This window comes from Balaenoptera borealis, assembly GCF_965194805.1.
Source record: "Balaenoptera borealis genome assembly, chromosome: 20".
Lineage (NCBI taxonomy): Eukaryota > Metazoa > Chordata > Mammalia > Artiodactyla > Balaenopteridae > Balaenoptera > Balaenoptera borealis.
Window position 1 is genome coordinate 17,298,261 of NC_138879.1, and position 68,687 is coordinate 17,366,947.

General features: G+C 49.5%; 5 protein-coding genes across 13 annotated transcripts in view; 4 read left to right on the top strand and 1 right to left on the bottom strand.

Moving 5' to 3' along the window:
* The window catches only part of LOC309618917 (leucine-rich repeat-containing protein 37A2-like), a 27,689-nt gene extending 25,223 nt beyond the window's left edge, over window positions 1-2,466 (top strand). For both annotated transcript variants that reach the window (XM_082373413.1, XM_082373414.1), the window contains 4 exons: window positions 431-480; window positions 1,865-1,919; window positions 2,001-2,153; window positions 2,256-2,466. In XM_082373413.1, the coding sequence (XP_082229539.1) occupies window positions 431-480; window positions 1,865-1,919; window positions 2,001-2,150 (255 nt within the window). In that variant the 3' untranslated portion in view covers window positions 2,151-2,153; window positions 2,256-2,466. The remainder of the gene's footprint in view (window positions 1-430; window positions 481-1,864; window positions 1,920-2,000; window positions 2,154-2,255) is intronic.
* Window positions 2,467-10,374: 7,908 nt separating this feature from the next.
* Window positions 10,375-14,011, top strand: SCRN2 (secernin 2). Of its 2 annotated transcripts, XM_082373420.1 has the most exons (8): window positions 10,375-10,460; window positions 10,845-11,018; window positions 11,325-11,506; window positions 12,101-12,300; window positions 12,720-12,935; window positions 13,032-13,197; window positions 13,290-13,470; window positions 13,701-14,011. In XM_082373420.1, exons 2-8 carry the CDS (start codon window positions 10,845-10,847, stop codon window positions 13,857-13,859), a joined length of 1,278 nt encoding a protein of 425 aa, XP_082229546.1. In that variant the 5' UTR covers window positions 10,375-10,460; the 3' UTR covers window positions 13,860-14,011. The 2 variants fall into 2 exon arrangements, with proteins under 2 accessions (XP_082229546.1, XP_082229545.1); XM_082373419.1 differs by having other exon boundaries at window positions 10,424-11,018.
* Window positions 14,012-14,468: 457 nt separating this feature from the next.
* LRRC46 (leucine rich repeat containing 46) lies at window positions 14,469-19,175 on the bottom strand. Its single transcript, XM_082373423.1, is given in 9 exon segments — window positions 14,469-14,700; window positions 14,702-14,970; window positions 15,215-15,363; window positions 15,661-15,730; window positions 15,903-16,012; window positions 16,300-16,346; window positions 17,187-17,295; window positions 18,650-18,755; window positions 18,856-19,175. Coding segments are annotated over 9 exon segments (972 nt in total). The 5' UTR covers window positions 18,866-19,175; the 3' UTR covers window positions 14,469-14,598.
* A 118-nt stretch (window positions 19,176-19,293) lies between these two features.
* MRPL10 (mitochondrial ribosomal protein L10) lies at window positions 19,294-25,316 on the top strand. 2 transcript variants are annotated; one of them, XM_082373421.1, is made up of 5 exons: window positions 19,294-19,399; window positions 21,289-21,458; window positions 22,767-22,931; window positions 23,186-23,330; window positions 24,363-25,316. In XM_082373421.1, the coding sequence occupies exons 1-5, from the start codon at window positions 19,348-19,350 to the stop codon at window positions 24,617-24,619; spliced, it is 789 nt and encodes a 262-aa protein (XP_082229547.1). In that variant the 5' UTR covers window positions 19,294-19,347; the 3' UTR covers window positions 24,620-25,316. The 2 variants fall into 2 exon arrangements, with proteins under 2 accessions (XP_082229547.1, XP_082229548.1); XM_082373422.1 differs by lacking the exon at window positions 19,294-19,399 and adding an exon at window positions 19,407-19,561.
* Window positions 25,317-27,547: 2,231 nt separating this feature from the next.
* On the top strand, window positions 27,548-43,764 carry OSBPL7 (oxysterol binding protein like 7). Of its 6 annotated transcripts, none has more exons than XM_082373408.1 (24): window positions 27,548-27,754; window positions 28,760-28,914; window positions 29,021-29,146; window positions 29,321-29,374; window positions 29,681-29,725; window positions 29,986-30,099; window positions 30,455-30,565; window positions 30,661-30,778; window positions 31,456-31,559; window positions 31,913-32,005; window positions 32,090-32,222; window positions 32,317-32,411; window positions 32,594-32,689; window positions 33,369-33,506; window positions 34,102-34,195; window positions 34,901-35,133; window positions 35,279-35,416; window positions 36,264-36,327; window positions 36,428-36,506; window positions 37,421-37,565; window positions 37,664-37,808; window positions 37,895-38,021; window positions 38,232-38,354; window positions 40,773-43,764. In XM_082373408.1, exons 1-24 carry the CDS (start codon window positions 27,727-27,729, stop codon window positions 40,945-40,947), a joined length of 2,733 nt encoding a protein of 910 aa, XP_082229534.1. In that variant the 5' UTR covers window positions 27,548-27,726; the 3' UTR covers window positions 40,948-43,764. The 6 variants fall into 6 exon arrangements, 5 of the variants coding, with proteins under 5 accessions (XP_082229534.1, XP_082229537.1, XP_082229535.1 ...); XM_082373410.1 differs by lacking the exon at window positions 40,773-43,764 and adding an exon at window positions 38,522-39,533 and having other exon boundaries at window positions 27,550-27,754; XR_014238678.1 differs by lacking the exon at window positions 40,773-43,764 and having other exon boundaries at window positions 37,939-38,021.
* The last annotated feature ends 24,923 nt before the right edge of the window (window positions 43,765-68,687 follow it).

A 68,687-nucleotide genomic window follows, 5' to 3' on the forward strand; every position in this document is an offset into this window, starting at 1 on the left:
TTTCATATGCAAATGTGTTTGTCTCTTCCTTTCCAAGACTTCGTTTTTCTTTTCGTACTGATTAAGACCTCCTCCACATTGATCGATAGTAGCAGTAATGATGGGCATCCTACTCTTGTTGTTGACTCTAAAACAAGGCTTAGGTTTCTGCTAGATACTTTTATTTTCTTTTCCTACTTCTAAGAGTTTTTATTAGGAACGATCTGTTGAACGTTTTCTAAAACAGTCAATAAAATATATCGCCAGCTGCATGCAAGACCCTAAGTTAGGTACTGTGGAAGAGGCAAAGGATTATTAAACAGGGTAGAATTCCTTTCCCTAAAAAAGTTATCATCTCACTGGGTAGATAAGACTTAAAGTAAAAGGGAATGAATAAGGATTTGGAAATAGTTGTAATGGATAATCATGATCATGTTTTCTTTCAAAACAGATTTATTCTCATCGAATTGCAAAAGGGGAAGATAAGAAAAGAAGCAGAAGGTAAATATTGGTCTTTTAAAGGAGAATTTTACAACTAGAGGAGAACTTAGAGCTCACCTATTTCAATTTCCTCACCAAAGGCAGGAAGAATGTTTAATTACCCTAATGGTTTACCCTAATTTATTTATCAGCAGAATTAGCTCCCCAGCCCAAGCTGAGTTAGAACAGGACTGGCACAGATTCATCTGCTTTCACTAGTCCTTTAAGGAAAGAGGGTGGACGGGGAGAGGTTTTGCTTGCACCTGTTCCTGCTGGCCTGGTGCCTGGTTCCTAGACATCAGGCCAGGCCAGAGGCCTTCTAGGAGGCTCTGGGGTAGGGAGGGCCACATGGTTGGGGATTTAGGGGCTGGCCTCACTCAAAGCTGACGAAAGGTAGCACATATGAGTCCCTTCTGTAAAGTGGCAAGAAAACTTCCCTTCTCACCCTACTGTTTTTCAGGCCCCTACTCTCTATTCCCTTTATCCAAACCTCATAGAACTTTAACCGGGAGAAACTTTAGACAGTAGTTTGTCTCTTCCTTTTATAATAAGGAAATGGAGAAAGAGAAAGGGAATGTATCTTGCCCCATGGTCATACTGCTAGTGATTATCAAAAAGAAGAGGGTCCCTTTCCACTGAGGACTTCTCTACTGATCACACTGTGCTTGGGCTGTGAGCTCCGTTTTATGTCACAATTCAGTATACACATACTATATGGGCATAAGTAGTTTCTGAAACAAACTTATTGTGCACTCTGATTTTTTTCTATTCTATTTGTATTCAAAAAGAGTATTTCGTGTTTCCCTGCTGGTCATGGCCTTGAAACTGATTTCACAATTCACTGACACCTCAGTGACAGCCTGCAGTATGAAAGTCAGAGAGCTATAGATAACTTTGCTAGTTGGGTTCAGGTGTTTACTTGGTGTGATTCAACTTATAGGATAGGATAGAGCAGCCAGGAAAATAAAAGCACCTTCTCCCCACAGCCACACCCCCAGCAAATGCTGCATGTGCGACTAAGTCCGAAGCGGACTGGTGTGAAGCGCATCTGGAGAGTAACGTGTTTCTGCCCAGCGCCGCTCTGCAGTGTTTTCACTGCACGAGGGCACTTGGCCAAGGGCCAAGAAAGGTGAACGGGGCTGAAAATCCTGCCTATACTCCATGCTAAGCCACATGCAAAGGTCTCCCCAGAGACACGGGGCGGGGGCCATTTTGGAGGGACACAGAGAACTTCTGGAAGGCCAGCATGCATGGAATGATTTTCAAGATCCCGGGTCTGTGGTGATTTTGCTCATTGTGCTTATGGACTGAGGTACCCATTTAGTCCTAATAAGACCAGAGATAACACATTGTGAGAGAGATGAAAAATGACATGTAACACTAACTGTGTGTGTTTTCCTCCAAGGGGCTTTTTTCGATTCCTGCTGCGTAAGAGAAGCTCAGGGGAAAGTGAGAGTCAGGTAAATTTGAAGGGGATATAGTACTGTGGCCAGAGAAAGCAGGGGAGATGCTGAATTAATATTTCCCTTTCTGTGTTCCAGGAGGGCTTTTTCGGGAGAAGGCGGCCACTTTGGCTTAGGGATATGTATAGGCCTCTCAACGCCACACGCAAGGAAAACATGGCACAAAAGCTACATGACAGGGAGTCTTCCGATGAAGATGAGATGTACTTCTATAAGGATGTACCATAAATGGTAGGGGACAATTTAAAATTCTCATCTAAAATGAGGAAATAATGAAAACTATCATTGTTCCTTTCAAAAGTAAAAGCCTTGGCATTATTCTTCTTACCCCAGGGAAGTCATCAAAGCCCCAGCAGAGAAGCTTCTGGCTGCATATTGGGTTGATGAAGAGGCGGGTGAGGAAAGTGAGACCGCACACGAGACAGCCACAGAGTGAGCCCTGTTCTGCCTCAAGCCACCTGCAAATTTTGTTTCTTAATATCGGCTTCTCAGCATTGCTTGTAAAATACTTCTTTTTCTTGTATTAAACTGTATAAATTCATAACCAAGTCTAACCAGGTGGTAAGGAATTAAAATGTAAATAGTTGAATATTTATATACCAATAACAGGGGCCTGCAAGAAGAAGCAGAGCTGAAACTAGAATCCCTCATGGTAGCCAGTACTTCCACAAGAGGAAACGTGGGCAAAGGAGGATGAGTAGAAGGATGAAGAGGGGCTTCCCTCCCTTGTTTCCCCAGTATCATCAGTCCCTGGGAACTGGAAAACATACCATCCTCAAGGGGCATAGATGAGTAAATCAAATAGCAATTTATTCTGGTGCTCTCTCTCCTGGTTCATCAAGTACCAGTTATTTACAACATGCTCGACCTCCTGCCCATAGAGGACCATCTACTTCTGGCCCCTCTCGTACGGTCATTGGGGTTGCCAGAATATTTGGATCACTGGGCCTCCCTCCACTGTGGAGCCAAGGCCTGACTTTTCTCCCAACTTCTCAAACTCATGTACAGCTGTGTACCCTGTGTACCAAGGTAGGGGGTTCTCCACCATTTCAAGCTGGTGGAAAATTCCCATTGTGTTGTTTTTTTCTTTTTTTTTTAATTTTGAATTACGTGGTTTTAATTATAAGCGGATTATGAGGGAAAATATTTGCAGATGCCATGCCAGAAAAATGTACAGATCAATAAGAGAAATGTAACAACCTTACAGAAAAACGGGCAAAGGACCTGAAGAGGCAGTTCCCAGAAAAAGAAATTCAAACAGCAATAAGCATATGAGAAGCTGCTCGCCTTCGCTCATAATTAAAGAACTGTAGATCAAAGTGACAAGGTATTCCTTACCACCTATCAGATTGGCAAACATTTACAGGTTTGAAAATAGCCAGTGTTGGTGAAGATGTAGGGAAAGAAATGTTGTTTGTTACTGGTAGGAATGTAAATTAGTATTTACTACGTCCTAATTAGTATTACTATCCACCTAATTAATATTTACTAATTACATCAGTACAATCTTTTTGAAGGACAGTTGGCAGTATCAACTATTTAAAAACAAAACCACATACACTTTGACTCAGCAATTTGAGGACTTGGAATTTAGCTCTTGGATATTCTCTTAAAAATATGGCAATATAGACACAGGTACGAAAGTAGTGACATTAATTGTCTCCACGGGGGGGACCTGGGTGGCTGGGGACTCTTCAGGAAAGATGGAATGAGGATTATAGGAAAAAAGGGAGGCTTTTTACTTTATACCCTCTTGTACATTTGGATTTTGAATCATGTGGATGTGATACTCGTGTTTAAAAATAAGACTTTAAAAAGGGCCTTCAATATAAGTTCATTGGGACAGTATTATAGCAGAGAACTAAAAATTACCCAAAAGTCCACCAATAGGGGCCTGGTTAAGTAGATATACATATGGTGAAATATTATGCAGCTGTTTAAAGGAGAGAGGCAAATTCCATAGAGAATATCTCCCAGATGCACACAACGAAATCAAGCTACAGATATGCATACAGGGTAATTCTATTTTGTAAGTGAAAAAGTCTATATACAGATAATCATTGGGGAGAACTAAATTGGGGAGGAAGATTTATCTTTGTTTTTCAGTTTCTATATTGTTCGAATATTTTGCATTTGGTACATATGAATTTTTTTCTTTTTTTTTCATCTTTGGAGGATGGTCTTTATTTATTTATTTTTTTCACACACACACACACTGTATTTTATTTTACAAGAGATAAATAGACTGACACCAAGCATTGTACATGGATGACCACAACAAAAGCAACAATGATTGCAATTACCAAACATGAAATACACTCATATTATGTCATAATATTGACATTCAGTCCAGTAATCCTCCAGTGTAACAGCTCCTTTACTTTGCAGTGAAAATTGATTTGTATATTTTTTGCCTCTGAGTCCTTGTAGGATTTTTTTTTTATTCAATTTTCGTATATTCTTGAGTTGATTAATGGATGCACTATCTGCTTACATCTGTCTGAGGGTAATAATTATGCTATCCTAAGGTCCTCTTGTGCTTTGTTAACTCTGATTCATTGGCTATAAGCTCTTATGTTTGTTTTTGTTTTCTGTCCTTAATGGAGTTGGCTTTCTCACATTGTTTGGTCATTCCTGAGTGTAATTCATCTTTGTAGTTGAGATTCTACTGCGTTTGTTTCCCAGCTTTAGGGGAGAAGTGAAATGAGCTGTTGGGGCTTATTACTCCCAATGGGTTCCCCTGAGAATAAGGGAGAAGTGGAAGGTGCCTTCTGGTGGCTAGTCAGGTAGTGCATACCTTTCTTCCAGGGTTCTGGGACCTTGCCCCCTTTCTAACACCAATTGCTCCTGCCTAGAGGAAGACACCTTTTGCTGCCTGGATCAAGGAGGAAAGATGTGGAGATGATGTGTGCTGTAGGCTGCTCCTACCGCACTATTCCAACTGATCACCCTGTAGTAGCTCCAGGACGTTTCTGGTAGGGGAGCATTTGTGGAGCTGCTCCCACGCATTGAGCTAAGGTTGTGACTTTTAAGTTATATCTTTTCTATCATTCTTAGGGATTTTGGTGGAAGTTGAAGGGGTGGAGACTTGGCATGTTTCAATCTGCCAACTTGAAATAGCACAACTTCTTAGGAAACAATTTTGTATGCCTATTACATCCTAGACAAACTCAGGCAAATATGTATCAGGATACGAATACAAGAATGTTCAAAGCAGTATTGTTTTTAATAAATAAAAACTAGAAAAATCTCAGTATACACCAACAACTGAATGAATAAACTGTGGCATAATCATTCTTAGAAGTCATACACTTCATCAGAAACATAATGCAAGCCACATAAGTAATCTTAAATTTTCTGGTAGCCACTTAAAAATAAAAGTAAAATGAAACAGATGAAATAAATGTAAATATCTTTTACTTAACCCTTATATCCAAAATATTATCATTTTATCATGTAATCATTATATAGATTATTAATAAGATATTCTATGTTTTTTATACTAAGTATTTAAAAATATCCAAAGTATTATCATATCTACATGTAATCAATATAAAAATTAATGAGAGAATCTACATTTTTTTTCCCATAATAACTCTTTGAAATCACAATTTGGTTGCTAAATTTTATTACAAATACTTGATCGGTATTGAGATTTCATTAAACTTACAGTCGAAAAAGTAGTATCACATATGCAAATTGTTGCTAACATAAACATTTTCCAATAATTACATTGAGTATCAGTTTTTTTAATTTTAATTTTAAAATAATTGAAATTAATTAAATTAAAAATTCAGCTCCTTAGTCACATTAGCCACTTTCAAATACTCAGAAGCCTCATGTAGTTGGACATGCAACACTACAGACTACAGGCAAAAATAAAATAATTTTACAAAATAATGTTGAATGAAAGAAGCAATGTGGAAAATAGTACATATAATATGATTCCACTTATATAAAGTTCAAGAAGAAGCAAGACTAAACTGTGTTGTTTATGGCTGATAGAGAAAAGGCAAAACTACATTTAAAAAGCAAGGAAATTATTATTAAAGTCAGGATAGTGGTTCCCTCTAGGAAGTCAGAGAGAGGGTTGTGATTGGAAAAGGGCACATGGGGGACTTCTGGGATGCTGGCAGGATTCTTTCTTGACATGAATGGTGTTACGTGGGGGTCTGTTTTGTAATTATTAAACAGTTGAACAGTTGTTCAATTGAATTATTGAACAGTTATGTATATTTTATGCACATTTTAGTTTTCAAAAAATTTTTAATGCGGGAAAAAATCAGATGGCTTCATTTGCCCTGATACAGTTGTGTGTGGGACTTCCCAATAAGGTTTGGGGAAAGAGAGGAGGGAAGGGCAGCTCTGCAACGTTGGTGCCACCCAGAGCTGGGTTCTAACAGAGACTTCGTGATCTAGAGAGTAGGCATTAACTATATGATTTGGTGGGAAGAGTGGGTGGGGTGTGTGTGTGTGTGTGTGTGCGCACGCACGCGCGAGCATGTGCACATGCGTGATGGAGAGAGACGGACACAAAGGAGGATGTGAAAAGAAGGTTTAAATGAAAACAGAGCAGAAATCACCATCCCTAAATTAGATAAGAATTAGGTTGTTTAGGTGGCACCATTACCCAGCTTTCCTCCACATATAGGAGTTAGTCCTATGTAGTACATAGTTGTAGTTATTTTGCAGTTTGATCCAGAAATAACCTTTTCATTTTTCAGAATTCTCAGTGAAAATTATTTGACTGAATTACATAAGGACTCCTTTGAAGGCTTGCTATCCCTCTGATATTTGTAAGTTAATCATATTTATTTATGAGTTCTTATCTATAAAGTAGATTATCTATAAAGTAATTAAGGGGTTCAAGTTAGATAATCTCTTCAATTTCTTCTAGCAATAAAATTCTACAATTCTTTAAGTCTGTGTAGGGCCCCAGCCCATCACTAGCACTAAATATCTCCTATTCATTTTTAATTTTTTCATTATATAGACAAGGTATAGATAGAAAAATACTCTTTAGTTGTAGAGGAAAAGTGGTAATGAGGTCTGAGCAATTATAGACTCCCATATGAACCTTGTTATATGTGTTCTTATACTCTCCATCTGTATTTATATTTTGTTTATGACCTATGGATCAAATCTGGCCCACAGTCCGTTTTTATACAGTCCATAAGTTAAAAGTGATTTTTAAAGGGCTGTAAATGAGAAAAAAAAGACACGAAGTAAAATATGTGACAGAGACTGTATGTGGCCTGCAAAGCCTAAAATATTTACTTATCTGGTCTTTACAGAAAAGGTTTGAAAAAGTTGGTTTAGTGAAATGAGAGGAATTAAAGTTAACCTCAAATTGTCCCCTACAGGACAAGAAAATATAGAACGCTTACATTAATATGAATGCCATTAACTCATAACTTTGATAATTTAATCTAAATTAAATTAACATTTAAATATTAAATATTTAAGCAGATGAAGTATGTAAACAGTATTGTCAAGGGACTTCCCTGGTGATCTAGTGGTTAAGACTTCGTCTTCCAATGCAGGGGGTGCGGGTTCGATCCCTGGTCAGGGAGCTAAGATCCCACATGCCTCATGGCCAAAAAACCAAAACATAAAAAAAAAGAAGCAATATTGTAACAAATTCAATAAAGACTTTAAAAATGGTCCACATCAAAAAAAAAAAAATCTGAAAAAAAAATCAGTATTGTCAAGAACACATTAAGTTACCAAAAGAACAAACTGTTGTTAAGGATTTCGATGCAGGAATTGTGATACCAATATTAAGAATGTTTAAGATGATGGTTAAGTGGTATATTTAGAAATGTTTACACTAAATAAGCATATCAGAAATGCACCTAACAAAAATCTCTCCAGCCTTTTTTTTTCTGTTTTTTGGGCCACGCCACACGACTTGTGGGATCTTAGTTCCCTGACCAGGGTTTGAACCCAGGTCCCCAGCAGTGGAAGCGCCGAGTCCTAACCCCTGGACCGCCAGGTAATTCCCTCTCCAGCTTCTTTATCAAAGAGGAAATGCTTGCCTAGTATTTCTTTTTATTTAGGGATAAGGAGATAACTGTGTTTTTTGCTATAAAAGCTCAGTTTTTGTCCTTTGTCCATGGCATCCAAAGCTGTGTATGTCATTAATCCTTATTAAGCCAATTAATGATCCTCTTTAGCAAATAGATTCTTCTTGCAAATATAAAAGGCTTAAGGGAAGTGGGTATAAAGAGCCTCACATGACCCTAAAAATAGTTCTTTTAATGATCAAACCTTCCAAGCCTTAAGGGGCAATCACCTTTATATTAGTCTCTTCTCTGCCATCTGGGCTCCAAACCTTACAAACACAGTTTGGAGAAAAACAAAGAAGATAACTGCTCAGTGGACTAGGCCCTTCATTTCTTCTACTATGAAATACTTTATAATCTGATTATTTCATGTAGGCATAGTTGCTCCCACCCGGTAGAGGGCATATTAGAGTCACCCATGGAGTTTTTCCAGATGCTCCATTCACTCCCCAACATCCCACCGAATTATGTCCCTTCGACGTGCAGTAGAGCAGCGCTTCTCAAACTTTACACCTGGGGATCTTGTTAACATGCAGATTCCGATTCAGTAGGTTTGAGGTGGGGCCTGAGATTCTGCATTTTTAACAAGCTTCCAGATAACGCTGATGCAATCCGCGCACATTTTGAGAAGCAAAGTATTATATTGTGTTGTGCAATGCGAGTTGCGTCGTTGAAAACGAATCCCTCCTCACTCCAACCATGGCTGAGAACCACTGATCTAGTCCAATGCCTTCATTTGCTACTGGAGGAACTGAGGCCCTTGCAGGTAAAGTGACCTGCCCGAAGAGACCCGCGGAGCTATATCATAGCAGGAGCAGGATGAGATGCCAGTCTGCACAGTTCCGGGTAGTGCTCTTCTCTGCCTCCAGCCCAGCTTCTAGGTCAACCTTCTGTGCAAGTAGCAGTCCCCTTTCTGAAAGTGAAGTCCATCTCCCTGGAGACAGCACCCTCTTGGGAATCATTCTTGTTTATCTAGAGGCAATCAGAAAATATCTCAGATTTCAGATGTCCGAACAGCCTTATCTGGCAGGTTTCCCCCCCGCCATCACCCAGCACACCTGCCCGCAGCCTGCCTCCTGGGGAAACCTCGACCTCAGCCTTCATTCCCATCCCAGGAGTGACCACAGGCTGGTATGCTGTGGTCAGGGCTCCGAGCAGCAGCCCTGATTGGTTGGCAGGGTGGATGTGGGAGAAGTATATAATCTGCAGTGTCTCCCCTCCCCCCTTTCCTGGAGGGCTCCATAGAGCAAAAGGGTGTGAGATGCATTAGCTTAAATGCTGGTTATGGAGATGGTTTATAGAGGAAAATGACCTGGAAAGCAGAACATTTGGGCTCGGAGTCTACCTCCACATGGATATGTGCCCCCTTGGCCAGGATTTCTCCTTTGCTGTTTCAGTTCCAAATCTTTGGACTAGAAATTTCCAAATTTTCTTTCAAAGCTAACTTCCAGTGAGCTTGAGCACTGTGGGGCAGAATTGGCCTTTTGGAGGTCGGATGGATTTTGTGCCTATGTGCCTTAAAAAAAGGCATTAAATTATTCCTACACCTCCTGACCTATGACCACTCTTTTTTTTTTTTTTTTTTTTTTTTAGCGTCTGTATTGGAGTATAATTGCTTTACAATGTTGTGTTAGTTGCTGCTGTATAACAAAGTAAATCAGCTATATGTATACATATATCCCCATATCTCCTTTGCTTCTCCCTCCCACCCTCCCCATCCCACCCCTTTAGGTGGACACAGAGCACTGAGCTGATCTCCCCGTGTTATGCTGTGCTATGCGGCTGCTTCCCACTAGCTATTTTACATTTGGTAGTGTATACATGTCCATGCCACTCTCTCACTTCGTCCCAGCTTACCCTTCTCCCCCCCTGTGTCCTCAAGTCCATTCTCTACATCTGTGTCTTTATTCCTGTGTGACCACTCTTATAGATCTTATTTCCGAGGGGTTGGGGAGTGGGAGGTGGGAGATGGGGAGGAGTAGGAGGGACAGGGCAGAGAGAGGATGCGGGGGAGGGGGCACCAGCCTGGCGTTGTACCTTTGGAAATCAAACCAGGTCACAAGTCGCTAAGGTTCTTCCGTCATCTCCGGATGCCCTAGCATTCCCCGTTCTCTAACAAATCAGCCAAGTTTTTCTTTCCTCCCCTTTCACGTGGGCTCCTTTCCACCCCCAAGCTCCCTCTCCCGACAGTGACCCCATTGGAGGAGCTAGCAGATTCGTCGCAGCCTTTATCTGGCCTGAAAGCTGCGCCCGGGGTAGGGCAGGCAGCCAGCAGGACTCCGAAGGCCGCCTCGCTCCAAGAAGTGGTGCTGGCGCGCGCCCTGGTGGAAACTGCGGGTGCTTGATTCCGACTCTGCCCCCAGGCCCAAAGCCTTCCGGGTCATCTAGGAGCCTCCGCCCCTTGAGACCGACTTTACCCGAAGCGGAGGCAGTGGCGCCCCTGACTAGGCTGCGGATCTTGGAGGGAGAGAGGGTGAGGGGCATACAGTATTGGGGAAGCGAGAAACTGGCAGACAGAAGAGTGGCGTGCGACTCTTGGAGAGGGGTGGGGCAGCGAGGGAGACGCTCCCGCGACTGCCCTGAAGGGTCAGGACTTCTGGTAGAGCACGGCCCTCGGAGCATGCAGTCTGCGCCCGTCTGCTGACTCCCAAGCCTGGAGCCTGGGGAGAGAGTGGGCGTCTCCGTCGCGCACGCCGGGCATCGAGTGTGCGTGCGGTGCTGAGCGTCCAAAACCCGACGGCAGTGTCTTCCCTGAGTGTCTGCACGTGTTGGGAGAGGGGCTCCCTAGGACTGCGCCCCGCTCAGGATAATGGAGAGGTGGCACGAGAGGCACACACTCATCTCCACCTCTCCCCAGATGGCATCGTGGAGCCCTGACACCCCATGTTCCTGCGACTGCTTTGTCTCGGTGCCCCCGGCCTCAGCCATCCCAGCTGTGATCTTTGCCAAGAACTCTGACCGGCCCCGGGAAGAGGTGCAGGAGGTGGTGTTTGTACCGGCAGGCACTCACGTCCCTGGGAGCCGGCTCCAGGTGGGTTAGGCCTTATAGGGTGCTGGGAGTTGTGGCAGAACTAGGCATTCTTCTAAGACCTTCCTCCTCTGCTCCCCCCACCTGGGAAGCTGCCAGATGTGGTGAAATGAGCATGAGCTTTGAGTCTACCGACCGGAACCTAACCTATTATTTAGCCTCTGTCGACCTCAGTTCCCTCATCTGTAAAATGGGAATAATAAGACCTTCCGCGAAGGGCTGTGTAAGGTGACGGGCATAAGTGCCACCACTTTATAGGTACCTCCTCCTTTCTGAGTGGACTCTCCCTTTCTCCTCCCTTATCTCCAGTGCACCTACATTGAGGTGGAACAGGTGTCGAAGACCCATGCTGCGATCCTGAGCCGCCCTTCTTGGCTGTGGGGGGCTGAGATGGGCGCCAATGAGCATGGTGTCTGCATTGGCAACGAGGCGGTGTGGACCAAGGAGCCAGTTGGGACAGGGGAAGCTCTGCTGGGCATGGATTTACTCAGGTGTGGACCCTTCCTCCCTCATCCCCTCAATACACCAGAAATCTGGGGCTGAGTACTGACCCAGGCCATCCTCCTTGCCCTGCCCCCAAGCCTGGTTCACAAGCGCCTCCCCCTTTCTGCCCACCTTGTCATCATCTCCAGGGAGGCTGCCCCTGCCCCGCCCCTCTCTTGGCCCCATCTCCACAGTCTGGTAAGGAGCTCCCAAGTGTGGCCATCTCTGGGCTTCTGCTGGCCCAGAAATAGAACAGTGGTTTAAAATTTTTTTCAATAGAAGTAAAATTTTTTTCAAATGAAATCTCAGGGAGAAGTTTGATTTGTAAAACCACTAAACATGGAGCAGCTCTGATTGAAGAGGTTGGAGGGCTCAGGGCACTTCTTTCTCCAAGAATATATTTCAATCCTTTTCATGAACCCCTTAGAGCACAGCTTGAAAACCACTGGCCTATATGTGCTTAATACAACCGATGTTGGCTGATTTTCTCTGTGACTTGGGCCTGTCACCAAACCTCTCTGGGCCTCTTCTGTCCACTGAAGCTCTGCCACCAGCCACTGATACCCCATCGCCCTCTGTCCCCTGGACTTTCTTTGTGCCAGGCTGGCTTTAGAACGGGGCAGCTCAGCCCAGGAGGCGTTGCACGTGATCACAGGCTTGCTGGAGCGCTACGGGCAGGGGGGCAGCTGCTGGGAGGACCCCATGCCATTCTGCTACCACAACACCTTCCTGTTGGCCGACCGGACTGAGGCATGGGTGCTGGAGACGGTGGGGAGGCTGTGGGCTGCGCAGAGGATCCAGGGTGAGTGGCCTGGCGCTGGGGCCTGCCTCCCAGAGGTGTTCCCCTTTTGGGGTGGGAACAGTGCTGGGGGCAGGGAAGGCCCGATCCAGGAGCAAATGTCTCGGGTGGTGGGGGCATCCAGGGAGATGGGAAATGAGTCCACTCAGGAACTTATCCTCCCCCCTCACTTGGTTGAGTCCTCTTGTGCTCCACCCTGCCGCTTCCTCTGGGGTGCCTTCCTGGACTTCCTGGTGGCCAGGTTTCTCCCTTAAACGCAAGCAGGTTCCTCTTCTTGATGCTCACCACAGGTGCAAGCTCACAGTAATTTCTGTGATCGGTTTGTCTGTTCCCTTCACCACCGTGTTCTCAGCACCTAGCTGAATGCCTGGCACAGGACAGGGGCTTAACGATAAACGAGCGACTCCCCATCTCCTCCACAGAGGGGGCCCACAACATCTCCAACCAGCTGAGCATCGGCACGGACATCTCAGCAGAACACCCTGAGCTCCGGCCCCACGCCCGGGCCCAGGGCTGGTGGGGTGGGCAGGCTGCCTTTGACTTTGCCCAGATCTTCTCCCTGACCCAGCAGCCTGTGCGCATGGAGGCTGCCAAGGCCCGCTTCCGGGCCGGGCGGGAGCTGCTGCAGCAACGGCAAGGTCAGTGAGTGGATGGGGTGGGGGCCGGCCTCCCTCCCCTCCCACAGCTTCAGGGGGCTTAGTCTGAGGCCAGAGGGCCCCCTTCTGCCCTGGCAGGGGGCATCACGGCAGAGGTGATGATGGGCATCCTCAGGAGCAAGGAGAGTGGCATCTGTATGGACTCTGGAGGCTTCCGCACCACGGCCAGCATGGTGTCCGTGCTGCCCCAGGACCCCACACAGCCCTGTGTCCACTTCCTCACTGCCACACCAGACCCGTCCCGGTGAGAGGGTGGGGAAGGCTGGGGAGAACGGGCCAGGCAGGGGAGACGGAAGGGGGCGATAGCCCTCAGTCCTTCCATCCCTGTCCCATCAGGTCAGTGTTCAAACCTTTCATCTTTGGTGTGGGAGCGGCCCAGGTCCCCCAGGTGCTGTCCCCCACTTTTGGAGCACAGGACCCTGTTCGGAGCCTGCCTCGATTCCAGACTCAGGTGGATCGCCGGCACGCCCTCTACCGCGGACACCAGGTGGCCCTGGGGCTGATGGAGAGTGAGCAGGTAACCCCCAGGGAATCCCCCACCCCCAGCTGGGACTCTGGAAACGTGAGGGGACCTGGGAGTGGAGGAAAGACTGCAGAGCTGGGGAGAGGAGTCTCTCCCTTCAGAGCCAGCTGTCCAGGAGAATGTTGGGTGCTCTGTCCTTTCTCCTGCTTCTGTGAGACGGCAGCCACGCCCCCCTTCCGGAGGGAAGCCGGTCCCAGGGACTCAGCGCTACCTCTCCCGGGCAGGATCGGGGGCAGCAGCTCCGGCAGAAGCAGCGGGACCTGGAGCAGGAAGGCCTGGAGGCTGTGCGGGGGCTGCTGGCCAGGGAGTGGGCCCCACCCCCCCAGGAGCTGGGCGGCCTCTTCCAGGCCTTTGTGGAGAAGGAGAGCCGGGCATATGCCTGAGCCCGGCTCCTCCCGGCTCGGCCTGGGGTGCAGCAGGCTGCAGTGGGCACAGGACCCCTGGAGTAGAGGGACAGAGCAACCCCTTCACCCCCTCCGCCTTGTTTTGAGTGGCCGGGTCGGCCTTTGCCTTAATAAATGTGTTCTATTTCCTCGTTCAGTGTCCAGGGCCAGTGGGGGTGGGAGAGCCGAGAGAGGGCAAAGGGCAGCCCTGAGGTGGCTGCAGGGCCTCTGGGTGCCTTGCTGGGCGGTGCATTCTTCTGACTTGGTGAAGGTCTTGGGGGGGCCTGTGGGGAGAGGAGGTGGCCCCCAGGCGTGTGGGTGTGTGTACACGGAGGAGCATGCGTGCCCGGCACAGCACGTGGCTGCTGCGTGGGGAGGATTAGAACCACGGCTTTTTGGTCCTTGACTTGAACCTCGGAAGGGCACTCCCTAGGTGGGGCGGAGAGATGTGTGCACCGCGAGATGGCCTGAGACGGGGTGCCAGTCCCTTGGGTAGTTCCTGCAAGATCCTATTCTTTAGAATCAGGCTCTGTATTCCTGCCATTGTTTCTGGGTGCTTTTACTGACAGCTTCCCCTGAGATTCCCCCAAGTGACACGGAAGACACATGCAGGGCCTGGAGATACTTTATTGGGGACAGGCTCCTGCCACAGGCGAGGGCTCTGAGGGGGAGGGGAGACCCACTCCACTCCTCGTACCCCCGTGTTCCTGGGGCTTTGCTGATAGCGATGGGCTGCACTTCACTTCTTGATTCTTTTGGTCACAGTTTTGGTCGTGCTGGGGGCCCCAGCCGGAGAGGCCTTGGCGGCTGCGGCCACTCTTGACCCCCTCCCCTGCCTGAACAGTGCTTTCCTGGCTCCTGGAAGCCAGAAGGCATGGTTTCTTGGTGGCAGAGGAGGCTTGTGGCAAGGAGACGGGCTCCGGGGATGTCTCCTTCCCTTGCCTGGGAGTGACGGAAGGGCTTCTGTCCCTGGCCATGGGTGCCCCTGGCAGCAGTGGGGGGTCGGCGAGGGCGGGCCGCGTCTCCACCCTCAGTAGGTGCTCCAGCAGGGCTGTCCACTGCCTGTGCTCCTGGTGCCTGCTCATCTCCTGCCCCAGCTCCTTGAGGAAGCCTGTGAGGGGCCAGGACGGAGGGTGGCGGATGGAGCCCCGGGCTTAGCAGGAACAAACTCTCCCCTAGCATCCCTAATGGGGAGGAGCCTAAGATGGGGTGGGGAGGACGAGTCACCTGCATGCCCAGACTGGTCTGGCCCTGGGACCCCTTCCCCAGACACCACCGCTGTCTTAGCTTCTCCCAGATCCCACAGGGCGGGGGTGTGCTCTGGGGAGGCTGCAAGCCTTGGAAAGCAGGGTCACCTCGCTCTGAGCAGAACGGGCCTCTCAGCTCTGGGAACTCCTCGTCCTCATCGCTTGAGGCTTTATCCTCCTCGTCCGAGGTCCAGCGCTCTGCCACAGGCTGCCTGTCTAGATCCAGGAGCAGTGGCAGGGCTTCTGTCACCAGTTTCCTGCAGGGCAGAAAGAACAGAGGCTACCACCCAGGAGGGCACGCCTGGGTGTGGCGCCTGGGAGGATGCACAGACACAAGCCACAGCAACCACAGCAGGAGGGGAGGTGTTCTGGAGCTGGAAGATAGGCCTGTGGTCGGGCCAACCAGCTGAGGGCAGGCCCCAAGTGGAGTTATGGGCGGCGGAGGCCAAAGGGCGCCAACTTGAGCTGGAGTGAGGGTGGAGAAGGTGCCAGGGACGGTGCCCCCAGGTTTGCAGGCCATCACCCCTCTCTTCCCACCTTCACTTCCTCCTCACCTGTAGCCATCCTGGTTGGTGCAGCTGTTTCCAGTCAGGTTGAGGATGAGAAGGCTCTCGGGGAATTCATCTGCACACAGCAAAGAGAGGAATAACGAGGTTCTCACACCCACCTTCCTGTCTAAAGCCACTGCCTCTTTGCACAGCCCCCCAGACCCCCGGAGGATGTGCCGATAGGCAAGCACAGGGAGGGAGGGCACCACCGGGAGTTATTCCATGAGCCAGGGCAAGGGCGTTCCTACCCAGCTTCAGTATTTCTATCAGGTTCTCAGAAAGGTCCAGAAACTGGAGGTGTGGGAGGTCGCGGAGGTTTTCCACCTGCCTGATTCGGTTTCCTGCCAGAGACAGGAAGCTGTAGGGGAAGGGAGGGGGAGAGACAGCTGAATCACAGAACAGCTGAAGCGGGGGACGGGGGCACCAGGCGTCCGGGGCCCCCCTGGCTAGGCAGCCGGATGATGAGTGGGGACACATGGCCTTCTGGGGTGAGGGAAGCAGAGCTAGGCTTGCAGGGTCCTCAGCTGACCAGCAGCTGGGCTTGGGGAGATCTGAGCCAGTTCTTTGAGGTATTACCAGGTTCCTCCCCTTCATCCTCCCTCTTCTTCCCTCCCCCCACCCAGCCTGAGCCCTGGCACCACGTACCGTAAGGAGGGGACGCAGGCCAGGTTCTCAATTCGCTCGATCTTATTCTGCAGGAAGAGACCGAGTTGGGGAAACCAAGCTGAAGTCAGCTGAATGGGGGGCCTCTTAAAGGGACAAAGCCCCAAGACCATGTCTACTCTTGAGGCTGGAGATCTGGCACTTTGGGAATGATCACCCCTCTTCTTGAACTGGTTGTCACTACCTTGGGATGATTTGCTTTCTCCAGGTGGATGGTTGAGGGCATAAACTTGGGGCTGGGCTAAACTTGATAAGTACCCTGATCACCCCACAACCAAAGAGTGACCTGGACATCAGAGAAGGAAACCAAGGGGAAACAGGGAAAGGGAAAAGGCTTTGGTGGTGGATTACACACATGGAGGGGACAGTGTACCTATACTACTTTGGTCTGTCAAGTTTCTGTGGGGAAAGTTTAAGGGATCTGGGTATATTCAACCTGAGAGAGGCTGGAGATCAACCAACCACCCACCCCCACTACCACCACCACCAAAAAGCCTTCAAGGTTCTGAAGGATGCAGAGGAATCTCGTGGTTCCTTCTTCCTTTTCTTCAAAACAGGAAATGGACTTGAGCTATATAACATGAGAGATTTGGGGCAGACACCAAGAAGGACTTCTAGAACAAGAGAGGTGTCTGACAAAAAAACAGTGACTCAAGAGCATAGTCAGCATCTCTTTTGGGTGGATTGGTCTTTCAATTCAAGATAATTCCTGATTCATCTGGAAACAGTTTCTATGAAGGTCTGCCTGCCTGAACACCAGTAAATGGGCAAGATGCCCTGGTTGGCTCCTTTCAGATTAGACAGACATGGCCCACAGGGGATGGAGTCCTCTCCACAGGGAGGAGGAAGGGCAGGAGGCAGGAAGTTACCCCTTGCAGATAGAGGCTGTGAAGATTCTGGAGGCCCTCTAGGTTCCTGATAGTGGTAATTCCCTCCCGGTCCAGGCGGACAGTCTGCAGTTCAGCAAGCGTGTGGAACCTGCACAAATGGTCAGCGGGGTTGGCTAACAGTGCCACTTCTGTGGTCTCTTAGGAGGAAGATGGAGGGGAGGGTGTTTCAAGGAGGGGGTGGATGGCTCAGTGACTGATCAGATGTCAGGGACACCTGCTTGACTCATGAGGCGGGGTCTAGATCGGGAACCTGGGTTGACTTGGAGACCTGGGTATCTTGTCAGTAGCACTGGGAGGGATAAGAGTGAGAGGTGAGTAAGGGTCCTTGGACTGGGAAACTGGGTGATGGCAGCTTATGGTTCCTGCAGAGGCAGGGGAAGACTTCCTCCAGCCAGCTTGGGTAGGGGAGGCAGGGGCTGGGACAGAGAGGAGACAATCTCTGCAGGAAGATCCTTCCTCACCTCCCTTCTGAGTGGTCCCGGAGGGAAGATCACTTGTTCCACCCACCCATTCATTAATCCCAAAACATTTACTAAGTGCCCATTAGAGACAAATGAGAGAGTCCCTGCCCATCACTACTAGGGAAGCTGGCCAAACATCTATGACAAGTGGATGACAGAGGCATGTGCAAGGGACTAAGGGAGTCCATGGATTATACACTGAATTCAGATTGGGGTGTTCAGGGAATGCTTCCTGGAGGAGGTGACATATGAGTAGGAGTTAGCCAGGAAGGTGAGGGGGGATAAGGAGAAGGCATTTCAAGCAGAAGGTATAGTATGTGCGAATCCAGACTCTCTTGAACTTTAATGTGCCCATGAATCCCTTAGGGGGTCTTGTTAAAGTTCAGATTCTGATTCAGTAGGTGGGCCTGAGATTCTTCATTTCTAACAAGCTCCTAGGTGATGCAGATGCTGCCCACCCGTCCCAGCACCACTCTGAGTAGCAAGGTGCTAAGATGTGAGAACACGGGGTCTTAGAGAAATCACACACTTAACGGAGAGTGGCAAGAAATAAGGCTGAAAAGGCAGCAGAGGTCAACTGAGGCTAAGGTGTTTGGATTTTATTCTGGAGGTACCAGGGAGTCAAGGAAGGTTCTATCAGATTTGTCATTTAAAAGGATCACTCTGGCAACAGTATAGGGTGCCTGGACTGGGGGTAGAGAGACTAATTAGGAGTTTGTTGAGAGGTGATGACTTATTTAAGACCCTTACTTAAAGCAATTGAGTGGGCATGGTGAAAAAGAAATAGAATGAAAAAAAAAAAAGAAATAGAATGAATTTTAAGGAGGGAGAATAGGTTGGACATTGCCACTGACTGAATGTGTGGAGTTAAGTAAAGAGAGGGACAAAGAAAGATAAGTTGACAAATTAGTAGAGCTCAGGGCACTGGTCATCCTGTGTGTTTCAATCTTCCAGCACCCCTTTCCTCTCTCATGCACTCACATCTTCTCTGACAAGTCCTCATCCTCAGGGAAGGCCAAGTTCCGCTTAGTGATAAGGGCTTCAGTAATGCACACACCGCCTTCCTCTGGACTCTGGGCAGGCTTAGCTGTGAAAAGAAGGGTCCAATTGTTACATTTCCTTATTCTTGGAGGCCTGACTCTACTGTTAGTCAATTGTTCTACCCAACATCCCACCTCCCTACTCACCTCCAGGCATGATCTAAAAGCTGCTGGCTTGGGGAGGGATTGGAACGAAGAGGAGCAGAGCAGCTTGGACAGCCCTGGGAATGGAGGAACCCAGGATGGTATGAGGAGAGAGAAGCTCAGAGAATTGGGGGACAAAGGAAAGGGGTTGATTCAGGGCAAATTGTTGGGGTGGCATAGAAGACGAAAGCAAATCGAAGTGGAGGGTCTGGAGTTTGAGGGGTGTATAGGGGCTTTACTGGCCGCCTACAGGGGGCTTGTAGGTAGATGGTGGCGCGTGCGGTTGGAAAGAGCGGTTGGAGGAGTCTAGCGTCGTTGCTAGGAGACTGGACGCCAGATGGGTCATCCGGGAGGGCGGGCTCGCCGGTGCCGGGCTCGGCGCATTCGTGTTGCTGCTCCAGCCGGCGGCTCCGCCCTCCGCTTCCGGCCCCGGGACTACCCACAATCCTTAGCTCCTTCCGTCTCGCTAGGCTCCCGGTCGTTCTTCCGGTGGCGATGGCTGCGGCCGTGGCTGGGATGCTGCGAAGGGGTCTCCTGCCCCAGGCGGGTAAGGAGCGGCCCACGTCTTCTCGGCGCGTTCCGGCCGATGCTCTCTACTCGTCTCCCTCCTCTACTACTAATCCCCTCCCGAAATCTCTGATCCCAGACACCTCCTGATGACCCCTGACCCCAGCTAGATCGCCGGCCTCCTTCCCCCATCTAATTTCCTGTGAGTCCAGACTCTAGTAATAACGACAACACAGCAAAAACGTCAGCGACAACCACAGTATTTATTCTCGACGCCCCAGTCCCCCTGCCTTGTTTGGGGTTTCTCTGGCCCCCCACCCAGCTCTTTCTGCCTCCAGAGATTCCTTAAGGTCTCAGCTTAAATGTCATCTCAGGCCTTCCCTCGCCACCCTCCGCAAAGGGTTAAATTTCCCCTGTTAAATCTGTATCTCTCACCCTGTTTACTGACCCCTTCGCCTTATCACAATCTGTAATTTAGCATTTGTTTTATTTGTTGTTTTCTCTATTAGACTTTAAACTCCATAATGGCAGAACCCATGTTCATTCAGCATAGCCAGCATGTGGCATGGTGCCTGACATTAATAGGCATGCTATAGATATTTGTTGAATGCATGATTTTAAGTACGTAATATAGGTCAGGCACAGTGATAAGTACTTTACATGTATTATTTCATTTAAACTTTAAAGCGTCCTTTGAAGAAGGCATTATCTTCCCCTCTTTACAGATGAAGAAACTCAAGTTTAGACCAGTTGAGTGACTGGTCAAGGTCACAGCTAGTAAGTGGCAGAAGAGAGATTAAAATCTGGTTCCATGTGTGTCAATTATATCTCAATAAAACTGCAAAAATTTTTGAAAAATCTTGTTCCATCTGATCTAACTTAACAGGTTTTGTGGCCACTGGCAAGAAAACCTCTCACTTAAGCAAATCTCCATGCTCTCTGACTGTTAGAGCCACCTTCTGGCTGCACCTTTCTCTGAGCTCCCATTCCGGCCTTGGGAAGGGCTGAAAGTGGGAAGCTCTAGCTTGGGTCCTTTTGTTGAGCATGAAGCGGTTACCTTGGCTTAGGGCTTTCAAGTGGCTCCCTTGCCTTCTGAGGGGTGCTCTCCAGCAATGCCTGTAAACAAGAAGTGTAGAGAGGAGGGAGACTTGTTTGGGGGAGCTGTGAGGACAGTATAACTTTTCCCTCTTGCTTCAAATCATGGGGGAAGGAGCAATGCTTAGAGCAGTGGTTCTCACACTTAAGCCAGCATCAACATCACCTGGAGGGCTTGTTAACACTGTTTTCTGGGCTCCGCTCCAGAGCTACTGACTCAGTAGATCTAGAACGGGGCCCGAGAACTTGATTTTCTAACAAGTTCCTGGGTGATGCTGATGTTGGGTTGGGGAGGGGTGGTGGTGGTGCACACTTTGAGAACCACTGGCTTACAGCAGGGGTTGGCAAACTATGGTAGGGCTGGTCACCATCTTTCCTACATAGTTGTATTGGAACACAGCTACATCTGTTTGTTTACATATTGTCTATGGCTACTTCCATCATACAGTGGCAGAGTTGAGTAGTAGCGATAGGCCATATGGCTCTCAGACTTAAAATTTTTGTTTGGTCATTTAAGAAAACGTTTGCCCAGCTCTCTCCTCCTTTTTAAAATGTATTCAAAATACTTTCTCCTTTGTTCTCATTTTTTCCTTATCTCTGTGCATAAAGAGCTGGAGAAATGGGCGCCTCCAAGGATCAAGCACCTGAGCTAAGGTCACCAATTAAAGAGAAGAGAAGTTTCGGGGATTCAGGCTTTCTAGCAGAGTTCCTTGTCCCACTCAGTGCTGAGGCTAGCTCTGTGAACTCTGGTTGTCTGTGCCTAGGGGGTGGGTTTTGTCCATCTGGTGCAGACTGAGAGGCTGCTTCTCACCATATGGCCGTTTCTTCTCCCAGGCCAGCTGCCCACCCGCCAGCTTGTCCGCTATGGCTCCAAGGCTGTTACCCGTCACCGTCGTGTGATGCACTTTGAACGGCAGAAGCTGATGGCTGTGACTGAGTATATCCCCCCCAAACCTGCTGTCAACCCCAGATGCCTGCCGCCCCCTCCCAGACCCCCCCAGGAGGTAAGAAGCAGGCTGGGCATGTCGCCTGGTGGTGGGATGGTGGATTAAAGTGATCTTGTCTCTGTGGCCGTAATGAAGTAGCACTCCAGGACATGGTCATCCATGTCATTGCCTCCCCACTCTGACCCTGTGGTCCAGATACTTTCAAATGAAATCTGCACTTGATTCTGCGTCAGCTTTTTGGGCTCTGTGTTTGGACAGGGCTCCCAGATTTCCTTCATTCTTGTCTCCAGAAACGTGTGTGTGAAAGCTGTCCACACAGGCGGAGGTAGGAGAGAGCATCGCTCCCGTCTTGAAGCTTCCATGTTTTCTTAGAGGAACAATACGAGGTGTTTTGTCCTTGAAAAAGGACAGAAAGACCAGTGGAGAATTGGTAACTTCATGGTGGTTCTCAGCTCCACAAGTTCTCAACTTTGAGAAACACTGTCTTGAGAAAATGAAGTCTTGTGCTGTGAAAATACCTCCATTTTGAATTAACATTGCAAAAGAGTAATCTTGTATTTATAATTGGTAAAATAATTCAGCATGAGTACAGTGTCAGGGATAATTAAATGATTTTGACAGTATTATTATCAAAGTAATGTTCGCTGGGTCAGACTGCTGTCCAGTTCAAGGGGACTGAGCGTTCTCAGGTTTTAAAAACACTGCTCTAGGGAATTTCCTGGCAGTCCAGTGGTTAAGACTCCACGGTTTCACTGCCGAAGGCCCGGGTTCAATCCCTGGTCAGGAAACTGAGATCCCACAAGCCACACGATGCAGCCAAAAAGAATAATAACAAAAATTTTAAAATATATATTTATTTACTTATTTAGGCTGCACCTTGTCTTTGTTGCGGCACGTGGGATCTTCCTTGCAGCATGTGGGCTTCTTTAGTTGCGGCATGTGGATCTCTTAGTTGGCCGCATGCATGCAGGATCTGGTTCCCCGACCAGGGATCAAACCCAGGCTCCCTGCATTGGGAGTGCAGAGTCTTACCCACTGGACCACCAGGGAAGTCCCAATAAAAATTTTTTTTTTTTAATTTAAAAAAAAACCCTTGTGTCGAGGGCTGACTTTCAATACCAATAAAATTTTTAAAAATTAAAAAAATAAAAACACTGCTGTAAAGCCTGTGGTTATCAAATGGAAATGAAAGGATGGAGTGGGAGATAGAACATGTCTCTGAGAGTCAGGGGCCCAACTCTCCTGCCTGTACCCTGATCTTCGTTAGGGCATCACTGGAAGCTCCAGCGCCTGTCCCTGAGGGAGTAAGGGGTGTAAGGAGAAGGGGCATTTTACGTCCCCTTGGTCCTCCCTTTCTGACTGCAGGAGACAGGCCTCGTCCGGCTCCTCCGTCAGGAGATAGCAGCAGTTTTCCGAGACAACCGAATGATAGCTGTCTGCCAGAATGTGGCTCTGAGTGCGGAGGACAAGCTTCTCATGCGGCACCGGCTGCGGAAGCACAAGATCCTGATGAAGGTCTTCCCCAACCAGGTAGAGAACAGCCCCCTGGCGTGGGTTGCCGTATTCCCCTCCCCCACCCCCATCTCAGACCCCAGCATCTCTCCCAAGATACGGCACTCCCGACTCCTGCCTGCCACGGCAGCCCTCCAGTCCGGGGCCTAATCTGTGATTAGGGTTTGAGGAGACGCTCGGCTTGAGCCCTCAGCCTGGTGTGGCCTGTGACCAAGGTGGGTGACTCCTTCTCCTACTCGACCCCAGTAAGCCCTTCTTTCTTGCTGTTCCAGATCCTGAAGTCCTTCCTGGAAGATTCCAAGTACCAAAATTTGTTGCCCCTTTTTGTGGGGCACAACCTGCTGCTGGTCAGTGAAGAGCCCAAGGTCAAGGAGATGGTGCGAATCTTGAAGAGTGTGCCTTTCCTGCCGCTGTTGGGTGAGCACGCACCCCTGCCAGTTGGGGGTGAGGGTGAAGGGGAGTGGGTGCTAGAGCAGCCTGGTGCCATCTTCAAGGCTTGTGTGGGTAAAACTGTGGACATGCTTGGAGGGGACACCCTCTCACGATGGAGCCTGCATCAGTAGCACCATTTGATGAGGGCTGCTTGTGTGTGTCACTCCACAGAGGGAAAGTTCAGACACCTTGAGTCTAGTAAGGGGGTAGTGGGTGTTGAAACCCACAAAGACAAAGATACTTAAAACAGACAGCCCGGGCTTCCCTGGTGGCGCAGTGGTTGAGAATCTGCCTGCCAATGCAGGGGACACGGGTTCGAGCCCTGGTCTGGGAAGATCCCAAATGCCGCAGAGCAACTAGGCCCGTGAGCCACAACTACTGAGCCTGCGCGTCTGGAGCCTGTGCTCCGCAAAAAGAAAGGCCGCGATAGTGAGAGGCCCGCGCACCGCGATGAAGAGTGGCCCCCACTTGCCACAACTAGAGAAAGCCCTCGCACAGAAACGAAGACCCAACACAGCCATAAATAAATAAATAAATAAACCCCAAAGTTAAAAGAAACAAACAGCCCAAGTGAAGGGTGCTGAGGGACAGTGAGCAATGTTTCCTAGACTCCCCTGAGGCCGAGAATCCCTGGAGGTGCTTCTTGCAGAGAATACTGATTTCACAGGTCTGTGTTGGGGGGCAGGAATCCGTGTTTATAATACAGACTCTCCCACCCCGCGCCCCCGCCCCAAACACACACTCCATGGTTTTTCAAGGAAGTTTAGGAAACAGTGACTTAGTGGGGGTTGGACCAGGTAGATGTATTATGTAAGGGTTTTCTAGGGAAGAGTTAGGAAGGAAGGGAGGGGATTGATCTGAAACAGTGGGAATGGGGCAGGGCACAAGTGGGAACCAGATTTGGGGGAAGGCTGGGAGGTAGAAAAGGGCAATGGAGAGCAAATTCCTAGGGTTGGACCATTGTTTTTGGAGAAGAAAAGCATTTGTGGGAGCCTTGCTGATCCTGTGTTCTTCCAGGTGGCTGCATTGATGACACCATCCTCAGCAGGCAGGGCTTCGTCAACTACTCCAAGCTCCCCAGCCTGGCCCTGGTGCAGGGGGAGCTGGTAGGAGGACTTACCCTCCTCACGGCCCAGACCCACTCCCTACTTCAGCACCAGCCCCTCCAGCTGACTGCCCTGCTGGATCAGTACGTCAGACAGCAACACGAGGAGGACCCTGTCGTGCCAGCCAGTGGGCAGCCGGATCCTCCCGACCCTGTTCCGGACTCGTAGCCAGCCTCTTGTACCCAGCCTGCCCATAAATACACTCTGCCCGTTGGCTGTCGGAGATACGGGGAACTTGGGGTGGGGAGTGGCGTTTGTTACCTGGCTTTCACTGACAAAGATCTCTTCTAGTACATGGCAACCCAGAGATGCAGAGGGATCCCGTTTCAGAATGGAGGCGGCTCGTAGTCACTGTCTTTGTCCCTAGTTTTCCCAACTTGGGACCTGATAGCAGCGGTCTCTTTCCGCTCTCCAGGTCCAAGGCGGAGAAGCCTTTGGTTTCTGTGTTCACTGTCCCTTGCTGCACGCGCCTCCCAGCCTATCCCCTCGTGGCTCCAATGTGCCAGAATAGCTCAACTGAGTAATTAGTTGCGCTGAGAGTGGCATCTATTGAGAGCCTACTATGCCAGGCTCCCTTTACATGTGCTAGATCCTGTATTTCTCACATGTTATCCCCATTTCACAGAGAGGAAGACTAAGGGGAGGAGAAGTTAAATAGCCCGCCCAAGGTCATGCTGTTGGTGAGAGGCAGCACAGGGACTGAACCAGGCTCTTCCTGCTCTGAAGATGCTGCCCTGGTTTTCTACACTAGAGCTTTTTCATTAGGGTCCCAAGTGTGCTTGGGTGTTAATTCTGCGCCCTCGGGGTGTGCCATGTCGTGGAAAAGTTGGGAGCACTGCTTTATGATAAAGTGAAATGCATTTTACTTACTGTGTTTTGCTGTTGACAAGCTTATCCTCCCTGTAGACTTATTCCCAAGGTCATCTCTGACTCACTTCCCTTCCTAGAAAATCCTTCCTCTTCCCATGTCCAAGCCTGTTACCTCCCTGTACCTGCTCCCACAAATGGCATTGCTTAAGTGCTTGTCCTTTTGAAGGCAGCTGCCCACTTTGTCCAGTATCTGACACATCCCAGGTGGTTCAAAACGAAAAAGCTGGAACTTCCCTGGTGGCGCAGTGGTTAAGAATCCGCCTGCCAATTCAGGGGACACGGGTTTGAGTCCTGGTCTGGGAAGATCCCACATGCTGCGGAGCAACTAAGCCCGTGTGCCACAACTACTGAGCGTGCACGCTAGAGCCCGTGCCACAACTACTGAGCCCACGTGCTGCAACTACTGAAGCCCGCGCACCTAGAGCCCGTGCTCCGCAACAAAAGAAGCCACTGCAATGAGAAGGCCGCGCACCGCAATGAAGAGTAGCCCCCGCTCGCCGAAACTAGAGAAAGCCCGCGTGCAGCAATGAAGACCTAACGCAGCCAAAAATAAAATAAAATAAACTTATGGAAAAAAAAAAAAAAGCTGAGGGAAAGCCAGGATTCTGTTTTAATAAGGGCGTCTGGGGACTCTCGAGTAGGAGGCCTCAACCAAGTCTCAGGGGACTGGAGGTTTTTAATGGAGAGGGGCTGTATGACTAGAAGCCTGCCCTTGTGCTTGATTGGCGCGCATTCCGGGTGGACACGGGTGATGCGGGGAGTTGGTTGTTGATCATTGCTCTGGGACTTGGAGCAGTGCCACAGCTTCCTTAGTCCTGGGCAGACACTGCTCTGGCAATGATGATCTGCAGCAGCTTTTCCTTCCCTGGTTCAGGACCAACTTTCCACAGTGCCCAGCTCTGTGCCATTCGCCCAGGGATGCTCAATCAATAGGAATTGAATTAAAAGGCCCCTGAGGCTCCTGGATGCCAGAGCTGGTCTGGCCAGTGCTGCCCAGTGCTCTTCCTGACTCCCAGAACCCTGCCAGGTGCTAACAACGCCCTGGGGTGGCAGGGACAGTGCTGAGGTTCTGAACGGAACGGAGAGCAGGCATCTCCTGAGAGATGTGTAAGCCAAGGCCCATGGGACAGCTGGTTGGGGAAGTGGCCTATGTCATATTGGGAATCAAAGAAGAACCTCGAATTGCATCCTTCGCCTGCTGGCGTTGCCTGAAGCCACAGCATTAAACCCATTTCTTTCCAGAAAGTGGCTGCACTGCACTTAAACCTGTCAGTCCAGTTCACATTCATTTGAATGAATTCTAGACCTTTCTCAAGAGCTAATTTTTAATTAGAATTGAGCAGCTGGACACAGTACTCCAGCAGAAGGGCAAAGGTATTCAGAAAGGGAGGCCGAGGGTACCAGAGTTGGCTCCAGCTAGCCTTTTAACAGCCAGGTGGTTACTGCCCCAGACTTGCTCCCGATCCAGACTTGGTAGGCTGGGGGGTGGGGGGTGTCTTACCACACAGGTGCTTCCGGCCCCCATGGGTCCTGACCTGGTGGGGCATCACCCCCAATGACAGCCTCACTGTGGCCCTCTCGAACTTTGCCCTGCTGACTGCCTTCGGCACTGTCAGTTGTGGTTCCCTAGGGGCATCCTTCCCTTCCCGTCAACCTGAAAGCTTTGCTGGCTCCAAATTCCACAATCTATTTTCAGATGTAAAACGAGAGGCAGGGGTTAATAAGGAAATGGCCTTGGGTACTAATTGGGGTCAAGGCCATGCTAGGATGAGCAAATTCTTTACCAGCACTAGCTTGGGGCTAGCAGCTCCCTAGTCCTCTGTGATCTATCTGGAACTGTGCCCAATGGGGACTCTGCCCCCACTCCCAAGCTTTCTGGGCGCTGGGGAGTCGGCTCAGCCCTGAGTCCTCCGGGGAGCAGGGGGGCAGAGCTGAGCGGCTGCCCGGAGTTTGGCTGGAGGAGGGGCCGGGGGAGGGGGAGGTGAGGAGATCCGGCTAGAGGGGAGGCTCCGACGTCTCCTTCCTTCCTGGTTCCTGCTGCAGCTGCCGCCACTGCTCAGCTCCGTGAGCAGGGAGCTGGCGGCTCGGAGACGGTGACTCAGAGGCGGAGCGGTGCGCGGGCCAGGGAGCACTGGTGTCCATGGACCCTGGGGTAAGGGGGCCGCGCTGGCATCAGCTGACATTCCCCAAGAAGGGGACATTCACCTGAAGCTGGTGGGTCTGGTCTTCCAGAGATGAGGGCGGGAATGGAGGTGGAAAGGGGGCACCCACCCGACTCACCTCGACCTGCACCCTCTACTAACAGAGCCTCCCCTCCACCCGCAAGCAGTGAGGGGCCAGGATCCCACGGGGCCAGGAAAAGGGCACAGAGACACCCAAACACTGGAAGAGTTTGTTAACTTTCAATGGCTGAATGTAGGAGTTTCCCCCCAGGTCAGCCTCTGGTAGCATGGGCCCCTCTGCCCTGACCTGGCCACACACACCCCACCACGTCCCTGTCCCCTCCTGGCCTCAGCTCCACCGGAAGATCTGGGCTGCTTCCCCAGCCTCAGGCCAACCTTGCCCCTCCAGTCCCCTCCCCCGTCTCACACACACAGAGCCTCATGCATTATTGATCTCCCTGTGGAGCCAGGATGGCCAGGGCTGGTGCCAAGGGCGCCTGTGGGCACTGCTGAGGGACGTGTGCGGTCCTCGGCATGTGTCTCCAATGGCCCGTCCCCTGCTCTCTCCAGGTGGATGGCACTTCTCAGGAGCCCCAGGGACGGGGATGAAAGAAAGGAGGCTTGGGGGATGGGGGGACAGAGGGTCCAAAGTGGGCATCCTAGGGGGGCGATTGATGGGAGCCACGGGGGAAAATGAGGGCTGTCTCAGGCCTCAGTTTCCTCAGGCAGAAAAATGGGAGCCCAGGAACTAGAGGATATGGAGGCCAGTTGGTGGGGAGCTGGGGTCAAGAGGTTGGGGGGCTCTGTAAAGGGATGATGGCAGAGGAGTCTCCATGCCGTGGTGCTGGGGTCAGGGATCCTGGCGGAAGAGGAGCTGGGTTGAGATCTCACTTGTCCAGTCTCTGGATCCCTCTGTCCTATTTTGGAGCCTCTTCCTTCACTCCCCTGCCTCACCTCTGATTACCCACAGGGAATCCTCCAGAGAAAGCACCTGGAAGTGTTTCCTGGAGCTGGGGAATGTGTGAGTGCCTAAGGTGGGGCAGGGCTGACTTTTCAAGGTTTTCTTTTGGCACCGGCCTGCCTGCTGCGCGCTCCACCTCTCTGGGCAGTGGGCACGGAGACCTGCCCAGAGTGGGGTGGGGACAGGCTTGGGAGAGGTGTGGCAGGTGAGCGGAAGATGTGCTCAGGGGCTCTCATCCCAGAGGGTGCGAGAGGGGCTGGAGGTGGGGAAGGTGATAGCCAAGTCTGTGCTAACAGGGTCTCTCTCTGCTTCAAGGGCCCCCTCAGGACAAGGTGACATCTTTCCCCTTCCACTCTTCTCTACGTCCTCAGCAGGGAGTGGCCACTCCCTTCCCCATGGACTTCCAAGAGCGGGACCCTCCCTCCCTGGCTGAGAGCACACAGTCCGCAAAGCCCAGCAGTGCCCAGCAGGTCTGAGGGTGGGGAGCAGGCAGTGGGCGCGCCGAGCTTGGCCCACAGGGGAAAGGCAGAGGTGGTCGCCTCACCTGCCGCTCCCCAACTCTGTCCTGGACTGCAGGCCTCCGAGCTGTGGGAGGTAGTGGAGGAGCCTCGGGGCCGGCTGGGGGCAGAGGGTATCGTGCCCGAGAGGCAGGAAGGCCACCTGCTCAAGAAGAGGAAGTGGCCTCTGAAGGGCTGGCACAAGGTAAGGAGGCAGGGCCAAGGGAGGGGCCAGATGGGGGTGCTGGACGGGGATGTGTGGGGTTGCCGGGCGGTACAGGGTGTTTGTGTGTCAGAAGAAACTTCTGTATGGTTGCTCTCTCCCCACGTCCTTTCCTCTCTGCCCCCCGGGTCCTGTCCCTTCTGGGCAACGTCACAGAGATACTTTGTGCTCGAGGATGGGATCCTTCACTACGCAACAACTCGGCAAGATGTGAGTCAGGGCCTCGGCTGGGGGATGAGGGAGGAGTTTGGCCCCAGAGTGCCCTGGGCGGGCAGGGGGCTTCTGGAATCCCCCAGAGCAGGGTCTGAATCCCAGGTACACCAATTATTGGGTGTGGGGTCTTGGGCAGGTTACTTCCCTGGGCCTCAGCTCCTCACCTCTAAGGTGGAGAGAGTGCAGTCACCCATTTATAGAGTCTTTGTCTTGGTGAGGGCTCTCAGGACAGTGCCGGGCATAAAATAAGTACCCAAGACATGGGAGCTGTATCATCCTCGCCCTTGTCCTCTGCTCTTGCAGGAACAAGGAACTAAAGGCCTAGACACCCAGGCTCTCTCCAAGAAGGTGCTCCTTTCTCAGCCTCGCAGATTCCTGAGGGTGGGAAAAGTTTTCCTCACTCTGTGACTGCCTAGAGCTCAGATTGTGACTTGGCATAGCAGGGTGTCCTGTGCGCAGGAGGACGACTGACAAGTCCTGCTGATACTGTGACTTGGGCATGAGGGTGAACCTGCTGCCTGGCCCTTGAGCCTAGCGTGACCTCAGGAATGGTGGCCCTGGTGGCCTAAAACCAGTCCCCCTTTCCCCCTCCGATCTCTCCACCCCAGATCACCAAGGGGAAGCTCCATGGCTCCATTGATGTCCGACTGTCGGTCATGTCCATCAACAAAAAGGCCCAGCGCATTGACCTTGACACTGAAGACAACATCTACCACCTCAAGGTGATATCCCTGGGAGCCAGGTGGTGGCTTGGCCCCCAGCCTGTCAGAGGCACTGGGGCACGCAGGAGAGAGGGACAGGGGCCGAGGGTCTGTCTGAGTTTGACCAGAAGGGAGTTCCCACCATGTACAATAGCCAATGGCAAACTGGCCCTGTTGGTTGTTATGTGAACAGGAACAGAGCTGAAGGCTTGGACACCTGCAGAAGCTGTTCCTGCCTCCCCGCAAGGGACCTTTGCACAAGCTGTGTGCTATAGGGAGAGACCCTGCCTGCCTGCGGACCAGAGCCCCAACTTCTTGCCCCTAGAAAGCAATCCTTCCTTTCATGCATCCCTCCCCTTCTCCATCACCTCTGCAGATCAAATCCCAGGACCTGTTCCAGAGCTGGGTGGCTCAGCTGCGTGCCCACCGCCTGGCCCAGCACCTGGATGTGCCCCGAAGCCTGCTGCCCAGCACCACTCACAGGAAGGTAAGATGGGCCCCGGGGCAGGGACAGGTGATGTGGGGATTCAGGGTGAGACTCAGGGAGGCAGGCACCTTCCTGACCCTTGACTCACCCCACAGGTTCCTGGTGCCCAGCTTCCGGCAGCGGGTAGTGCCTCGGCTCTGCCAGGGGTTGGACCTCGGGAGAAGGTGTCTTCCTGGCTGAGGGACAGTGACGGGTTAGACCGCTGCTCTCACGGTGAGGGGCCCCTAGCACTGCGCCTCCGTGGGGAGGGCCCATGCTATTGCATCTAGGTGGCATCAGCAGTCACAAGGAGGAGAAAATGTTACCTCCATCCCTGCCTCTGGGAGCCCCAGGCTGATGGGGGAGACAGCCTCCACCTCTAGGCTGATGAGGTCTCCTAGGGCCCTGCCCTGGGGAGCCTCAGGCTTACAGAGAATGGTGGGGCTCGTGCTCTAGGCACATAGACAGACCCGGACACAGGGCCAGGACTCATGAAAAAGAAGATCCAGAATGCCAACGCAGGGAGGGGTCCTGAGGAGTAGTGCCAGGGAAGGGGTGTGCACTAGAACCGGATTCCTGGAGTTGCAGGCTGCGATGCTGGCCTGGGAGAGGGAAATGCAAACCAAGGGGGGAGAGCAAGAGTGGGGGCCCCCTGGCCTGTGTGGAGGCGGCCGAGGTAAGGTGTGGTCTGGGGACAGAGTGCAGATTGGGGTGCGGGCACTCCCGTGAGGTCAGACCAAAGGGTGGGAGCTGGGAACCGCTTTGGACTCGTGAGTAGGGGAGGGGAGCCAGTGTCGGGATTTCCGTGGCTGCGGGTGAAGTCTTTGGAGGAGGAAGGGACGCTAAGGGACAGACTCTGGGGGGCCTGGCCGGTGCTGGGAGAGGGACTTCCTCATTCATCCTTCCCACAGAGCTCTCTGAGTGTCAGGGGAAGCTCCAGGAACTCCACAGACTCCTCCAGAGCCTGGAGTCCCTGCCCCGGACCCCCTCAGCCCCTGTTATCCCCACACACCAGGTAAGGTCCAGGGGAGGAGGCAGGGGCCCGCCCAGGGCTCTCTCCGCTCTTGCTGTCTTCATCTCCGTCACTTCCCCGGACAGGTCCCCAGTCCCCCTTATATGCTGCGGTTTCCTGGAGAGCCACCATCTCCCCGTTGCCCCTCCCCACCGTGTCCAGACCGCCTCAGGGTTGTCTTTCTGCCCCTTTGGAGCGACCCCTTCCTCCTGTGCCCAGGCGGCTGCCAGGCTATCGGTCTTCTGCCTCCGGGATGCTGGTGTCTCTGCGTCCTCCTTCATGACCGTCTACCTCTCTCCCGGCTTTGGTGGTCTTCCCCACCCTGAGACTGAAACTCCCTCACCTCGACTTGCCAGGCCTCGGTGACGACCGAGAGACCCAAGAAGGGGAAGCGGACCAGCCGCATATGGTGCACACAGAGCTTTGCCAAGGACGACACCATCGGGCGGGTGAGGTGGGGTGTGGACCCCGAGATGCTGGATGGGAGGGTCTGAAGGTGGCTGCGCCCTTCAACCCCTCCCCTTCGCCTACAGGTGGGTCGTCTCCACGGCTCTGTTCCCAACCTGTCTCGCTACCTGGAGTCCCGGGACCCCTCGGGCCCCCGCGGGCTGCCACCCCCAGACTATGCCCACCTGCAGCGCAGTTTCTGGGCCCTGGCTCAGAAGGGTGAGTGCGTGCCCTGGGGGTGGCTGGGAGCAGGCGGGGAGAGGGAGAGGGAGAGGGAGAGGAAGGGAGTCTGATGGCCGGCCTGCCCCCACAGTGCACAGCTCGCTCAGCAGTGTCCTGGCCGCCCTCACCACTGAACGGGACCGACTGAGGGACCTGCACCAGGGATCGGAGCCATCCAGGCTGGGGGTGAGGCTGGGGGCAGGGTGGCCCGTGGGAGGAGCGGGCCCGAGCCCGAGGACTGCAGGCCTGGGCGTGGTCGCGGACCTGGGCCGGGAAGGGAGGTTGGAGGAGGCAGGCTGTGCCTGGCAGGCTGGGGAGGGCTTCACCCGCCCCGTCCCGGCACCTGTGCCCTCACCCTCTCCCTGCAGGTCTCTGAGGCCGCAGCCGGCCCGAGGCGCCTCCACTCGCTGTCCGTGTCCTCCGACACCACTGCAGACTCCTTCAGCTCCCTCAACCCTGAGGAGGTGGGAGCCGGGGTGGGCTGTGGGGACCATTCCTCTGGGCCTTCTCTCCCAGCAGAAGTGAAGGCGTGGTTGGCTTTCAGACCTGAAACTCCAGCCCCTTTCATGGAACACGGGCAGCAGCCACATCTGGGTCATTTCTTAACAGCGTGCAGAGTGCTTGTACTTTTAAGTCAGAGTCCCGTGAGGCAGTGATTCTTACCCTCAAGTTCACAGATGAGGAAACTGAGACTCAAAGAGTCTAATTGATGGGCCCAGGCTCCCGTACTACATGGGTTTGAATCTGGCTCCACTGTATGCTGGCTGCATGACCCAGAGCCTCAGTGTCCTAATCTGCAAAGTGGGGGTAATAATTGCACCTACCTGGTAGGGTGAGTGTTGGGATTGATGGAGTTGATACACACAAAGGGCTTGGAGCCGAGCTCAGAGTCAGTGCCCAGGCAGTGTAAGCAGTTGTTATGGAACCCGTATCTCCTCACTTCCAGGCCGGGATCTTTCCACCAGGCCTTCGTACCCCACTACGCTCGCTCCCCTCCGCATCTTCTCCTGCTCAGCAGGTCTCAGACTCAGATAGTAAAAGTCCCCGGTCACACTTCCCTCACAAGGGAGCTGTCAGGCCAGGGGAGCCCTGCCTGACTCTCCCGGCTGGGCCTTGGGCCTGACACCTGTCCCGCTCCCACAGCAAGAAGCTCTGTACATGAAGGGGCGAGAGCTGACCCCTCAGCTGTCCCAGAGCAGCGTCCTTTCCCTCGCTGATTCCCACACAGAGTTCTTTGATGCCTGTGAGGTTCTCCTCTCTGCCAGCTCTTCTGAGAATGAGGTGAGGGAGCGGGGAAGCTGGTAGTGAGAGAGGAGGGACCCTGGGAATAGAGGGGTGGGGTCCCGGGAGACTGGAATCTGTAGATTCCCAAGTCCTTTCTAACCACCTCGGCCACTATCTCTGGGAACACGTGCAGATCTGCTGGGTTTGTGTGGCCCTGCTTAGAAATCTCTGCTGGGGACCCTTCTTCCAGTTTGATGTGCTCCATCCCCATGGGTTCTACTGAAACTGCTGCCTCAGCTGCACCCCGTCATCTTTCTGTGACCTCGTTTCAGCCTTAGCACTCCCTTGGCGCTCACCCTCCTGACCCTGAATCCCAGTAATCCCCAGCTTCCCTTCCCTTAGTGTCCCGCCAAGTCCCCGAGCTGTCTCCCTGCTAGTCGTAAGGCCAGGCCCTCTCCCTCCCAAGGTGACGGGGCACACCATGATGCCAGGCCTCCCAGGGCAGTGTCTTAGGGCTCAGACGCCCCCAAATATATTCTCTTCCCCTTCCCACCAAAGGGCTAGCTGGGCAGATTCTTGCCAGGCCCTGGGCACTGTCCAGCTGCCTGGGGGAGGCCTAGTCTGCCCAGCCTGTCATCTGTCCCTGGCCCAGGGCTCAGAGGAGGAGGAATCATGCGCCAGTGAAGTCACCACCAGCCTGTCCGAGGAGGTGCTGGACCTCAGGGGAGCTGAGCGCTGTCAGAAAGGTGCCAGCCAGACGGGCGGGAGGGAGGGCTGGAGGTGGGCACAGCAACGGGGTGTGTCCAGTCCCAGGCCCCTTGGGAAATAGTCCCTTGTAGTACTGGTGGGCTTATGGCTTCGGGTGCTGACTCCAGGGGTGACCCTGGGGCTGAGTAAGGCTAAGCTGTGACTGTGTTCCAGGGGCGGCTCTGGGGGTGGGGCAGGCTTAGCCTGGGGCTAGCCTCCACCCTGGGCTTCTGAGAAGGCTTGCATGGGCCTCATAGGCAGAAGGGCCCGCTTTTTAGCAGTGTGGCTTTGTACCGTGTCATTTTACTTCTTGGAGCCTGTTTCCTCATCTATAAAATGGGCTGAATAATTTTGACATCGGTTTTTGTGCTTAAGAAACAGAGCAGAAGCCAAGGGTGAGACTCAAGAAGGGCTTCTGGGGTGCAGGGTTTCTGTTTCCAACAGTGGGAACTGTCCTCTGGTTCTTAACCCTGCTGCTCACCTAAATCCCCAGGAGCTCATCAAGAATTAACCACTCCCCACCCCCCCATCCCCCCCCCAAAAAATAGAATAAGCCCCCAGCCGCCTGCCCCATAGTGAGTCGAGCCTGGGGCCTGGGAGCGAGCAGACCTAGGAACACCTCAGGAGCTCGGGAGGCCATGGGCCTGGATGCGAGGTGCCCAGGGCAGAGTGACAGGCGGGTTGGCCCCGGGATTGTGTTCCAGGAGGAGCTGTGGGACCACCCCGCCGCCGATGCCTACCTGCGGCCAGTGGGCCCGGGGCCGACGTGAGCCTGTGGAACATCCTGCGGAACAACATCGGCAAGGACCTGTCCAAGGTGTCGATGCCCGTGCAGCTCAACGAGCCACTCAACACCCTGCAGCGGCTCTGCGAGGAGCTGGAGTACAGCGGCCTTCTGGACCAGGCCAGCCATACCACCGACCCCTGCGAGCGCATGGTGGGTCCGCCCTGACCCCGCCCAGGCTGCCGCCTCCGCCCAGGATCCGGTCTACCGGGCCGACCCCAGGCCCCCGTCCTGGCTCACGGTGGGGTGGTGGCGGGGTGGCATCTCCTCTGATCGCCCCGTGCCCCGCCCCCTGCAGGTGTACATCGCAGCCTTCGCAGTGTCAGCCTACTCCTCCACGTACCACCGGGCGGGCTGCAAGCCCTTCAACCCTGTCCTGGGGGAGACCTACGAGTGCGAGCGGCCTGACCGAGGTTTCCGCTTCATCAGTGAGCAGGTGAGGCCCTGGAAGACGTGGGCTGGTCGGGGCAGCCATGTGGCCAAGGCCGGGGAACACCCAGGCTTCAAGGGGCCAGGGAGTGGGCGAGAGCACCCGAGAGTTGTGCAGTCAGGGGAGGAGCTCCCTGCTGCCTGGGGAGACGGACTTCAAACAAGGAGTTACTGTACCATGTTCTAGAGCTGGGATCGTGGAAGCTCATAGGAGGTTATTCAACTCTATTGGTTGGTTGGTTTTTAAAGCCTGAAGGCCACGGGGAGTCATGGGAGAGTTTTAAGCAGTAGAGTGACATGCTTAGAATTGCACTTTATAGAGAACCCTCAGGCAGTGGTGGGCGCCAGGTGATGGGGAGAGGCAAGGAGGGCAGGCTGTGGGATCCCTGAGTTCTAGGTTCCAGATGGGGAGCTGTTCTAATGAGGGCAAGGCCGAGTTTTTCCAAGGGTGTGTTGTGGAGATTGCAGGGTGATGATCAGCTTTGGGAAAGATGATTAGGGAAGAGGGTCCTCATGGGAGGGCTGGCTTTCAGGCAGGGCATGGGTGGAGGCCCCACCTGTCACTGCTAGAGGACTTGGACAGGGTCTCTGGAGGGCACCATGCACAGGGTCGGCAAGGAGGGCCCTGGAGAGGAGGGAGGGAGAAGGGAGAACATAGGGGCCTCATGGGAAAGGAGAGGGTGATGGAATTTGGGGGGTGGCCAAGGACACCTAGACAAGAGACCTGGAACTAACTGGTCTTCTGGTTCCCAGGGGAACTGGGGATGGGGGTGAGGGATGTTGGGGGCCTGGGGTCAGGCGCAGACCCCAGGGTCCTCAGGAGCAATCTCTAGAGAACTTCCTTGCTCATCAAGGTCTCCCACCACCCCCCCGTCTCAGCGTGCCATGCGGAGTCTGAGAACTTCATATTCTGGCAAGGTAAAGGATGGGGCTGGGGGTGAAGGGCAGATGGGAGAGGGGCTGGAACACTCTCTGGTCTTATCTCTGCTGTCGCTCTCCCTCCCCCACCCAACTCCAGACATGAAGTGGAAGAACAAGTTCTGGGGCAAATCCCTGGAGATTGTGCCTGTGGGGATGGTCAATGTGAGCCTGCCCAGGTGAGTGTAGGCAGCCAGGCCCAGCCTACAGGCCATCCTCCCCGGGCTGGGATGGGGAGGTGGGAGGGACAGGAGAGAGAGGCCTGGTCTGAAGCTGCTCAGGGTGGGGCAGTGTCTGTACATTTATACCTGTGTTAACAGCAGTTGTCAATAAAGAAAGGTGAAAAGTCTTAGAGCTGGAAGGGCTCATCGAGGCCATCTGATCAAGTGGCTTTCACACTTTTTGACCATGATTCACTGTAAGGAATGCATTTGAGATTTCAAGTCAGTGCACAGTAACCCATTCCCCCCCACACACACACGCACACGCACACACACAGAAACCTAAGGTGATTCTAAAGTGATTTCAGGATTGCTCACAAACCACATTTGAAGCACCCTCATCTAGCCATGTTATAGGTGGGGAACTGCAGCCAGAGGCCAGTGCAGGGGTGGGGAAGACCCTGGACTTCAGGGTCAGAAGTCCTGGATGGGAGTCTTGGTTCTACTACTTAATAGTTAGACAAGCGGCAAAAAGACTTGACGCCTCAGAGCCTTGAGTCTGCTCGTCTATAAAATAAGAGTAATAAGTAATATTCGACAGAAGTGGGGAGTAAACAGGCTGATATATGTGAACAGACATATATATATCCCAAGGACATGGACCCCGTCTATGTTTTTACCCCTGTGACTTAGGCACTCAGGAGCTTTCTCAACAAATGGAGACGTGTTAGTTGAGTACTTTCTGTGAAGGCTGCTTTGCTTCATAAATATATCGTCCTTCATAGAAGGACCATGAGCTGGAACCAGGACCCCAGGGTTCCTTTCCCAGACCCGCATGACCTGCTCTGATGAGACAGGCATTCCCCGGCTCAAGGTGGCACTTGTTCCCCAGGGCCGGCCAGCTGCCCCCCGCCATGCTCTGTCTCTCTCAGGTTTGGGGACCACTTTGAGTGGAACAAGGTGACGTCCTGCATCCACAACATCCTGAGTGGCCAGCGCTGGATTGAGCACTACGGAGAGGTGCTCATCCGGAACACGCAAGACAGCTCCTGCCACTGCAAGATCACCTTCTGCAAGGTGGGTGGCCTCCCTGCCCCACCTGTCCGTCCCAGCAGCTCGCCCCGGGGAAGGGGAGGGGACACCTCCCTAAGCACTCTGTCCCACCCCCACCCCAGGCCAAGTACTGGAGCTCCAACGTCCATGAGGTGCAGGGTGCCGTGTTCAGCCGGAGCGGCCGCGTCCTCCACCGACTCTTCGGGAAGTGGCCCGAGGGGCTGTACCGGGGACCCCCGCCGGGCGGTCAGTGCATCTGGAAGCCCAGTAAGTGGGGTGCTTGGGGCGGGCTGGGCAGAGGTGAGGGCAGCTGTGCTCAGTCCACCTGCCCCAGCCCCCTGCCTTCCCCCTAGACTCAATGCCCCCAAACTATGAGCGAAACTTCGGCTTCACTCAGTTTGCTTTGGAACTGAATGAGCTGACGGCAGAGCTGAAGCGGTCCCTGCCTTCCACAGACACGCGGCTCCGGCCAGACCAGAGGTCAGTGCCAGGCGGGTGCCGCTCCGGAAGCTCCGGGCTCCTCCCTCCCCACGTGGGTTTCCACACAGACCTGGGACTATGTCCTTCCTTCCTTGAGTTGCCTCAGGGAGATGGGACCTGTTTGGGGGCAGAACTGGGCAGGCACAGCGGCCTTGGATCTGGGGGCCTCTGAGGGTGGGCAGTTCCGCTGACTGCGGTCTGGATGCTCAGGTACCTGGAGGAGGGGAACATACAGGCCGCCGAGGCCCAGAAGAGAAGGATTGAGCAGCTTCAGCGAGACAGGCGCAAAGTGATGGAGGAGAACAACATCGTCCACCAGGCTCGCTTCTTCAGGTGCCTCTGCCCCCCTCTCCAGGTCTCTCTGCAACCCAGGCCCCCCTCCTCCTCCCCACTAGCCCCTTCCTGCTTTGAGTGGGGCTGGCAGTGTAAGGCAGCATCTCGGGACCCCGGCCTCAGTGCTGGATGTTCACCCCTCTTCTTCCATGGCCCCCTTCCCCCAGGCGGCAGACAGACAGCAGCGGGAAGGAGTGGTGGGTGACTAACAACACATACTGGCGGCTGCGGGCCGAGCCGGGCTACGGGAACCTGGACGGGGCCGTGCTCTGGTAGCCCAGGTCCCAGGGGCAGGAGGCCCCGGTCCCCCCCTCCTGCCCCCACCCCCCCACGGACACATGGGCGAGGCCAGGCTCTCCCACTCACTGCCCTGGAGGCCAAAGGGGAAGCCCTGGCTCTGGCCCTCTCCCCTCTGCCGGCCAGAGGGGCTGCATCTCAGCCCATCACCCACCCCTTGTTTGGGGTGGGAAGCAGGATTCGTGCTTCCCCAGTCTTGTTGCCCCAGACAACCAGCATGTAAGACCCTCCTTGCTCTGTCACCCACCTTCCTTACCCCCTGGGGTACTTGGGGGAGACTCCAGGCCCTCCAGGATCTGTTCCCCATTTCAGTGCCTTCCTAGGACACAGGGGACCCCTCGACGTTCCCCAGGATTCCTATGCCCAGGACTCTGGCCCCAGCTGTGAGGTTGGAGTGAGTGAAGGAGAGGGGACGGCCTTTTCTCCCACCCCCGTCCCTCCCATGCCCCATCTCCAGCATCTTCTCCCCATGCCCTGGCCCAGAGGGGCTCCCTTTGCTTGGCCCTGGCAATTTCTCCTATCTTCCTGGATCCCCTTCTCCCAAACTGGAAAACGCCTGCAGCTGCCAGCTCCTTCGTCCCTGGTCCTCAAGTGGTTTCCTTCAGTCTCAGCTCAGTGGATCCCCCAGAGCAGACAGGGCAGGAAGGGCGCCTGGCCTCTGACCCACCCAGAGTGAGCGAGCACTCATGAGAGTGTTGGTTTGTGTAGAAGAGTGTGTGCGTGTGCCTGTGTACTGCTTGCGGGCGAGCAGTATTCCTCATGTAGGCCGGATGTCCCCTGCCGGGGGTCCGCCACCATTGCTGCTCATCTTACCAGTCTGCCTCTGATTAAGGTGAATTGCTATGACATTCCAAACTCCAGTAAAGACTGTCCCAAACTTTGGCCTGTGACCATTCATTGAAAAACACGTGCGCTCAAGCCCAGTGAAGGCCCATAACTCCCCACTCACCTGGGCTAAAGACCCAATGTCATCTCTCTCCCTTAATCCTCACCTCCTATCAATTCTGCCTCAGTGTCTCTCTGGCCCCTCCTGTCAATTCTACCTCAGTGTCTCTCTGGCCCCTTCTCGTGATTGCACCTAGCTTAGGCTGGGCCCTTATCAACTTTCACCTGGACTATTGCAGTATCCTTGGAGCCTCCAGTCACTTCCATTCTAATGCTGGCTTTCAGGGTAATATTTTAAAAGAGAAATATGGCACCTCGTGCCTGCTTCAAATACATTCATTGCTTCTGAGCGCCTCGGTGGAAAACCCAAACTCCTTAACCAGGCAGAAAACTGGGTGGTCCCTGTCCCCCTCTGGCACAGAAGCTGCCCTCACCCCCAGCATCCTCGGTCAGGTCTGTGCTCACCTCTCACCACCTCGGTGACTTTCCAAGGAAAGGTGGGAGGGGGGAGGGGCTAGAAGGGATGGGAGAACAGGGCGAGCTGCCTTTCTCCCCCTCCCGCACCGCCTCAGCTGAGTTCAGGTCCCAGTTCTGTTATTCCAAAGCTGTTCTGATCTTGATCAAGTGCCTTACCTTTCTGTTCAGGGACTCCATGGTCCTTCGTTTGGCCTCTTTTGTGTCTTAGAGGAGAATGTATGTCCAGGCTCCTGATTTCATTAGTTGTCTCCTAGCCCCTCAGCCCACCGCACTGCACACACAGGCCCTGCTCTGGTTTGAGGGATGTCCCAAGAGCTGGTCATGCTTTCTCAGGGGGCAGCAAGAACAGAGGGGACCCCTGAGCTACAGCAGCCCTTCCAATCCTAGTCCTTTTCTTCTTCCCTCTCCTCCAGCCGACCCCCACCCCTGCCCCTGGGGTGGGTTGGGGGGGGGGGTCCACATTTCCACAGTTTATTTACAGAAGATGCTAAAAGGAACACACTTGTCCTGACACCATGCACCAGAAATAACCTCAACCCATTCCAGAAAAAAGCCAAAGCCTGCACACATTCAGGGTCTTTTTTAAAACAAGGTACACTGTCTTCCTCCCCCACCCTTTCTACCCAGAGCCACACACAGCCTGACTGACCAGCCTGTGTTCAACTTCCACATATTTTAAGAACTAGAGTTTCAAATAGAACAAATTCCAAAGTTATTTTTGTAGTGGAGACAGGAGACTAGCAAGTCCTCTGCCCACAGGATCCAAGCCGTCTGTGACTATCGCCGTCGAGACCAGTATCCTCTCCCCTCCCCGGCGAAGGTGGTCAGGTTGGTTTTGCTCTTGCTGGGGCATTCCCTGCTGGAGGACTGTTGTCTCTCAGAAGCCCTCCCCATCCATCCAGGGTTTGGTGGATCATTGCTGACAGGGCACTAAGGCCAGGCTGAGGGGAACCTGGATTTCTGACTGCAGGCCGTGTTCTGTGGACAGAGTGTGAAGGGGCAAAAGCAGCTGTGGGTACAGAGGGCGGTGGCCACCTCCTGGGCACCAGGAAGACAGTTGCGGGTGTAGCTCACATCTGGTCTGAGAAAGAAATGCTGGGCCTCCTTCTCAAGCCCCTCTCAGTCTAGTCTGAGGGCTCACAGCAGGACTGCTCACCATGGGGCTTTGGGGCAGCCCAGCCCAGGCACAGACCCCTGGCTTTGTTGGGAGGCTATGGCGGGCCTGGGCCGAGGGGAGGATATGGGCTCAACGGCCCACATCTTGACTCGGCTTGGGAAAGAGGTAAGGTGGGACACACCAGTTTGTAAAGCCGGGCACCTGCTTTCCCAGATGAGCAAAGGTCAGAGCTTGAACAGCCGGGGAAAACCTGGGCCCGAGGATGGTGGCAGAGGGTGAGGGGGGCAGGCAAGAGTTGGCAGTCCTGACCTCACCTGCCGTGGACCCTCCAACCCCAAATCGCTCCACCTAGAGACAGATTAAAATCGCCTTTTAAAACTTAGTTACCCTCAGCCATAAAAAGGAATGAAACTGGGTCATTTGTAGAGACGTGGATGGATCTAGAGACTGTCATACAGAGTGAAGTAAGTCAGAAAGAGAAAAACAAATGTATATTAACGCATGTATGTGGAACCTAGAAAAATGGTACAGATGAACCGGTTTGCAGGGCATAGAGACACAGATGTAGAGAACAAATGTATGGACACCAAGGGGGGAAAGCGGTGGGAGGCGAGGGTGATGAATTGGGAGAATGGGATTGACATATATACACTAATATGTATAAAATGGATAACTGATAAGAACCTGCTGTAAATAAAATAAAATAAAATTCAAAAAGAAAAAAGAAAAAACAAAAAAACCCCAGAACTTAGTTACTGAGGGAATTAATTCCCTGGCGGTCCAGTGGTTAGGACTCGGTGCTTTCACTGATGGGGCCCAGGTTTGATCCCTAGTGGGGTAAATAAGATCCTGCAAGCCACGTGGCATGGCCAAAAAAAAAAAAAAAATTAGCTACTGAATGGCTGATGGGGATGCCTGCGTAGCAAGGGGCAAAAAAGGCCAGAAAAAAAGACCAGAACACTTATAACCTGCACCCCCCAAATTCCCTGGATCTTCTGAATAAAGGGTGGTTTGGGGTGCATGCATGTGTGTTTGTAGTGACTCGCAGAGAGGAGGGAGTGCTGAACCAGGCCAGGAGCCAGTGTCAAAGGTAAACATAGTCGGACATTAGCTGAAGTGGTGAAAACAGATTTTATTCAGTGACTACTGACAGGAGGGGAAAGAGCTGAGCTCCGTTCCGATCTGTGCAGAGGAGACTGGGCGGTTAAGGGGAGAATGAAGGAGTGGGGAAGGGCAGCAGGGCCTCAAGCAGCTCAGAGAAGAGAAAATTACAAAGGGTCGGCAGTGTAAGTGCGATGAGGCCAGGGTGCCCGCGAGCAGCAATCATCCTAGGATTGTGTCCTCTGAGAGAGACTGGGAGACAGGACCTCTACCCTTCCTGATGACTGCATTTCAAGTAGTGGTTTTCAGGTCCTTGAGAAAAACACTCTTGTTGTAGAAGGAGGAGGGACAGAGGAAGGAGTCACAATTACAAGCCCTTTTTAGTAAATGCTCTAAGAAAGGGAAGTCAGGGCCCTGCGTCAGGTGTTGGCTAGAACAAGCAGTGAATTCTGCTGGCAGTGTTGAGCTTTCTCAGGCAGGTATCTGAGGGGACTGGGGTCATCCTAGGGACACAGGCTGCTGGAAGCTGTGCTAGAGTTTGGTCATCTCCTAGAGCAGGGGTTTGGGCGGAGTCGTTATGTGCTGATTTGCAGCTCTCAGGGGACACCTCACTTCCTCTCCTGGAGGACAGGGTCCGGATCTGATCCCCTGAAGCCGGAGGTACCCACCTCCCTGCTTCCCAGTGGCATGCAGCCCAGGTGGCTGTGAGTGGGGTTTTCCCACTGGCTCTGCTACAGGGAGAAGGAAAGCAGCACTGGGGCAGTGGTGGGGATACCCTCAGGGTCTGACCAACGCCTGCTCAGGATGCAAAGGTGTTGATGCCTGACTTCAAGTCCGCTGGTTTCGGTCTGTCCCCGAAAGGCCCTACTATTCCCCTTCTTCACAGGCACCTTAAAGATCCCTGGTCACATTGCCTGGGATCCTCTTTAGGGAAAGCTCAGGGGGCCCCTTGTGGCTGGTCATTAGCTTAACGATGCCCTCTTCCTGGAAAGGACCCACTGCACAAGTGACTTCCCCCTTCAGAGACCCTCTGGTTCCAGCATGGGCAGAAAAGGAGGTGGGGCTTAGTGCTCTCCCCCTGGGACCTGTCTCTGTGCCCCTTAGGTGGTCAGGGAGGGCAGCAGAGACTTCAGAGGGACCCTCACAGGCTGCTCTGCCCTAAGTCTTGCTCGCCTATTCCTGGTACAGACTCTTTTTTTTTTTTTTTTTTAGAATTTTCCCGAATATGGACTCAGAATAGATTGCAGGCAGGATCAGATTATATTTTTATTTATTTATTTATTTATTTTTGGCTGCGTTGGGTCTTCGTTGCTGTGCACGGGCTTTCTCTGGTTGCGGCGAGCGGGGGCTACTCTTCGTTGCGGTGCATGGGCTTCTCATTGCGGTGGCTTCTCTTGTTGTGGAGCACGGGCTCTATGCGCGTGGGCTTCAGTAGTTGTGGCACGTGGGCTCAGTAGTTGTGGCTTGCGGGCTCTAGAGTGCAGGCTCAGTAGTTGTGGTGCACGGGCTTAGTTGCTCCACGGCAATCTTCCCGGGCCAGGGCTTGAACCCATGTCCCCTGCATTGGCAGGCGGATTCTCAACCACTGCGCCACCAGGGAAGCCCCTGGTACAGACTCTTAACCCGGCCACGTGGCCTGAAGAGTTCAGGGACTGATACACCCTGATTCTTGCCTCATCCTCTCCTCACCTGCCCCCATGCAGAGAGGGGTCACTGAGAGCTCTTGAGATCCCCAACACACCAGAGTCAGCTCAGCATGGGGCTCTGGGGCAGGGTGCCCCCAGGGGCTGCGGGAGCTTGGCCCTAGGAGTTGGGGTTAATGAGACTACCCATGTCTCATTAACATATGTCACCACACGGTACAAAATCCTCAGGTTGCTGGAAGATGCTTCCAGACCCTAAAGTATTTGGAGGGGTGGTTTCCTATGGGTAAGTCCAAAGTGTTGGCACTATGTCCCATGATGCCAGGGCACTGGGGACGCTGGACCTTGCTGGTTCCTAATATGGGAGGCCTCTCAGAATGATGGGTGGGGTGGACTATGGGGAGGCTGTAGGTGGAAGAAGAAATTGGAAGGGTCTGGACAGGAGCCAGAAGGAGAGAGAATGGGGAGGAGAGTTGGCTTCAGAGTCCCTGTATGCAGGATGGAGGTAGTGAGATTCGTCAAGTATCCTCAAGAGGGCGCCTGGGTCTCCTGAAAGGACCCATTCAGGCACATCCTGAGCCCACCTGGTGAGTGGCTGGCTGCATCCACTGTCTGCTCAGAGTATCAGGCCCCCAAGAATCTTCAGTGGCTGGCTCCCAGCTCAGCAGTGACAAATGAGAGCACAGACACCATTTATCAGCAGTGCCTCCAACCACTGTTCACCTTTGCTCTTCAGAGAACACTCACTGGGCCAGGAAACCCCCTTTTCTGGGAGACCCAGGTGTCCCAACCACTCCCAGAAACGGCTCAGGTGGTCTGGGGGGTGGCACTCTGCTGGAGCCTCCTCACTGTCAGGTAACAGTGCCCCCGGAGGCTGTTTCAAGACCCTTCCACCACACAGAGCCCCTATGAGAGAACTTTCCCCTAAGTTTCCACTAAGTTTCTACTAACACCTCTCCTGCTTCTGTAGCCCCCAGACCCAACACACACTGGGTCAGGAAACTCTGAATTAGTCTTCCACCCTAACTTTGAACTTCCAAAGAGAAAGGCAGGCAGAATGTAGAGTAAGAAGAGGGCCATCCTTAAGTCCAGACAAGAGGTGCCCCTGTCAGGGCCCTCAGCTTTGAAAGGTCTGGTTCTGGCTTTCCTCTGACAGCGCCCCTCCCACAGGGCTGCAGATCTGTGGGATGGACGGAATTCCTGACCAATTGGTTTCTAGACCACAGGGCAGGTATCTTTTCCAGGCACACCCTGTCAAGGGTTAACTGCCCACCAGTGTGAGCAGTCCCACCCATGACAGAAACGAGGATCTGCTGTTGGCCTAGTGCCAGGTCTCCCTTCACCGGCGAGGAACTTGGAGGAGTCTGGAAATTCTAAATTCGAACCTGACCTTTCAGGTCATAATGAAGTTATATTTTGTCAAGTTTGGAAAATAGAACATATTTGTTAGCTTGGTTTATAATCTTTAAGTGTTTAACACATGATATATAGGCCTGCACTTGTACTCCTGTCCTGGGCCTGGGAAGACTCCCTGTGTTGTGTTTTTCAAGGGTGTATGCATGTGTGGGAAGGTGTGGGATGTGACGGGCATCCGTGTGCCCTCCTGGGAAGGATGAGATTGGGGGTGCGAAGGGAGCTAGGTCAGTGCCGGTTTAGCAGAGAAGTCTTGGCTGCTGTGGGAAGCCATCTCGCCTAGGACCCCTGGAGAGAGCTAGAGAGTGGGAGATAGGGAGGGTTGGTCCCATTAGCTCCCTTCTCTATCACCTAGCAAGATACTCCAGGCCTAGGGCAGCCTCTCTCCTCCAGGCTAGTCCATCAGAGGCTGACACACTCCCCTTCCACCACCTGTGAGGCAAGGTGGGCAGGAGAGAGCACTGGACTAAGAACCAGGAGGTCTGAGTTCTGGGTCTGGCTCTGCCATTTATTCCCTTCCTCCGTTTTTCCCTCTGTAGGGTGGGTATAATGATAATGGCCCAGTTTCTCTCCTTTGTCAAAGGAGATTGCGGGACACAGCAGTGGGGCACTGGACAAGGGTGGCTTCAGATGACATGGACCAGAGTCACCACCGGCCCTGCTGCCCCAGCACCTGGGGCCTCTGGTGCAGCGCTAGTCCTCCCTGAGAGAGAAAGATGCAGAGTTCAAGGGTGGGCATGCAGACACCAATCAGTGCCCTGAGTTTCCCAATACATTTTCCAAGAAAAGGAAGATACAAAGCATCTTCCCCAAAGGTGGGTGGTTCAGGCACTGGTCAAGGGGAATGGGGCACCACCCCTCACCTCTGTGGGCCCCTCACCATCAGTTCCTGGGACGGAACACGGCATGCCTGTGTCTGTTAGCTGACTGATCCTCCCTCCGAAGTTAAGGAGCCTCGGGCTGTGAGAAACTCCTGTCCCACCTGAGTCAGACACTCCAGGCTAAAAGGGGCCAGAAAGTCCTGGAAGGGCAGCAAGTCCCTGGCTGACAAAGATGAGGGTTAAGGGGGCAGAACTGGGCACCTGCCCCAGGCCTCACCTTCACCTTCACCTGTGGCACCGACACGGGGTGGCCGGGGTGGCAGGTGGCCCGGGCGCGTGTGGACACCCAGCTTCGCAGGAGACCCGGGGACAGAGCCGCGCCGCCCAGCCCGGCCGCTCGGGTGCAGCTGGCCCGGTGACCGCGGGGCGGAGCCCGAGGACCGGAGACGCCCGAGCGCGGGGCCCACGCCGGGCGGGAGGGAGCGGCGCGCCGCGTCCTCGGTCGCCTCTGCGCTTCCCCCGGGGCTGCGGGGCTTGGGGCGCCGGGGAGGCGCGGGGTCCGCGGGGGCGGCCGGGGTCTCCGTGTCCTCCCTCCGCGCGCACGAACGCCGGTCCCCTCGCCCAACACGCGCACCGGGCGCTGCAGGACCTGGGACCGCGCCCCCGCCTGCGGCGCTCCCCCTGCAGAGAGGGCGGGCCCGGGAGCCCAGTCCCGGACGGCCTCCCCCAACAGCCTCACCACTCATCCTCCCCACCTCGACGAGTATGAGGTGTGTCCCGGGGATGACCACCTGGAAAAGGAAGTCCTGACCGAAGGGAGGACAGAGAGGGGTCAGCGTGGGCTGGAAGAGCCGCGAGGGGTGAGGACAAGAGGCGTGGAGGCAGAGATGTCTGAAGGCAGAATAATCTAGAGTCCCTGTCATGGAGAGGAGGTAGAGACCAAGTTCCCTTTTCTAGGTTGTCGGGTTTTCCTTTTATTTCTTTAAAACGACAACAATATAGCGCGTGGGTTATTTCGTCTTTTTTGTGTGTTTGTTTTGTTTTTTTGTTTTTTGTTTGTTTTTACCCCCTCTCCGCACCTGTTAAAAATAATGCATGTTCATTGTTGGACAGTTAGAAAATACAAAAAGAATAAAGATCTGTCTCCTAAAGCAAAGGAAACAAAAAGCAAAAATAAACAAATGGGACCTAATGTGAAAGCTTTTGCACAGCAAAGGAAACCATCCACAAAACGAAAAGACAGCCTACTGAATGGGAGAAAATATTTGTAAATGATATGACTGATAAAGGGTTAATATCCAAAATATATAAACGGCTCATACAAGTCAATTTCAAAAACAAACAAGTGGATTTAAAAATGGGCAGAAGACCTGAATAGACATTTTGCCGAAGAAGACACACAGATGGCCAACAGAAACATGAAAGATGCTCAGCGACACTAATCATCAGGGAAATGCAAATCAAAACCACAATGAGATATCACCTCACACCTGTCAGAATGGCTGCCACCAAAAAGACCACAAATAAATATTGGCGAGGATGTGGAGAAAAGGGAACCCTATACACTGTTGGTAGGAATGTAAATTGGTGCAGCCGCTGTGGAAAACAGTATGCAGGTTTCTCAAAAAGCTAAAAATAGAACTACCATATGATCCAGCAATTCCACTCCTGAGTATATATCCAAAGAAAACAAAAACACTAATTCTAAAGGGTACGTGCTCCCCAGTGTTCATAGCAGCACAATTTACAATAACCAAGACATGGAAGCAACCTAAGTGTCTATCAACAGATGAGTGGATAAAGAAGATGTGGTGTATATACATATATATATATACAATTGAATACTCTTCAGCCATAAAACAGAATGAAATTCTGCCATTTGCAACAACATGGATGGACCTAGAGGGTATTATGCTTAGTGCAATAAGTCAGATAGAGAAAGACAAATACTGTATATTATCATTTACATGTAGACTCTAAAAAATAAAACGAATGAATGTAACAAAACAGAAACTGACTCACAGACAGAGGGAAAAAACTAGTGGTTACCAGTGGGGAGAGGGAATTGGAGAAGGGCAAGATAGGGGTAGGGAACTAAGAGGTACAAACTACTATGTATAAAGTAAATAAGCTACAAGGGGCATATTGTAAAGCACAGGGAATATAGCGAATATTTTTTTTCATTTTCTTCTAGAAGCTTTATAGTTTTAGTATGTATATTTAAGTATATTACCCATCTTATATTAACATTTGAGTATTACATAAACTAGGAGTTGATTTTTTATGTATGGACAGCCATTATTATTTTAGCAATATGTGTGGAAAAGACTTGAAATGGAAATCAATTGCCTATGGAAGTGTTGATTTATTTCTGGACTTTCTGTTCAGTCCATTTATCCATTTATCTATCTTTATTCCTGCCAAATTGCCTTTATTTTATTTTATTTTTTTTATTGGAGTATAGTTGCTTTAGAATGAATATTTTATAATAACTATAAATGGAGTATAATCTTTAAAAATTGTGACTCACTATGTTGTACACCTGAAACTTATATCATATTGTAAATCAACTACACCTCAATTTTTAAAAGTCCTAAAAAAATTGTTAAAAAATATAGCCCATAATCCCATATCCCAGGGACTGTCTTCCACTCATTCGCATTTTCTTCCCTAATGTTGCATGATCACACCGTATATATTGATAGTTTTGTATCCTACATCAGGACTACATTCCCATGTCACAGTCTTCAAAAATATGATTTTAAAAGTATATATGTAATATTCCATTGAAGAATAGGAGGTTTAGATTTATAACCTTTAAAACATATCATAATAACATGGAAATGAAAATTCTTGAAGCTTTATCCACATCTGATTTTTTAGGCTAAATTACTAAACATGGAATTATTAAATCTAACGCAGCAGGTTTCAAGCCTGGTTGCACATTCTGCTGCTCTGAGAAGTTTTACAAAAGACCGGAGCCAGAGTGGTCCAGGTGGGGCCTGAGCCTCACTAGTTTCAAAATGCTTCACATGCAGCCCAGGTTGACAACCACTGGTTTAAGGGTAGGAATATTTTATCTCAGTTTATTTTTGTTCTGAAAGTAACATATACTCCTAGAAAAATATTCAAACGAAAGGAAGGTATAAAAGTTATAAGACACAATAAGCATCCTGCCCCCACATTCCCTCCCACTGCCAGGGGCTCCTCTATTAGCTGTTTGGTGCTAGTGGCCCTGCCTTTTTCAGTGTGTGTGTATGTATATAAATGCATGTATATGTTCAAACACGGAGATATGTTTATGATGGGCAATGGCATATCAGGCAAATAATAGCAAAATTATACATACTCATTATAAAAACAAATCAAGAAATACAGGAGTATATACCCTCAAAGAAGGAGATTCTGGACGGCTGACAACTTGAGCACGTATCATTGAAGCTGAACCACAATTCCAACCACTATTGGAACTGCCTTTCAAATACTGTGGGTTTTATGAGAAGAACGAAATGGCGAGGAGCCACAAATGTTCTGGGGAGGGCAGCAAAGAGCAAACTGCACTAGTTCAGGCAAAAGATAACACTCACTTGGCTAGTGCTATAGACTGAATGTATCCTCCCCAAATTCATATGTTGAAACCTAATCCCTAATGTGACAGTATTAGGGGGTGGAGCCTTTGGGAGGTGATTAGGTCATGAGGGTGGAGCCCTCCTCAGTGGCATTCGTACCCTTATAAAAGAGAGTTCCCTCACCCCTTCCGCCATGTGAGGACTCAGATTGCAGCCATTTATGAACAAGGAAGTGGGCCGTCACCAGAGACCGAATCTGCCAGTGCTTTGAACTTGGACTTCCCAGCCTCTAGAACTGTGAGAAATGAATTTCTGTTGTTCGTAAGCCACCCAGTCTGTGACATTCTGCTATGGCAGCCCAAACAGTCTGAGACAGTTAGGCTGCTGGCGCTGGTGCTGGAGAGCTCTCTGGTCCACCAGCACCATCCGCATCTTGCTTCCCTCACCACCCCTGGACCCCATGGTCAATGACAAAACCAGCCTTGCTACGGAACCTCCCTGCTTGTATCTCTCTCCTTCCTGCTGGCCTCCAACCCTGGATCCTCCCACAGTCTGTTCCCACACATGCGGCCTGCTTCTGGGGCATATTGCCCAGCTATGGATGGACGAAGACGGTCAGAGATACATGGCCTTTAATATGAGATCACATCAAAGTTCTTGGGGGAATTCCCTGGCGGTCCAGTGGTTAGGACTCTGTTTTCTCACTGCCGAGGGCCCAGGTTCAATCCCTGGTGAGGGAACTAAGATCCCCCAGGCTGTGTGGTGCGGCCAAAAAAATAAATAAATAAAATAATAATAATAAAAAACAAAGTTCTCAGCAATAGTTCAGAGTCTATTTGCATTTGAGCAACTGCCTCACCTGTTCTCCTCTGACTTCCAGACTCTCCTAACCGAAACATACTCACCCAAATATCTAACTTCTGACAAACTTGATAATAATTTTTATTTCTTCAATATTAATCAAATAATAATGGTTTTTCTTTCTCTCTAGTGGATTTTGGTCATTTGTATTCTGAGAAAATTGCTCATTTAATCCACATTTCCAAATATATTAGTATGTAGTTGTATGTGTTATTTTCATTAACCCAGTAACTGTTATCATATCCCCTTCTTTTTTAAAAATATTTATTTAGTTATTTATTCACTTGGCTGCGTCGGGTCTTATTTGCAGCACACGGGATCTTTTGCTGCGGCGCGCAGGCTTCTCTCTCTAGTTGTGGCGCACGAAATCTAGCGCACGCAGGCTTAGTTGCTCTGCGGCATGTGGGATCTTAGTTCCCCGACCAGGGATCCAACCCGCGTCCCCTACATGGGAAGGCAGATTCTTAACCACTGGACCACCAGGTAAGTCCCTCACATCCCCTTCTTAATTCTCAAATTTATTTCTGTCTGAAGGCTAAGATTTAAAAGACTGATAATACAAAGTGCTGGAAAGGAAATAGAACAATAGACCTCTCTTACATTGCTGGTGGGAAGGTAAATTGGTACAACCCCTAGGGAAACTGTCAATATTAACTAAAGCTAAAAATGCGTATATATACTCTAGGACCAACAATGCCACTCCTAGCCATTGTCCCAACAGAAATGAATGCATGTGTTCCCTAAAATACATGTATAAGAATGTTCCTAACATTAATTATTCATTACTACCAAAACGGTGGATAAATTCCAGATGTCCATCAAGAGGAAAATGGATAAATAAATTGTGGTATGCCTATACAGTGGAAAACAAAACAATAGAGCAATGAAAAAAGAATGTATCACTACTTACAGTAACATGAATGAATATCACAGACATAATATTGAGCAAAGGAAGCCATACTATGCACTGAATGACATCATTTATGGAAAGTTCTATGGTGTTAAAAACCAATTGGTGATGACCTTTACAGAGAGAGGATTGGCTGAGAGGGATTCTGATGAAAATGTTCTAAATTCACCAAGCTATACATTTAAAATCTGTGCACTTAACTGTGTGTATAATTGTACCTCAATACAAAGTAAAAAAGAAAAAGGAAAGAGTACTTCTGTTTTGCAATATTTTCCCCAAATGTGAATTTCCTCTTCCGGGAGCTGTTCATTTCCTTCTTGTTTCACATTTTATTAATGGATACCATTTGGTTATTTTTAAAAGTTTATTATTTCTAGGGACTTCCCTGGTGGTCCAGTGATTAAGAGTCCGCCTTCCAGGGGCTTCCCTGGTGGTGCAGTGGTTAAGAATCTGCCTGCCAGTGCAGGGAACACGGGTTCGAGCCCTGGTCCAGAAGATCCCACATGCCATGGAGCAATTAAGCCCGCGAGCCACAACTACTGAGCCCACGTGCCACAACTACCGAAGCCCATACGCCTGGAGCCCGTGCTCCAAAAGAAAAGCCACCGCAATGAGAAGCCCGTGCACCACAATGAAGAGTAGCCCCTGCTCGCCGCAACTAGAGAAAGCCCGCACACAGCAACGAAGACCCAACGCAGCCAAAAATAAATAAATAAATTTATTTAAAAAAAAAAAAAAAAGAATCTGCCTTCCAATGCAGGGGACACGGGGTCGACCCCTGGTCAGGGAACTAAGATCCCACGTGCCGCGGGGCAACTAAGCCTGCGTGCTCTAGAGCCTGCGTGCCACAACTGGAGAGAAGCCCGTGTGCTGCAACGAAGAGCCTGCGTGACCCAATGCAGCCAAATAAATAAATAAATAAATATTTTTTAAAAATAAAAAATAAAATGTTAATATTTCTAGAGTGAGCATAATTGAATAACACACATGCTATATGCCCAGGATTGTCATGGCTGGCTTTTCCTAAGGTTTTATAAATCATTACTTGAGGATTGCTGTGAACCTTCCCACTAAGTTTTAAAAATGCAAATAGTAATTTTATTATATTAATTTTAATTGTGGTAAAATGCACATAACATAAAATTTACCATCTTACCATTTTTAAGTGTACAGTTCAGTGGCATTAAGTACATTCACATTGTTGTGCAACCATCACTACCATCCATTCTGAGAACTTTTTTCATCTTCCCAAACTAAAACGCTATACTCATTGAAGAATAACTCCCCATTCTCCCCTTCCCTCAGCCCTTGACAATCACCATTCCACTTTCTCTCTATGAATCTGACAATTCTAAGTACCTTACATAAGTGGAATCATACACTATTTGTCCTTTTTGACTGGCCCATTTCACTTAGCATAATGTCCTCAAAGTTTATCCGTGTTGCAGCATGTGTCAGAAGTTCTTTCCTTTTTAGGGCTGAATAATATTCCATTTTGTGTATACCCCACATTTTGTTTATACATTCATCCATGAGTGGATGCTTAAGTTGCTTCCACATTTTTGGCTATTGTGACTAATGCTGCTCTGAACAAGTGTGTACAAATGTCTCTCTGAGATCTTTTTTTTTTTAATTTATTTATTTTTGGCTGCATTGGGTCTTCATTGCTGCGTGTGGCCTTTCTCTAGTTGCAGCAAGTAGGGACTACTCTTCGTTGGGGTATGTGGGCTTCTCATTGTGCTGGCTTCTCTTGTTGTGGAGCACGGGCTCTAGTCATGCGGACTTCAGTAGTTGTGGCACGTGGGCTCAGTAGTTGTGGCTCACGGGCTCTAGAGCGTAGGCTCAGTAGTTGTGGCGCACGGGCTTAGTTGCTCCGTGGCATGTGGGATCTTCCCGGACCAGGGCTCGAACCCATGTCCCCTGCATTGGCAGGTGGATTCTTAACCACTGTGCCACCAGGGAAGTCCCTCTCTGAGACCTTGCTTTCAACTCTTTTGAGTATATATCCAGAAGTGGAATTGCTGGATCATATGGCAATTCTATTTTTAATTTTTGAGGAACTGCCATGCTGGTCTCCCATAGTGGCTGCACCATTTTATATTCCCACCAACATTACACAAGAGTTCCACTTTCTCCACATCCTCCCCAGCACTTGCTATTTTTTGTTTTATTCTGTTTTGGTTATAATAATGATTTTAATGGGTGTGAGGTCAGCAAACAGTAATATTTTTGAATCAGGTTAATTTTGCACATTGTGATTTGACAGGATTTTGAAGAGGTCAGTTGCTGCCTGAAATATGATGTGAATGTTACATGGGGGAACGTATGTTTTCAGGCACTAGAGAATCATATTGTCAACACTAAAAGAAAAGAAAAATATTTTCTTACATATTTTTATATCAGGTGGAAGACATGGAAGCCTTAATCATCTTAACTCCAAGCCTGGACCCAGTACAAATTCTTTGGCTCCTGCCTTGGGCAAAATCCAGAACCAGAAGAGTCAACAGATCCCTGATTCAGAGTTGAGAACACTGATGACTTAGGATAGCATTGCAAAACCCCAAGGGGTGAGAGGAGAAGAAGTTATTTTTGTCTCAGGAGAAGAGAAGGCAGCAGAACATTGAGATGACCCTGATCTGTCCAGGGTGCTGACAACTCACAAGCCATCCTGTCAAACACGTTGGAAAGATTTGATGCTAATTATGAAATTAACTCCAGTGGCTTTATGGCTTCCAGTCTCAAGGAGGGTCCAGGATCCTCCCTCCCCCCGACCCTGGAGAAAATAAAGTCAGAGACATCGTGTCCTGAACCAAATAGACTAGAATCCCAAGGAGCCTTGAAAAGAGTTACAAAGCTCAAAAAGAAGTACAACTAAATAATACCTTGTTTAACAATATATGAACATTGGATTATAATTTTTAAACAAAAAAGTAATAAACTCACAACTCAGGATAATGGTAAACTCTGGGGGAGACTAAGGCAGCTGGGTAGGGGAGGAGGATACAGATAGATGCAAAGTTATTGGTATTGTTTTGGTTCTTAATCTGAGTGTTTGATTCATAGGCATTTATTTTAATATTACACTTTAAGTCCTAGGTATATGCCACGTATTTTTTTTACATGAACCAAAAATGCAATATAAAAGATAATGAAGATTAAGAATATTCCTTAAAAGAATCTTGGGAAAAAAATTAAGCCTAGGGATGTGTTTACCCGGTGCTGAAAGAACTGGGCCACCCAAAGAAATGAAAGCTTTTGTTTTTTTTCATTTCTGACATTGTTTGTTACTACTGAAAACATTTAAATTGTTAATTTTACACTTTTATATTGAAAATGTCATTATATAAAATTATGCAATATATTATAGACTAGTTTAGAAATATTGCTTTGTCACTCTCCCATTTTATGAAACTTTTGATCCAAATTGCTCCTTTGATATCATTATACTTGTGTTCACTACTGGGACTGTTTGAGCGCTTCCATCCAAGCTACTTGAGGATAAGCAATTTTTGCATCACGTATGATGGTGTCCCTGGAAATGTTATCCCAAGATACCCATTCACTATTCGTGATCTTCACAACAGAACCACCTATTATATAAATTTTTAATTTTCATTATGAAAGCATTACAAAACATAATGACCCCCATATTCTCAACCTCCAGAATTAGCGATTATCAAACTTTTCCCACATTTGCCAAATCTATTCTTTCTGTTATTATTGTTTTAAACTCTGGACCTCACATATTTTTCAATCCTATAAATTTCAGTATACATCTCTAATATATGGATATTTTCTTCAAAACTCCAGCCATTATCATGCCTTTAAAAAATAATAATTTCTTTGGTGTCATCTAACATCTAGTCCATTTTCAAATTTTCCAAGTGTTCCAAGAATGTTTTTTTATAGTTGGTTTGAATCTGGATTCAGTCAAGGTCCACACACTGCACTTGATGACGTCTCTTAAATCTCTTATTTTTTTAAAGTTAATTAATTAATTAATTAATTAATTAATTAATTTTTGGCTGCATTGGGCCTTCGTTGCTGTGCACGGGCTTTCTCCAGTGTCCCCTGCACTGGTAAGTGGATTCTTAACCACTGCGCCACCAGGGAAGTCCCTTAAATCTCTTTTAATCTAGAGTAATCCACCCTCTCCTCACCCTTCTTCTACTATGATGTTGTTGAAGAAACCAGGCCAGTTTCCTTGTAGAATATCCCATATTCCAGATTTCTCTGTGCCTTTGGGATGGCATTTAACTTGTTCCTTTATCCTCTGCATTTCCTGTGAACATGAAGTTAGGTCTAAAGGCTTGATTCGATTCAGGTTTAACTTTTCTCTTGAATAAGAACATTTCAGAGGTGGTGCTAAGTCCTTCACATCACATGTCCCCAGAAGGCACATAATGTCAGGGTGTCCCATTCTTAGTGATGCCAATATTGATCAGTAGGTAACAACTTGAAGCCTCCACTGTAAAGTTGCTCATCAACCTTTCATTTATTCCATGATTTTAAAAATAACGCCATCCTCTTAATATATAGAAAAATGCAAACATACAGAGAGGAGAAAATAATCACTCATGTTCCTACCTCCAAAGGCAATGATAAATTCTGCTGTTTAGATCATTTCCTTCCATGTAATGCATTCATTTTTCCTTGCTGTGGTCATATTAGCGTACATTTTTATAATGTATTTTTATAATACCACTAAAGTACTTACAGGTGTTATTAAAACTTTATGACCATCAGTTTAGTTGCAGCAATGCACTAATTGTTGGTTGTTACTAAAACTTCTGAGCCAGTGTAGGGTAGGGCTGGCAAGCAATGGGAAAGAAGCTTGATTTCCTCCAAGGTGAGTGGGGTTGGTGGTGACATGCAGAGCTCTGCCTTGTCGGGGAGCAGATTCTCTGCCCCAGGTCCCTCAGGCTCAGAAGCTTCACTCCCTGCTTTCACCCACTCAGAGAGAGACGTGCCCTCTGATTTTGACATCCTAATTTTAAAGTTGTATCCCATACAATAAAAGCACAAACAAGGAGCAGATATTTATTGCAGCATTGGTTTTGATAACAAAAACCTTACCACCCCACATGGGAACAAATGAATTAAAACCCAACAAAATAGAAATTAAAAAGCTACTTTTCAGATGCATATGAAATGGTTTTCGGGTAAAGACTACAGATTGAACGCATATACATAATTTTTCTCTCTGCCATATCACCCACTAAATGTATACAATAGGTAACTAATAAAATCAAATAACATCATTTTAGCAATATTTAATTGCAGTGTAATCATACAGTAAAATTCACCCTTTTTAAAGTTCCATTTTTAAAATTTTCTATGCATTTTTATTTTTTCTACGCACTTTAACAAATGCATATCCCCCAAAATTTCTCTTGTGCCTTTGTGTTGTCAACTCCTTCCCATACCCCATCCCCTACAACCACTGATCTGTTTTCTGTCCCTGTAGTTTTGCCTATTCCATATGTCATATAAACGGCATAATAGAACATATAGCCTTTTGAATCCGGCTTCTTTCACTTACCATAAGACATTTGAGATTCACATAGTTGGGTGTATCAACAGTTCATTTCTTTTTATTGCTGACTCGTTTTCCATCGTATGGATGTATCATAGTTTATTCATTCACCAGTTGAAGGACATTTGGACTATTTCCAGTTCTTGGCAATTATGAATAAAGCCACTATAAATATCCATGTACAGATTTTTGTGTGAACTTAAGTTTTCTTTTCACTTGGATAGATATAGAGGGGTGGAATTGCTGTCTTATGTTAAGTGTATGTTTAACTTTATAAAAAATTGTTAAGCGTGTCTTTAACTTTATGAGAGACTGCAAACTGTTTCCCAAAGTGGCTGTACCATTTTGCATTCCCACTAGGAATGGATGCAATCTTTATTGGCTCCACACTCTCAACACCACTTGTATTATTAGGGATTTTTAAATTTGTTTTTTGTTGTTGTTTTGAGCTATTTTATTTTTATTTTATTTATCTTTGGCTGCCACACGGTTTGCGGGATCTTAGTTCTCCATCTAGGGCCACGGCAGTGAACGCGCCAAGTCCTAACCACTGGACCGCCAGGGAATTTCGTTTTGAGCTATTTTAATAGATGTGTAGAGTTATCTCACTGTGGTTTTAATTTGCATTTCTCTAAAGAGTAATGATCTTAGCATCTTTTCATGTGCTTGTCATTAATATATCTCCTTTGCTGAAGCATCTGTTTGAATCCTTTGCCCCTTTATCATTGAATTGTTTTCTTATTATTGTATTTTTAGAATTCTTTATATATTCTATGTCCAAGTCCTTTATCAGATACGTATTTTGCAAATATTTTCTCCCAGACTGTGGCTTGTCTTTTTATTCTCTTAACAGTATCATTTGAAGAGCATAAGTTCTTAATTTTGATGAAGTCCAATTTTATCAATTTTTCTCTGCTTTTGGTATAGTATTTAGCAGATTTTTGCCTAACCTAATGTCAAAAATATTTTCTTCTATGTTTTCTAAAAGTTTTATAGTTTTACATTGAGGTCTGTGATCTATTTTGAGCTATTTTATTTTAGTAAATTCTCTTTTAGAGTGATTAAAAATAAGAAAAAAATAACCTTATTGTTACTTTAATTTTTACCATTTTTACCACTCTTCATTTCTTTAGTGGAGTCTGCTTATCACATTCATGGGTTTTTTTTTTTTTTTAATTTTTTTTTTTTTTTTTTTTTTTTTTTTTTTTTTTTGGCTGTGTTGGGTCTTCGTTTCTGTGCGAGGGCTTTCTCCAGTTGCGGCGAGTGGGGGCCACTCTTCATCGCGGTGCGCGGGCCTCTCACTATCGCGGCCTCTCTTGTTGCGGAGCACAGGCTCCAGACGCTCAGGCTCAGTAGTTGTGGCTCACGGGCCCAGTTGCTCCGCGGCATGTGGGATCTTCCCAGACCAGGGCTCGAACCCGTGTCCCCTGCATTGGCAGGCAGATTCTCAACCACTGCGCCACCAGGGAAGCCCCCATGGGTTATTTTTAAAAGATATTTATGGACATTAAAAGAAAAACATAGCAATTGAGGTAGGAGACAGTATCAACAAAATTTTGGAAACTGGAAACAAATGGTCAGTGATAATACCATGCAGCTAGCAGTGGGAAAAGCCCAGTAACGACCCTGATTTCTATGTAATTCCCTAAAAACTCTTGGTGTAGAAGTTATCGGGTACTTCTGGAAGTGGGGGAGAAGGTAAGTTTGGAAAAAGAAAAAGGAGGATTGTTTAAAAGCCTGTTTAAGAAACGTGTACGTCCTCTAATTTTCTCCATACTCAACACAGCTGAACAACTTCCCCTTCCAATTCCCCGAAGAAGAATGGAGGTTTATTATGTGGAGAGATTAAAATAAATAGTCTCTGTGCTGTGAGGTGCCAGATGTAGCTGAGGGTGGGACTACTATTCAGAAAACAGGAGGATAAGCGATGTTTACATGTTAAATTTTGAGACTCCCTTCCCAAACCTCTCCTTCCACTCAGCACCCAGACACTGGCCAAGAGGTTTAAACTCCATAGGCAAGGGGTCCAAGCGGCCTTAAAGAACCCTACCAGCTCACGAGGAAAGATGCAAAAGGGGTCCCCTAAGAAGGTCCAGACAGATCACTACATGAGCCTACTGTAGATAAAGCTCAGCTACTCCATTAACTCAGCTCCTCCAATAAGTGCTTAGTGTCCCATAAACAGACAAAAGGGTCACTTGCTCTCTGAGAGCCTGGTGACAAGGCTTTCCCAGGTGATAGCCCATCACCTAAGTGTGGGTTGTGAGCAGAAGCTTTCAGAAGAGATTTCTTTTCTGGGGGGTGGGAATCGAACCCGGGCCCATGGCAGTGAAAACGCAGAGTCCTAACCACTGGACTGCCAGGGAATTCCCAGAAGAGATTTCTTCATAGAAGATAAAACTGACAAAAAAAAAATCTAGAATAGATTCACTTCAAAGCACACCATCTCAAAACTTCCAAATACCAGGGACCCAGAAAAGGTCCTACAAGTTTCCTGAGAAAGAAAGAAAAAAAAGTACCATATGAAAAACCAGAGAGGCTTTAAACCCCAAGAGTAACACCGGAAGTTAGAAGACAATGAACCACTACTTCTCTGAGGGAAAGTTAATTCTTAGAATTTTGAACCCACAAAAACTACCAATTTAATGTGAATTGAAACAAGAAATTCAAGATGTACAAATTCTGAAAATATGTGCCATGTACCCCTTCTCAGGAAGCTACTAAAGGATATACTCTACCAAAATGAGGGTGGAAACCAAGAAAGAAAAGACGTGAACACAGGCATCAGGAATGCAACCCAAGAGAGAAGCAAAAGGATGACGATGGAAAGCGGTCAGCCCAGATTGGAGCAGGAGGGAAGATTCTGCTCGGGAAAGATTCTTCCATAAGATGAAAGGATCAGGGCTTCCCTGGTGGCGCAGTGGTTGAGAATCTGCCTGCCAATGCAGAGGACACGGGTTCGAGCCCTGGTCTGGGAGGATCCCACATGCCGCGGAGCAACTAGGTCCCTGAGCCACAACTACTGAGCCTGCGCGTCTGGAGCCTGTGCTCCGCAACAAGAGAGGCCGCGACGGTGAGAGGCCCGCGCACCGCGATGAAGAGTGGCCCCCGCTTGCCGCCACTAGAGAAAGCCCTCGCACAGAAACGAAGAGCCAACACAGCCAAAAATAAAGAAATAAAGAAATAAAGAAATAAAAATAAAAAAAGATGAAAGGATCAAATTACTTGATGTGACTGAAAATATTGAGAAGCGATTTGGACAATTGGTAAAAGGTTTGGGGTTGGAGTAGTGATATATTCATAGAAAAATAGGCAAACAAAAACAATTACTAAGTTTGGAGGGGAAAAAGTTGTTCAGAAAAGGAAAAGTACTTATAGTGCTCTGTGAATTTCAGTTATGGATAGAGTTTTACATGGTCCCAGTGATGTGAACATGGACTATTGATCTAGCCAATCAGGTTTCAGCCATATTTATGATATAATTATGCTGAGAATATGTGGTGAAGTGAGCATATATGAGACAGGGGTTGGAGATGAGGAAGATAAATCCTTATTTTCCATCCTGGGAAGTAAATAGATAATGTGTCAAAATTGAAAAACAACTAAGTAGCTATATAAACATTTTGAGCTAAAAGAGTTGAAGGGAGTTGCCTCCGAGGAACAAAGAATGGGAGATGTGAGAGGCTAAAGCTTTTCATAACAAGGCTTCCGGAACAATTTAGTTCTTAAACTACTGTATGATAAAAAGATAGAAAGAAAGCTAAATTATAAAATTAAAAAATTAGTAGGGTGTATATTTATTGATCAGGAAACATTTCTATTACTCTTGAATAAGAAAAGCAAATTTCAGAGTAATGTGAATAATACAATCCAATGTTCTTTTTTCAATGAAAAGAAAAAAATAATCAATGTGTGTGTGTGTAAATATTTGCATGTTTATATAAGCATAAAGAATGGGGTGGGACTTCCCTGATCCCCATGCCACGGAGCAACTAAGCCCGTTAGCCACAACTACTGAGCCCATGTGCCACAACTACTGAAGCCTGCACGCCTAGAGCCTGTGCTCCGCAACAAGAGAAGCCACTGCAATGAGAAGCCTGCACACTGCAAAGAAGAGTAGCCCCCACTCGCCGCAGCTAGAGAAAGCCCACGCGCAGCAACGAAGACCCAACACAGCCATAAATAAATAAATAAATAAATAAATAAATAATAAAAAGAATGGTGTGTAGGGATACACACTAACATCTAAACAGTAGTTGTGTCAGAGGGATGGAATAGGGTGGGGAGAGAGAGAAATTTTTATCATGGTCTTTATGTCTTTTGCATTGTTTGAATTGTTATTATGAGTATAAATTACTTCTGTAATAAAACAAGAGTGGCCTTTTCTTTGCTCCTTGACAATGTGATTCTTTTTTTTTTAATTAATTAATTTATTTTTGTCTGCATTGGGTCTTCATTGCTGCATGTGGGCTTTTCTCTAGCTGCAGAGAGCAGGGGCTACTCTTTGTTGCGCTGAGCGGGCTTCTCATTGCGGTGGCCTCTCTTGTTGCAGAGCACGGGCTCTACGTGCCTGGGCTTCAGTAGTTGTGGCTCATGGGGTCTAGAGCGCAGGCTCAATAGTTGTGGCGCACGGGCTTAGTTGCTCCACATGCCACAACTTCCCGGACCAGGGCTCAAACCCGTGTCCACTGCATTGACAGTTGGATTCTTAACCACTGCGCCATCAAGGAAGTCCGACAATGTGATTCTAAATGCTACTGGTTTTCTAGATTCCTGAAAGAATAAACATGAGACCATTTAAGAAAAAAATTTGAAAAATAGATGTTAAAATTAAGTAATTTTTATCAGCTATTAAAATACTTTCTAAATTAATTAGGTTAAGTGTGTTACTTATTAATCATCAAATGGATTATGAAAAATAACACAGAGCAGAGGAGACTGGAGCACATGTAAGAATTTAGCCTGTGCCAAAGGCAGCGTCATAAATCAATGGGAAAGAAAGAAAAAAAGAGTTTGACAAATAGTACTATGACAGTTGATAAACCATTTGGTCAAAAATAAAGTGAGATTTTTACCAAACACCATACACTAAAATAAACTGCAAATATGTTGTTAATATAAAAATAAAATTAAAGTATTTATGTTTATATATCTGTTCTTAAAGAGGTTTAGACAAAGATTTGCTTCCTTTTGTTACAGAAGTGATGCGTTCTTAATGCAGAATAAATTTAAATACTACAAGCATGTAAAATAAAAGGTAAAAGTGACTCCTCCTCCTATCCCCACCTCCCAAACTCCACTTTCCAAGGTCATCAGTCTTATCACTTTGCGGTAAATGTGTTCAGGTGGGTTTTTTTTTTGAAATTTTTGTTGAGATAATTGTAGGTTCACTTTACAGTTAGAAGATATAATAGCGATATCACAGACATTTTGTCCAGTTTTCCCCATTGGTAACATTTTGCAAAACTATAATGTAATATTTCAACCAAGATATTAATATTGATACCATCCATGCAATTTATTCAGAATTCCTTAGTTTTACTTGTTCTCATTTGTGTGTGTGTATGTTTAGTTCTATACCATTTTATCACCTATGTAGGATTGTGTATCCACCAATACAGTCAAGATGCTGAACAGTTCCAATACTGCAACAATCCTCTCCTGTTGCCCTTTTATAATCACACCTCCTTCCCTTCCATCCATTCTCCCCACCATCCCTAACCCCTGGCAACCACCAATCTGACTGCCTTTTCCAAATTTTTGTCATTTTTTAAAATGTTATGTAAGTGGAATAATACAGTATACAACCTTTTGAGAAATGCTCTTTTTTGCTCAGCATAATTCCCTGGAGATTCATCCAAGTTGTTGTTTGTGGCAATAGTTCATTCCTTTATATTGCTGTGTATTTTTCTATGGTATGTATGTACCACAATTGGCTTAACCATTCATCTGTTGAAGGACGTCTGAGCCGATTCCAGTATTTGGCTTATACTCCAGTTATTTGTTATAAACAAAGCTGCTATGAACATCCATGTGTTAGTGTGAACACGTATTTTCACTTCTCTGGGATAAATGCCCAGGAGTACAATCGTTGAGTCCTATGTCAGCTGCATCATCCAGGTGTTTTTGCACGTGCAAACTACATAGGTATATGTTTTAACAGATGCATAGTCATTAATCACCACAGCAGTGTAAGTTTCATCATTTCAAAAAATCCCGGTGTTGCCCCTCTGAGGCCAACTCTCCTTCCACCCCTGCCAACGCTTGCCAATCCCTGGTCCGTTCTCCATCACCTATTCCAGTATGCTGGGTGTCTGTTTAGCTTTCCCCACTCTCTTGGTTTTAGAGTATTCTCAATATCACTGGACTCTGAAATGTCAACACAATGTATATGTGGGTTGATCATTTTAATTCTTCCTGCACTACACTCAGTGGACTCTCTCAAACTGAAGATGCATAAGAAATGCTATCGTATTTCTTTATTGCTCCCCCCACACCTTTCCCTCTATTCTCTTCTTAGAGAACTTCTATTAGATGGATGTGGAAACTCTACATATACCTTAAGCTTTTCACTCACACTTTCCATCACTTTCATTCTTTGCACTGTATTGTGGGAGATTCTTCAGCTCAGTATTCCAGTTAACTAATCAGCTGTATCCATACTGTTATTCAACCATTTTCTGAAGTTTTTTTCCCCCTGACAATCAAACATTTAATTTCCAAAACTTCTGGCTGTGTGTGTGTGGATGTTATCTTGCCTCCTGTTTTCAGTCATTCACTGTAGTACAACAAACTACCCCAGAACTAAGTGTCTTGAAACAACTGTTTGCTCATGATTCTGTCCTCTTGGCAGGGCTCGATGGGCAATTCTTCTATTGGTCTTGCAGGTGGTCCATACAGCTGCATTCAGGCGGAATGGCCAGGCCTCTCTTTCTCTATGCCGTCTAGGTGTCTTTTGTTCAGTCTCTCGACTTCATCTCTCCAGCAGGGTAGCTGGACTTCTTAAACGGTGGCTCAGGGCTGCCAAGAGCACAAACGGGGAACATGCCAGGGCTTCATAAGGTTTAAACCCAGAGCTGGCACACTTCTGCCATAGTGCACTGATTAAAGCAGGTCCCAGGCCAGCCCAGAGCCAACGTGAGTGGGGACTATCAAGGACACGCACAGCAGGAGGCGTGGTTCTTTGGGGACTGTGCATGTGACAGACTGCCGGCCATCCCTCTGGAGATACTAATTGTACCTCTTCACACGTCTCATTTTTCTCAGTTAACTCTTAAGATGTTAGACACAGTGTGCCGCCAGGAGGGATGAGCTGGGCGTTTGTCTTCTGGGTGTGAGGACGTCTTTTTTTTTTTTTTTAATATTTATGTATGTATGTATGTATGTATGTATATGTATGGCTGTGTTGGGTCTTCATTTCTGTGCGAGGGCTTTCTCTAGTTGCGGCAAGCGGGGGCCACTCTTCATCGTGGTGCGCGGACCTCTCACTATCGCGGCCTCTCTTGCTGCGGAGCACAGGCTCCAGATGCGCAGGCTCAGTAATTGTGGCTCACGGGCCCAGTTGCTCCACGTCATGTGGGATCTTCCCAGACCAGGGCTCGAACCCGTGTCCCCTGCATTGGCAGGCAGATTCTCAACCACTGCGCCACCAGGGAAGCCCTGTGAGGGAGTCTTGATCCTGCCTTTCCAGTCACAGGGCCCACACTTGTTTTACCATCTCTGCAAGTGTCACTCATGCCTGCTGCTCAGCTAGAGTGACTAAAGGGAGGTTAGGCACTGCCCACTGCTCCAGATGCAGCATCTAACCACTTCGAGTCTAGTTCCAGGGCCGTCCTCCACCTAACACATGGTGTGATTTTCTTCCTCAGGAAGGCTGATCTGGACTGATCTCCATACTGAAGAAATTCTTCAGCATTTCCAGTTTGCTCACACTATTTCCCCCTCCCATCTTTTCTGTCCTTTTGTGGGACTTGGTGTGAAATGTGGTGCAGAGGTGTGCTCTATCTACCATGGCAATGCAAATCCACTGCACGGATTTGCCATAGTTCAGGTAACCATGTTCCTCCGCAAAGTCAGGGCACTAGCTAGTCCTGGGATAACCCGTTGCTCAGTCCTGGATATCTGGCGCCTCCTCCCCCCTCCACCCAGAGCTGACAGACATGTCAAAGAGGATGGTGGTACTGAATACACTATGAACTCTGGGGGCCAAGCAAGTGATAAGTGCAGCTTTGGGCGACACCAGACTAGAGATCTCATCAGCCTGGGCTGTCTTTGGCTGTGCTGTCCACCACACGTTGGGCTCCAGGTCCCGTTCCCTCTGGTGGTCAGGCAGGGGTCCCGAACGCTGGCTCCATCAAGTGTACTCTACTGACAAAATACAATATCATCTGTATATCTAATACCCTATATCTGACCCCCTTCTCGAATTAAGGAGCCTCGGGCTGTGAGGAGCTCCGGATCCACCCACCTCAGACACAGGAGAGACACTCCAGGCTAAAAGGGGCCAGAAAGTCCTGGAAGGGCAGCAAGTCCCTGGCTGACAAAGATGAGGGTTAAGGGGGCAGAACTGGGCACCTGCCACAGGCCTCACCTTCACCTTCACCTGTGGCACCGACACGGGGTGGCCGGGGTGGCAGGTGGCCCGGGCGCGTGTGGACACCCAGCTTCGCAGGAGACCCGGGGACAGAGCCGCGCCGGCCAGCCCGGCCGCTCGGGTGCAGCTGGCGCCGTGACCGCGGGGCGGAGCCCGAGGACCGGAGACGCCCGAGCGCGGGGCCCGCGCCGGGCGGGAGGGAGCGGTGCGCCGCGTCCTCGGTCGCCTCTGCGCTTCCCCCGGGGCTGCGGGGCTTGGGGCGCCGGGGAGGCGCGGGGTCCGCGGGGGCGGCCGGGGTCTCCGTGTCCTCCCTCCGCGCGCACGAACGCCGGTCCCCTCGGCCAACACGCGCACCGGGCGCTGCGGGACCCGGGACCGCGCCCCCGCCTGCGGCGCTCCCCCTGCAGAGGGGGCGGGCCCGGGAGCCCAGCCCTGGCGACCTTCTACCCCTCAGAATTAGTGACCTAGGGGTTGGGGAGGCTGCAGGATGACAACGAAAAGGCACCTCAGGTCCTGTGAATTAAAGGACTGAGGATCAAGAGGTGGTTGGATTAAGAGAAGGGGAGTTTGGAGGAAAAGGTGTGTGTGGAGTGGGGCGGAACAAGCCAACTCAGACATCGTTTGTTGGAGAGGTTGGAGGGTCTATGGACCCTTTCCAGGCTTAAATGCTCTTTCCATTCATTTAAGTAAATCACTGTTTGTTTGTTTGTTTTTTCTTGCAGATAAAATGATGCGAATCTATTTGAGAAAATTTGAAAATTTACAACAAAATTAAGAAAATTATAAATTGCTCCTAATCTTATCACCCAGAGGCAATCATTTATATAACCAAACTGTATTTACTTTTGTATCCTGCTTTTAAAACTTAACTTTATATCAAGAGCATTTTCCCATATCATCAAGTAATTTATAAAAGTGTGATTTTTGACGTATCATATTTTATTGGAAGAGTAGATGACAACTTATTTAGCCTGTTCTTTGCTGATGGAAGATTAGGTTGTTAGTTTCTGAATATTCTCTAAATCATGCTGCAGCGAACATCCTTACACATGAATGTGCGCCAACTTATGCTTATTCTTTTAGGATAAGAACTAAGTATCAGGACTTCCCTGGTGGTGCAGTGGTTGAGAATCTGCCTGCCAATGCAGGGGACACGGGTTCGAGCCCTGGTCTGGGAAGATCCCACATGCCGCGGAGCAACTAGGCCCGTGAGCCACAACTACTGAGCCTGTGTGTCTGGAGCCTGGGCTCCGCAACAAGAGAGGCCGCGATAATGAGAGGCCCGCGCACCACGATGAAGAGTGGCCCCCACTTGCCGCAACTAAAGAAAGCCATCGCACAGAAGCGAAGACCCAACACAGCCAAAAATAAATAAATAACTTAATTAATTAAAAAAAAAAAGAACTAAGTATCATTGAGTGGGATATTATGAATACTTTTTCTCAAAGTTATTTTAATTCTAAAAGAAGTACTTGTAAAATGTATAAGCAATCCTAAAGGGCACAAAAGAGAACATTGAAGATCTACCCTCACTCTTTGTCTAACTCCCCAGAGGTGACATTGTTCACATTTTTGTAGTAAAGGTTCAAGATTCTCCCATATGCATTGAAAGATAAACATACCCTAAAGTATATATTTGTATAGATAGGGACACAGCAAATCACACAACCAAAAATCAAAATTTATTTGATTTTTTTTAAATAAAATAAATCATTGTAAGAAAAATATACATTCATTGTACAAGCAATAACAATCAAACAAATTAGGGAAAAAAGAACATAATTGTTATGATAATGATGAACCCCCCTCAAGTCCCTGATTAAATTCTAACTCCAGGTACATAAGACAGAACAGCTGAGCACTTAACTAAGAGCAGTCTGAGCTGAGACGAGCAGTCACTTGCCTATTTGCCTGCCCTGACTGAGTGGGGCCCTGTCCTGGGGGGATGTCAACTCTGCCCTCAGATCTCAAGAGCAGGAGGGAGCCTATCTCATAGGACCCACCACTGTCAACATGCAGCGTGAAAAACCTCTCTACAAGCACCATCATAGGCATCATCTAACAGTCCCTTTAGTAACAGATGGAAAAACGTTCCAGAAAGGGAAGGGACATGCTGGGGAGGGGCTCAGGTACCTTACATGGCTTTTTTTTGTTTTTCATGACTTTTTCTTTTTAATTCTTGTGACAGTTTACATGGTGAACACTTGCCCCATTTTACGGGAGACAAAAGTAGAAATCAAGACACCTGACTCCCAGGCCAATGTTCTTCCCGCACCCAGGACTACTTCATCTTTCTGTGTTGTTATCTATCTTGCCTCCTCACCAGAATACAAGCCCTGGGGGACAGGGCCCTGCCATCCTGGAGGCCACAGACTATGCTGTCCTAGCTGTGATTCCAAGTGACAGAAGTCTTATTGAACCTCTATCCTGAGCCAGGCCCAGGCCAGGGCACCTGGAACATGGTGGATAAGAATATTCAATTCCTAAAGGATTCCTGGCCTGAAGGGCAAGTTAGAGCTGACACAGGGCATGAGGCCCCAGGGGGCAGTAATGCTGAGACTGTGCTAGGCCAGGCTCTCAACCTTTCAAAGGCCTGTGGAAGGCTGCTCTCCTGAATGCAGTGCGGGAGGGGGGGAGGATGGGCATTCCTTACACACACACACACATACACACACACAGCCACACCCGAAGCATGTCAGAAGCCCAGACTTGCCTGTCTGAAAGGGAACCACCTGAAGCACAGAGGACTGGGTGGCCCTGGCTGACCCGCGGGCATCTGCTCTCATCCCCAGCCCTTGACACAGATCCTGGAGAATGGTTCAAGTTTGGATAGCCTGGGGGTCCCCTTCACTGGGGACCCACTGGTGCAGCCTTCCCCCAGGCGCTGCTAACATGACCTCTCGCTCGAACTACTGAGTCATCTTGAGTGACCGGTAAGCTTTCTTTTTATCTACACATACCAAGCCCTGTGGTTTCTCTGTTTGCTAGTCGGTTCCTGGAATTTCCTCAGCTCTGAGGGTTAGCGTAGGTAGGAGCGTCTTACTGCACGAGGAGGGTGGAGGAAGTCTTTGGGCTCTCAGACTCCTAGGACAGGGTGTGAGGAGAGCAGT

Coding starts and splice junctions, on each gene's coding strand:
- MRPL10 (XM_082373421.1), top strand. CDS start 19,348: ATGGCTGCGGCCGTGGCTGGGATGCTGCGAAGGGGTCTCCTGCCCCAG. Junction 19,400..21,288: donor GGGTCTCCTGCCCCAGGCGG/GTAAGGAGCGGC, acceptor TTCTTCTCCCAG/GCCAGCTGCCCACCCGCCAG. Junction 23,331..24,362: donor GCCTTTCCTGCCGCTGTTGG/GTGAGCACGCAC, acceptor GTGTTCTTCCAG/GTGGCTGCATTGATGACACC.
- OSBPL7 (XM_082373408.1), top strand. CDS start 27,727: ATGGCTGAATGTAGGAGTTTCCCCCCAG. Junction 27,755..28,759: donor ATGTAGGAGTTTCCCCCCAG/GTCAGCCTCTGG, acceptor CTCTGCTTCAAG/GGCCCCCTCAGGACAAGGTG. Junction 37,566..37,663: donor GCAAGATCACCTTCTGCAAG/GTGGGTGGCCTC, acceptor CCCCCACCCCAG/GCCAAGTACTGGAGCTCCAA.
- SCRN2 (XM_082373419.1), top strand. CDS start 10,797: ATGGAGAGGTGGCACGAGAGGCACACACTCATCTCCACCTCTCCCCAG. Junction 11,507..12,100: donor CTGGGCATGGATTTACTCAG/GTGTGGACCCTT, acceptor TCTTTGTGCCAG/GCTGGCTTTAGAACGGGGCA. Junction 13,198..13,289: donor GCCACACCAGACCCGTCCCG/GTGAGAGGGTGG, acceptor CTGTCCCATCAG/GTCAGTGTTCAAACCTTTCA.